This window comes from Humulus lupulus, chromosome 4 (genome assembly GCF_963169125.1).
Source record: "Humulus lupulus chromosome 4, drHumLupu1.1, whole genome shotgun sequence".
Taxonomy (NCBI): Eukaryota; Viridiplantae; Streptophyta; class Magnoliopsida; order Rosales; family Cannabaceae; genus Humulus; species Humulus lupulus.
The window spans coordinates 7,508,805-7,580,893 of record NC_084796.1 but is presented as its reverse complement, the minus strand read 5'-3'; the positions used below and the strand labels follow the sequence as shown (position 1 = coordinate 7,580,893).

At 35.6% G+C, this 72,089-nt stretch overlaps 4 protein-coding genes across 5 annotated transcripts; 2 read left to right on the top strand and 2 right to left on the bottom strand.

The window, feature by feature from the left end:
- Nucleotides 1–23,524: 23,524 nt before the first annotated feature.
- Nucleotides 23,525–24,979, bottom strand: LOC133831833 (receptor-like protein 35). The gene has a single exon (XM_062262244.1). It carries the CDS (start codon nt 24,977–24,979, stop codon nt 23,525–23,527), a length of 1,455 nt encoding a protein of 484 aa, XP_062118228.1.
- Nucleotides 24,980–51,900: 26,921 nt separating this feature from the next.
- On the bottom strand, nt 51,901–58,042 carry LOC133829847 (uncharacterized). Of its 2 annotated transcripts, none has more exons than XM_062259661.1 (4): nt 57,477–58,042; nt 53,361–54,711; nt 52,747–53,254; nt 51,901–52,571 (listed from the first exon to the last, which is right to left on the bottom strand). In XM_062259661.1, the coding sequence occupies exons 3-4, from the start codon at nt 52,954–52,956 to the stop codon at nt 52,260–52,262; spliced, it is 522 nt and encodes a 173-aa protein (XP_062115645.1). In that variant the 5' UTR covers nt 52,957–53,254; nt 53,361–54,711; nt 57,477–58,042; the 3' UTR covers nt 51,901–52,259. The 2 variants fall into 2 exon arrangements, with proteins under 2 accessions (XP_062115645.1, XP_062115646.1); XM_062259662.1 differs by having other exon boundaries at nt 57,851–58,042.
- A 907-nt stretch (nt 58,043–58,949) lies between these two features.
- On the top strand, nt 58,950–59,512 carry LOC133831832 (putative disease resistance protein RGA3). The gene is made up of 2 exons (XM_062262243.1): nt 58,950–59,060; nt 59,138–59,512. Exons 1-2 carry the CDS (start codon nt 58,950–58,952, stop codon nt 59,510–59,512), a joined length of 486 nt encoding a protein of 161 aa, XP_062118227.1.
- Nucleotides 59,513–66,664: 7,152 nt separating this feature from the next.
- Nucleotides 66,665–67,593, top strand: LOC133831831 (putative disease resistance RPP13-like protein 1). The gene is made up of 2 exons (XM_062262242.1): nt 66,665–67,274; nt 67,433–67,593. The coding sequence occupies exons 1-2, from the start codon at nt 66,665–66,667 to the stop codon at nt 67,591–67,593; spliced, it is 771 nt and encodes a 256-aa protein (XP_062118226.1).
- Nucleotides 67,594–72,089: the final 4,496 nt, after the last annotated feature.

The following is a 72,089-nucleotide window of genomic DNA, read 5'->3' as shown; positions in this document are numbered from 1 at the left end:
ATGCTTTCACTTATTTTGTTCATGTGTTTACATACCTTTTGGTATGCTTTGCTATCGATGTACCTTATATGCCCCCCAAGTGATCGAGGAGCTTTAGGTCCTTGGTCACTTGCCTTGACCACGACCTGTGCGAACATTACTGCTCGATAGTAAACATAACACTTATAATATAGCAAAACAACACACGTAATGAACAAATACTTGTAAAAATAAATTTACAAAGGTTGGCAAGAATGACTGGCTGCGCACAGTCCCTTATAATCTCGTATTAAAAATGGACTAAACATGTCTTTATGAGTGATCTTAAAAAGATCTTACACTTATAAGCGATTAGCCATACATGTGGCTAACCCTTTTTCGAAAATTGTAAAAAGTGAAAATTAATACAAGCCAGTTCTTTAAAAAGGACTGTTTATTGGTAGTACTTGCGCAAGTGTTCACCATTTCAATAGCGTGGAACGAGATCTCTGTTCAAGCGAGCAAGTTTGTAGGTGCCCGGATGAAGGACTTCTTCAATCTGGTATGGTCCTTCCCAGTTTGGTCCGAGCACTCCAGCAGTGGGGTCGCGGGTATTCAAGAAAACTCGTCGTAGCACTAGGTCACCGACGTTGAATTTCCTTTCTTTCACCTATGAGTTAAAATACGGGGCGACCTTTTGCTGGTACGCAGCAACTCGGAGTTGGGCTATTTCTCCTATCTCCTCAATTGAGTCTAGGGACTCCATCATCAGTTGGCTATTCTGGCTCTGGTCATATGCAATGCGTCGATGTGAGGGGGGATCTAACTCATCAAGTAACATAGCTTCATATCTGTATGCTAAGGAAAACGGGGTATGACCTGTCGTTGTTTGATGAGAAGTTCTATACGACCAGAGGACTTCGGGCAACTGTTCTGGCCATGCTCCTTTAGCATCTTTGAGCCTTTTCTTCAGGATGTCCTTAAGCGTTTTATTCACTGCTTCAACTTGCCCATTTGCTTGTGGATGTGGAACTGAAGAAAAACTTTTAATGATCCCGTGTCTTTCGCAGAAGTCTGTGAATAAGTCACTGTCAAATTGGGTGCCGTTGTCTGAGACAATTTTTCGAGGCAAACCATATCGGCAAACAATGTTTTTGATGACAAAGTCAAGAACTTTCTTGGTCGTTATGGTAGCGAGTGGCTCAGCTTTGGCCCATTTAGTGAAGTAGTCGACGGCTACAACTGCGTACTTCACTCCTCCTTTTCCCGTTGGCAGGGATCCAATCAAGTCTATACCCCATACTGCGAAAGGCCAAGGACTCTGCATCTGTTTTAACTCGTTGGGAGCTGCGCGCGGGATCTTGGAAAATGTAACTCCCATTTCCTTTTACAAATACATTATAACAATTATGAAAGATAAGAGAATATATTTTTATTCATACTTTTGAGTGCATTACAATGCTAATCGAAGGCTAGAGCTATTAAGTAAAGTGGAAGAATAACTAATGAATACACAACTATAATATTCATGAGCATTTCATTAGTATAATACCCATAGAATGATGCTAAATACAAGCAAACAATCACTAAAGTTATGAAAAATAAAGAGAAATTCATGATTTGATGATGAATTTTATCTAGAAGGTTAAGAGATGAAGAAGTTGTGCAAGTAAATGGTTGAAGGAACAAGTATTTATAGGACAAAAACTAGCCGTTATGACCGTTGGTGAATAGTGATCCGACCGTTGGAAACAATAACTTGACCATTGGGGATATAGTTGTATTCTATTGTGGGATTTTAACAATTCTAAGTTGTTGAAGTAACTAACAGGTGACAATAATTAATTTATGGATGTTAGAGAAACTTTTTCAGAAAAGTTTGTGAGTAAAAAATGCTGGACTAAGTAATAAAAGAATATTGGGAAATTTTAATTTTTTTACTATTCACTGGGTACTATTCATAGTGGGTCCCACAACGGGGTCCGCATGGGTCCCACAGCGGGGTCCACCCCATGGTTCCCACATGATGATGCAGTAGTGATACAATGATGACTTTAGCAAACCACCATGCTTATATTTTGAATATTTTATTATTCCACTATGCTTTATATTTTAAATATTTTATTAGCATAGTAACCCAAAATTTTCCTATAAATAGCCCTTCCAAAACTCATCTTGAATCACAAAACAAAAAAAAACCTCATTTTCTTTCTCTTACTCTACCCAAAAATCTTCTTAACACCCTTCTAAAGTTCTAAACCTCGGCGAAGTTCTGTCCGTAACGCTAGCCTACGAAAACCTTTTAGGTAAGCTCTTTCCCGAGCCTTTCATTTTAGTTATTTAGTTATTATATATACACAGATTATTTTACTATGTCGTTATAATGCCAAAATATATATAGATTATTTTACTATGCCGTTATAATGCCAAAATATATATATATAGATTATTTTACTATGTCGTTATAATGCCAGAATTTATATATAGATTAATTTACTATGCCGTTATAATGCCAAAAGTTATATATAGATTATTTTACTATGCCGTTATAATGCCAAAAAATTATATAGATTAATTTACTATGCCGTTATAATGCCAAAAGTTATATATAGATTATTTTACTATGTCGTTATAATGCCAAAATTTATATATAGATTATTTGACTATAATGCCAAAATTTATATATGGATTATGCCATCATGCCGTTATAATGTCAAAAGTTATATAGATTACTTTACTGTGCCATTAAAATGCTAAAATTTATATATAGATTATTTTACCATGTCGTCATAATTTACAATGCCAAAAAATTGAAATATAAACTATTTTTTTATGTATCGTTATAATACTAAACTTATATAGGCTATGGTCACACTTTGGACTATTTGGACTTTTATTATATGACCTTATTCCCTATTTTTATGGACTGATACTATGACCTGGACATTTCCGTATGACCATGACCATGACCACGACTTTTAGACCGGGATCTTGCCATGGGCAATTATAGTATGACCATACGCCTGGACATAAAATGAACAATAAAATAAGAAAAAATAGAATAACAACAACTATAAACTAAAATTACATCATGTAGGTTTTATCTAAGTTAATAGTTTGTGTTTTTATCACAAAGCTAACAATTTCGGTTGTTTTATCAAGACGCAAGGTAAGTAGAATCCTCATCTACAAGACAAGTCTTTTATGTGCATTTATATGCTTTATATGTTATCCTGCCATGCTGTTATGCATAAGTTATTTTTAAGAATGTTATATTTCTTATGCATAAGCACGCTTAATGTTCACAAACAAGTTATTGAAAGCGTTAAAGTAGATATGCTGCTTGGGAGACCTACGTCCCAAAAATGTAAGGAGGGAGATGTATTTCCCTATATAATGAATGTTTATGAGGGAGAAATTCCCTATTATCATGTTTATGTTCAGGTGGGAATGTGACTCCCTATGTAATGCCGGCAGCAGCATCCTCTAGGGCCCAAAAGAAAGGAAAGTGAAAGAAAGAAAGAAAATACATAGCATGTTGCACGTTTATTTTAAGGCATATGAGGTAGTTATTCTGCTTACTGAGCCTTAGCTCATCAGATAATGTTTTGTATTGTAGGTAAGAGGCCCCAAATATAAATTGTTGATGAGTATACGTGGAGCCAACATGACTGTACATATGGGGCTGACCTGAAGGGAATGGAGTTCTGCTATGCTATTTTATAAATAAACGAGAAACTTGATTTTATATTTATATTTCATAAAAAGTATTTTGTGAACTTTATAATTTACATAAAGCTTTAAAAGTATTTCATGAACTTTGTAATTTACATAAAGCTTTTCAATTTATCTATTAGATACATTTCTAATTCTACATTAAGGTGTAGTAACGCCACAGAAATTATTTATAAAAGTATTGAGATTTGTATGTAAGATAAAGTTTTTATTTAGTTTGTGGATATTGTATGGTTTGAAGTTATGAACATTAGTTTATGTATTGTTTAATAAAGTTTTTGTAAATTCAGAATTTCAGTATTGTTGTATTTAGGTTAAAATTTGTTTTTACAATATATATGTATGTTAAGAAAGGAGGTCGTTACAGAAAATCTCTGACACTTGTCGCATTTTCGCACAAACTCTATTGAGTCTTCGTTCATAGTCGGCCAGAAATAGCCCTGCCTCAGAATATTTTTCGCCAAACTTTGCCCCCCAGCGTGATCCCCGCAGAAGCCTTCATGTACTTCCCTCATCAGCTCCTTAGCTTTCTCTGGTGTCATACATCTAAGCAGTGGCATGGAATATCCCCTTCGGTATAGAACACCATCGACCAGTATATACCTAGCAGCATGCCTTTGAAGAGTTCTGGCTTTGTTCCTATCTGCCGGTAGTACACCATTTGTAAGATACTCCAAGTAAGGCGCCATCCATGTGTCTCCCATCCGGATTTCCATACTGGTTTCATTTGCTCGTATGCTTGGCTCGCTCAATCTTTCTACTGGCACAATATTCAAAGTGTCAGCATCTTTCGCGCTTGCGAGTTTGGCTAAGGCATCTGCGTTCGAATTCTGATCCCGAGGTATTTGCTGGAGGGTATACTTCTTGAACTGGGCAAACAGATCTTTAGTTTTGTTCAAGTAGGCCACCATTTTTAGGCCTCGTGCTTGATATTCCCCTAGAACATGATTCACTACCAGCTGTGAATCACTGTAAATATCCAGCACCTTTATACTCATGTCTTTTGCCATTCTTAATCCAGCGAGGAGTGCTTCGTATTCGGCTTCATTATTTGACGTTGTGAAGTCGAACCTAATGGTGCAGTGAAATCGATGCCCCTCTGGCGTTATCAAGATCACTTCTGCTCCTGCGTGAGATTCGTTGGACGATCCATCTGTGAATAACTTCCACGAAGGAGCTTCATCTTGGGGCTCAGGCGCACTAGGCTTTTCGCACTGCTCGTTGTCTGGGAGTTCGGTGAACTCTACAATAAGATCAGCCAAGACTTGTCCTTTTATTGCTGCTCGCGGTGAATATGTAATATCGAACTGCCCTAGTTCGACTGCCCATTTTAATAAACGCCCAGCCGCCTCAGGTTTTTGGAGGACTTGCCGAAGGGGCTGGTCAGTTAAGACTATAATGGGATAGTCTTGGAAGTAAGGACGTAGCTTCCTTGAGACCAAGATTAAACAATAAGCTAACCTCTCGATGGGAGGATACCTCAGTTCTGCTCCGATTAGCCTCTTGCTTACATAGTAAACCGCCTTTTGTACGCCTTCTTCCTCTCGTACTAGTACCGCACTAGCAGCAACTTCGGTGATCGCTAGGTAAATGAACAAAGTTTCTCCTTCGATAGGCTTTGATAAAATAGGAGGTTGTGCCATATGGGCTTTTAAGGCCTAAAAAGCTTGCTCGCAGTCTCCTGTCCATTCAAATTTCTTGTTGCCTCTAAGTAGATTGAAGAAAGGGACGCATTTATCCGTTGACTTGGAAATGAATCTACTTAGGGCTGCAATTCTCCCAGTTAAACTTTGTACATCCTTGATCTTCTCTAGCGATTTCATGTCGATCAGGGCTTTTATCTTGTCGGGGTTGGCCTCGATTCCTCTTGAATTAACGATGAACCCCAAAAATTTTCCTGATCCAACTCCGAAGGAACATTTGAGAGGATTTACTTTCATCTGGTACTTGTTCAATACATCGAAACATTCTTGTAAATCCTTCACATGTCCTTCTGCTTTTTTCGACTTTACCAGCATGTCGTCCACGTACACCTCCATGTTTACTCCGATCAACTCTTTAAACATGTGGTTAACCAATCGCTAGTAAGTCGCACCTGCGTTTTTCAGTCTGAAGGGCATCACTTTATAACAGTATAATCTCGTATCGGTCCGAAAGCTGGTGTGATCCTCGTCAGGGGGATGCATGTTGATCTGATTATAGCCTGAGTATGCATCCATGAAGGAGAGGATCTCATGTCCTGCAGTAGCATTGACCAACTGGTCGAGTCTTGGGAGTGGGAAGCAATCCTTCGAGCAGGCTTTATTGAGGTTTGTGAAATCCACACAGGTTCGCCATTTGTCGTTAGACTTGGGAACCAGCACTGGATTAGAGACCCACGATGGATAAAACGCCACCCTGATGAACCCATTCTCCTTTAATCTTTCAACTTCTTCTTTTAAAGGTCTCGACCGATCCTTATCGAGCAGCCTTCTTTTCTGTTGCACGGGTGGAAAACTCTTGTCTATGTTCAGGACATGGCTGATAACTGCAGGCTCTATCCCAGCCATGTCTTTGTGCGACCAGGTAAAGACTTCCTGGTTCTTTCGCAAAAACTCCACCAGTGCATGCTTCGTGGTTGGTTCTAAGTTTTCCCAACTTTCACGACTCTGGTCGGGTCTTTTTCGTCAAGTTGGACCTCTTCCAGGTCCTCGACGGGTCCAACATTTTCCTCAAAATCCCCAAAGCAAGGATCTAAATCTCTATCCTCACTTTGGGCAACACCCTATTTGGTGACTTCATCACCGGATTGGGCTTGTGTATCAATTGCCATATGCAACCTATCTGGGGGAGTGCTCTTTGACGTTCCCTTTTTCGCCTTCGTGACTGAGGCGTTGTAGCACTCCCTGGCCTCCCTCTGATTTCCCAACACGCGTCCTACCCCTGCGTCTGTCGGGAATTTCATGGCTAAGTGCCATACTGAGGTGACGGCTCGAAGATCAACCAGTATAGGCCTTCCAATGACGACATTGTATGTCGAAGGACAATCGACTACTATATAGGTAGCGAGCAATGTCCTGGTAGCAGGCGATGTACCTGCTGTCACTGGTAGTCTGATTGACCTTGCTGGGGCGAGTCCCTCACCAGAGAAGCAGTATATTGTTTGGTTGCAGGGCTCCAAGTCCTTAACGGACAACTTCATGCGTTCCAGCGAAGACTTAATAAGATGTTCACTGAACTTCCTGTGTCAACTAGCACTCTCTTCACCATCATATTGGCCATTTGGATATCCACGACCAGTGGATCGGAATGTGGGAACCGGACATGTTAGGCGTCGCTATCAGAGAAGGTTATTTTGCCCTCTTCTGACCGAGCCTTTTTTGGCGCGCGGTCATCTACAGTCATCATCTCGATGTCCTGGTCGTGGCGTAGAGTCCGAGCATATCGTTCCCTGGCCTTTCCGCTGTTTCCCGCGAGGTGCGGGCCTTCGTAGATGGTTAACAATGTGCCAGTTACGGGATCAGGCTGCAAAGGTGGCGAGCGTTGGCATGTGGGCGCTTGCTCGTTGCCACCTGGAGCTTCTTGTTGGGAATTTCCCAAGGCCCGTATATACCTTCTCAAGTGTCCTTGTCTAATAAGGAACTCGATCTCATCCTTCAGCTGGTTGCATTCATTGGTATCATGTCCGTAGTCGTTATGATAACGACAGAACTTGGTAGTATCTCTTCTCGAAATATCCTTTCGAATGGAAGCAGGTTTCTTATAAGGCACCCTGGAACTCGTGGCCTGATAACCTCTCCCCGAGACTCAATAAGGGCAGTATAGTTAGTGAACCGAGGTTCATAACGATTACCCTTGGCTCGTTTATTGTCAGAGGTGGAAGGCTCATTGTGCGGCCGTTTCCCCCCATTCTTGCCATTGCCATTGCCGTTCTCGTTGCCTTTGCCATTGCCGTTGGGTTTCGACCCATTGGCGGATTTGGCGGGCTCAGCTGTCCCCTTGTCCTTGCCTGGGGGCTTCCTTTCATTGGCGATGGCATCTTCGAGCTTGATATATCGATCAGCTCGATCCAAAAATTCCTGGGTAGTTCTGACCCCATGTTTTCTAAGGCTGTCCCAGAGAGGCGTGCGGCGCTTAACCCCCGCGGTTATGGCCATCATTTTCCCTTCGTCTCCCACTGTTTTCGCTCCAGCAGCTGCTCGCATAAAGCGCTGGATGTAGTCCTTCAGTGGTTCTCCGTCTTGCTGGCGTATTTCAACCAGTTGATTTGCCTCAGTCGGGTGCACATGACCCGCATAGAACTGTTCGTAAAACTCCTTTACGAACATTTCCCAGGAAACTATACTTGCAGGAGGGAATTTGAAAAACCACTCCTGTGTGGCATCAGAAAGTGTTGCAAGGAAGATCCTGCACCGAGCGTGTAATGCCCCAAATTTCCTAATAAGGTTTTGGACCTTGATTAGGAGGCCGGGAGGGCCATAATTGATTTATTATAGTACTCGATGATTATATGCATATTTACGTGAATTATATTATTATATGATGGTGAATGCATGCATATGGGAGAATTTATTATTGTGAGGGTATTTTGGTAATTTGGCCACTGTGGGCGTAATTGTATATTTTGGGTGCATGATTGTGATTAATTAATATAGCCACATTATAAGGTGGATTGGTTCGAGCTATCGACATGAGACGATCATGAGATGTAAGTGTTCGGTCTAGTCATAACGGGTTTAAGCTCGGGGCTCGGGGTGAGTCTCGGGGTGAATTTAATGATTAGAGCATTACCGGGAATTAAAGGGTAATGGGATGTGATTTATTGGTATTTGGAAATATTGAGAATAGCAGGAATTGGAGAGCGTTAATTATAATTAACGAGATAGGCGGGAAATAACGATTTTACCCTTGGAAGCCTTTAAGGGGTTTATTTGGCTTAGGGGCATTAAGGTCTTTTGACCCTAAGGATATATATGACATGAAGGCTGTAGAAAATACAGAGTTAAAACAAAGTCTATCCTCTCTTTCTCCCTTCCTTCCCGTACAAGTCCTCCTTCACCCTCTTCTTTAAGTTTTGAGAGCTTATCTTGAGGAAGCAAGCTAGGGAGTCAAGCTTGGGGAGGTGTAGCTTGAGTTCAGCCATTGGGAAAGATTCAAGTCGTGTTTGGGGTAAGTTTCAGCCATTAAACTCTGGTTCATACTCTGTTTTCCCTTTTAGTTTTCAGTCCATGATTTTGATGTGGGAAGTGGGAATCAAAAGGAGTTTTTGTGTTGGTTTGATTGGGATTTAATGAGGGTGAGCTATGGGTGTTATTTGGGGGTTTAATTATATGTTAGGAAGAGGTTTTATGATGGTTTGAAGGACTGGTGTGAGAGGAAATAGCACAGGGGAAATTCTGGTGCGTGTGGCCGACTTGGCTGGTTTGGGCTGGGCGCCGCGGCGCAGCAGGGGAGCGTCGTGACCCTTGGCGTTTGGCAGAGGGGAGCCCTCTCTGTTTGAGGGCGCGCCATGGCGCAGCAGGGGAGGGCCGCGGCCCTTAAGGACAATTTTGCTAAAATATGGTTTTTATCTTGGGGATTCAAACCATAGGCGTCGGGGTTGGACCTAGTACCCAGTTGGGTAGTATTTGATGTCTCGGGGGCTGGGATTTGGTTTGGGGACCCTCAGTTATCACTTTTATTGATAAGTTCTATAATTTGGTTATGACCAGGTGACCGTCAAGGAATTTAAGGGTTGATCGTTCTCAGGGGTCGTTCATATAATAATTCTCACTCGAACCAGAGGTAAGAAAACTGCACCCTGTGTATATGTGACATGCGTGGTTGTTATTGATGCATGTCGGTTGATTATTATGTATGACATGCATGGCTATTATGATGCATGTTGGTTGATTAATGAGTATGACATGTGTGGTTATTATTGATGCATGTTGGTTGATTATTATGTATGACATGCATGGTTATTCTTGATGCATGTTGGATTGCTGGATATATTGCATATGATGCATGAGAAACATGTGGTTAGGACATGCTTTGTATACTGGGTGTGATATTGTTTAGAGCTTGAGCCTCTGAGGTTGTGCATGGTCCTAATTGTACTGGTATCTGTTTAGTAAGCATGTTAAATACCTTGTTTATGGATATTGAACATGTGGTATACGATTGGTGGCATGACTTGCTCGTGTATGGCACTGACTAGTCAGGGACCGACTCTAAAGTCGAGAATCATGCATTGAATGGCTCTATGGCATTAATGCTAGACCGACCCTAGGGTCGAAGAACTTATAAGCACTTGCCTGGTCTATGACCAGATGACTATAGCCAAGGTATATGACCCCGGTGACCGTTTGTCACATGGCTAAGGGACGTTGTCCATAGTTTCGACTCTAGAGTCATGAGGAAGGTTATGTTGGTGACTAATCACCTTGCACCTGTCCTAAACAAACTTAAGAAAGAATCACTTATCAGTTAAGCACTGGTGACCCTATCGTTACATGGCTAAAGGGAGTGATGCTCATTATTGTGACTTATGGCTATTGTCACCTATTTGCTTGGACTGATAGTCCTGAATGGTTACTATGGTTATTGTTGATATTATATCACGTTATTCTGTGTTTTCTTGCTGGGCTTCGGCTCACGGGTGCTACGTGGTGCAGGTAAAGGCAAGAGGAAGCTAGACCATCCTTGAGTTGGAGAGCTTAGGTGATGACGTGTACATATGCAGCTGCTCGTCCGCCACGGCCGAGGTTTAAAGTGGAACTAGGGTTGAACCCTGTTTTGCCACTTAGAACGGCCTGTTGTAAATATTTTTTGTAATAAACTCTGAAATTATATTTTTGGGATCCCAATGTAAATATTAAACGTTCTAGTGAAACGTTACATCTTAACCAAAGTTTTTAATCCCTAAACCGCTAATCATACTTAGTTACACGTTTTTGGCCAAATAACTCGATTAGCGAGTTTAGCACTGTTTACAAGGCACACTGTAACGTTCCCTGGGGTTTGGGGCGTTACAGAGCGTCTTCAGACACTTTCTGAATGTCAATTTGTATCTCAAACTTGTTGACGTGAGATACCGGGTCCCCATACCCGTCAAAGTTCGGAAGCGTAGGCATCTGAAACTTGCTAGGAGTTTCTGCCATAGCTATCCTCTGGACGAAAGGAGTGCCCTTCCTCCTATCATGGTCGATATAAGATGTTCTTCCCCCGACCAGCTGCTGTACTGCCTAGTTGAGCGCATCTATCTGGGCCTGCACGGCGCCAAGAATCGCCGGGGCCTTTGGTGCTGGGGGGACGTTCTCGTCTTGCCGCTCCCGGTGATCGTTGAGTACATCTCTTAACTCCTCGTCTCTCCTCCGCTGCTCGCTTGCTCCGAGCCGGTTGAAGACTTTATTTTGTCTGGGCTGCCCCCCAGCGTCCCGTCTTTCGGGTTGGTCATCCCTAGGCGGCAGGCTTCTGCCTCCACCCCTTTCTTCATTCCTCCGACCGGTGTTTCCTCTGCCTGAGTCAGCCTCGTTATAACCATGGTCATCTCTGAATCTTGATTGGCTATGGTGGGATCGACTGTTCCCTCGGTTGCCTTCCTGGCCTGGAACCTCCCAAGCATTAGAGGGTGGCCTACGTTGGTCGGTGGGTCCCCGTGCATTATCATGCCGTGGGGGGCCCCGGACCGCAGAGCCTGACTCTGTGTTCCTTCTGTTACCAGGAGGATGCTGTCCTCTGCTCAGAGGGTTTGGCTCGTCGCCTCTATGGCGTCTAGGACTGCGAGGCGGCTGCTCGGCCCTATTCTGCCTTTGCTGCGTGGGATTGTCGCGACCAGCTTGGGATAGAGGCCGTGCTTTAGGGTCCCTTAGTGGGACATCGTTCTGAGGCACCGGTGGCAGCTCGGGCCTTTAGGGGCTCGAGGGCTGGATAGGCGGGCTAGGATTAGGACCCCTTTGTGGCGGCCCATTCGTAGGTTGATCAGGCTGCGAGGAAGGTGCAGCCTGGTTCCTAGCCAGTTGTAGGGCTGCTTCGAGGGTTGCCATGGCCTCCCTCTGGCGACGGTCCATCTCCGCCTGTCTTTCACTCAGGTCCAGGCGCTGCCGTTCAATTTCCTGTTGCTGCCGCGCCATAATTTCGGCAGCACTTTCCTGGCTGGCCCTCAGATTGGCCAGTTCATCCTGCAATACCCCTAGGGTATTCTTCATTGTCTCGGAATCCATTTCTTCCTCATCGAATTCCAAATGTGGCTCATCCTCAGTCACATTTGGAGGAGGAGGAGGCGGGTGAGATGGTGCAGTGCCGGCCGCCTGTCCAGTTTTCTTGGTAGTTTTCGCCATTGATCTTTCAACGATAATGTATCAAGCTCTCAATGAAAGAACCAGAATGTTGACCCTGAATTTGGCCAACTGACACGAAGTCAAATATGCTTGATGTGGACAAACACGTTGGAATGAATGTGATGACAAAAAACAATAAAGAACACAAGAGTTTATAGTGGTTCGGCCCCAGAATCTGGTAACAACCTACATCCACTTGAACTGTTATTGATATAGGATTCAAAGGAGTGATCAAAGAACTAGGGTTCAATGAGTTTCACCAATCTCTGAAGAACAAGACAATATATCAAATAGAATCACTCTAGTCCAAATAATTCGAAAGCCAAAAGTCCATTCCTTGAGCTATCTTTCTCTATTTATAGGCTCAAGGGGGATTACATTAATTTGTTACAGATATTCTTTCCTAAATAATCGGATACTCAGGAAATCATGGGAGTCAATCTCGGGATTGACTAAGATCTTTATAAAATTATCATGAGACACGCGGAACCTGCGACCATACTGGTCGCAAGTAAACTTCGACTGCCTTTTGCGTGCAATATCTTTACTGGTTGATACCCTAGCAGAACTCCGCCAGGTGTCAGCCACGTGTCCAGAAATAACTTGCCACGTCATCCATGCCTGTGTTTTGGATAATAAGAACAATTCTTAAGCTTCTACATCCAAAGTTGATTCTCAAGAGGAGAATTCTCAAAAGGATGTAAAGCAACCCTTTGAACCTAGAAGAAGTCAAAGGCTTAAAAATCATAAAAGTCTAGTAGTGGATGAGATAGATTCTCAACGAATTTCGTTCTACATGGTAGAAGGAAATAGAGAAAAAGTTATTAGGAAAATTCCTATTGTACTTCTCGTTGAGGATGATCCTAAGACTTATAGAGAAGCTATGCAATTGAGAGATAGTGCATTTTGGAAAGAAGCCATCAATGATGAGATGGATTCCATTCTTTCCAATAACACTTGGGAATTGGTAGACCTCCCACTAGGGTCTAAGCCAATTGGGTGTAAGTGGGTACTTAGGAGAAAATACCACACTGACGGCACTATCCAAACCTTTTAAGCTAGATTAGTAGCTAAAGGGTTTAGGCAAAAAGAGGGTATCGATTATTTCGATACCTATGCACCTGTTGCAAGAACAACTTCTATAAGAATTTTGTTCGCTTTAGCTTCTATACACAACTTGTATGTTCATCAAATGGATGTCAAAACGGCATTCCTTAATGGTGACCTCAATGAGGAGGTCTATATGGAACAACCCGAAGGGTTTGTCCTACCAAAATATGAACATAAAGTTTGTAGACTTGTAAAATCCTTATATGGAATGAAACAAGCTCCTAAGAAATGGCATGAGAAATTTGATCAAGCCATCATGTCTAATGGGTTTAGACATAACAATGGAGACAAGTTTTTGTATTCCAAAACTTGTAAGGGATATGTGATCATTGTTTGCTTATATGTGGATGACATGCTTATTCTAAGTAATAGCATGAAAGGGATAGAAGAAACAAAGAGGTTTCTATCATTAACCTTCAAGATGAAAGATCTTGGAGAAGTTGATACCATACTCGATATCAAAATAAAGAAACATAGTGGGGGTTTTGTGTTAGGGCAAGCCCACTATGTTGAGAAAGCATTGAACAAATTTAACCATCTCAAGGTTAAAGATGTCAATACTCCATTTGATCATAGTGTAAAACTAAAGAAGAATGAAGGAAGAGCGGTGACTCAATTGGAGTACGCTAGTGCTATAGGGAGTCTAATGTACGCTGCCCAATGTACTAGACCTGATATAGCATTTGTGGTAAGTAAACTTAGTAGGTTTACAAGTAATCCAAGTGTGGATCACTATAAGGCAATTGGAAGAGTCCTAGGATATCTCAAGAAAACCAAAGGACTAAGCCTTCACTGCTCCAAATTTCCTTCAATTTTAGAAGGATATACAGATGCAAGTTGGATATCCAATCTTGGGGACAACTTGTCCACAACTGGTTGGGTATTTACACTTGGTGGAGGTGCAATTTTTTGGGGTTCCAAGAAACAAACCTGTATATCTCATTCTACTATGGAAGCAGAGTTCATAGCTCTAGCTGCTACTGGCAAAGAGGCCGAATGGTTAAGGGATTTGTTGATAGAGATTCCCCTAATCAAAGATAATGTATCTACTATATCAATACATTGTGATAGCCAAGTGCATTGGCTAGAGCATACAGCGGAGTGTATAATGGGAAGTCTAGACATATTAGTCTAAGACATGGATATGTAAGAGAATTGATTCAAAGAGGAGTAGTCTCAATATCCTATGCGAGAACAAGTGAAAATCTGGCGAATCCTTTCACTAAGCCACTAATGAGGGATTTAGTGACTGCATCATCTCGAGGGATGGGACTTAAACTCCCTAAAGAGATTCACGATTGATGGTAACCTATCTTAACACTATTTATTCAACTAGTGTCAGGTTCAATAGGTAACAACAAGTCAATCAAGTGAATATTAGTTGTACTCAAAACATGTCCCATCTGAGATATTGAGTACTTGTGTGTTACCAAGTTGAGGGTTAAAACCGAAAAGTTTTTTAATGGAATTCAGTCTTGCAAAGACAAGTATTTTTGGTAACAAAATACTGTAATAATTCTACCTATATGGACCTAGGGGTGGTGTCGTCTCTCATGAGAATGGGGAGTATTCTTAAGAACGCCCATGAATGGAAAGTGCACATGGCCATTAACGATGCAAAGCGATACATAGAGGTCTCAAGTGAACATCGCAAGGGTGTGTGTGTTATCACCGATTTGTTATCATGAAAAGATGGTTCAATGCCTAGTGCAACCAAATTTTCGACAAATTTTGTGATAATTACACTATGGTAAAGTTCAAGTTGAAAAACACTTTGCTTTATGCACTAATGCAATGACTCTTATAAGAGAGAGTTCTTATTTAATCAAGTGGGGGATATGCTATATTTTAAAATATAATGATTGATTAAATAAGTGTTACAATAGACAACTATTTAATCTAGTGGGGGAATGTTATATTATTTTATAATATAATGTAATATTATATTATATTATCATTTAATGTTCTAGATTAAATAAATGTGACAAAGAGTGTCACATATTGTAACATATAATAGAGAGTTACAATATTTAGATATATGAGATATATCCAAATAATGTAACATATTTGGTGTTACAAATTTGTAACTTCCAAATATTACCCTTTATTGTGTAAATTTGGTGTTACACAATATTGAGATGAATTTCATAAAGCCATATGTGAAATGGCTGTTAGAGATATGATTTTAACCCCAATAATGTGTTTTGGGAGTTACAAAATCATTTGGGAAGGTTTGGAGCCGTTTGGAAAAACAGCACATTTTCAAGTGCTAAAACTGGGCTGTGGCCGTGGCCACTGGATGATGATGGCCGCGGCCTGGGGGACAGAGAGCAGTGGCTGCGACCACTGATGTCCCTGGCCGCGGCCACAGGTGCATTTCAGGCCATTTTTTTCAGTTTTTTCCAAATGTGTTAAACGGTTCCAAAAACCCAAATAACTCTCAAATCTCATTTTTAATTCCATATTAATCCAATTAAGCATTGGTAACAGCCGTGGGAGTTGGTGGAATTTGAAATTGAAAGGGTGTCTCTAAACTCTATAAATAGGAGCCTATAGCTCACTTGAAAGACACAGCATTTCTATCCATTAGAGCACTTGGCTAGAAACACCTTGAGGCTTGATAATTCCATAAAGCATTTCCAATATCTGAGAGAGATCCCTTAGTGCTTGAGTTAGGGGGAAATAAGCTTTTGGACAAAGGTTTCAAACATTGTTCAAGTTGGTGATCCCCAACACTCTTCACTTTTGTTGTGTAGTGAGAGTATCTTATTATTTTGTTCTTGTTCTTATTTTCTTCTTATCATTCTTGTTATATTTACTTGTATCTTTGCTTAAGAGTTGTAATCTCATCTACATCTTTCTTTCTACTACCTCAAGTTTATTTGTATCTTTTTGTCAAAAGTTGTATTTTCTATTTCAATTCTCTTCTTCTTCTTCCTCTATATTTATTTGTACTTTCACTCATTGAGTTTTAACCTTATTTAATCAATCAATATTTATTTGTAATATTATTGCATAGAGTTGTATTATCTTACCTTTTCCATTGAGGCAATCTATTTTTTCCTAACATGAAGAATATCCCATATGCTTCTGCTGTTGGAAGCTTGATGTATGCTCAGGTGTGCACAAGACCCAACATTGCCTTTGCTATCGGAATGCTAGGAAGATTTCAGAGTAACCCGGGGTTAGACCACTGGAAAGCTGCAAAGAAAGTTATGAGGTACCTTCAGGGTACTAAGTATTACAAACTCATGTTCAGACGAACCGACAACCTGGAAGTAGTTGGCTACTCAGATTCAGACTTTGCTGGTTGTACTGATTCACGTAAATCAACCTCTGGTTACGTGTTTATGTTTGTCGGTGGCGCTATATCATGGAGGAGTAACAAACAGACCTTGACTGCTACTTCTACTTCTACTATGGAAGCCGAGTTCGTTTCGTGTTTTGAGGCTACATCGCATGGTGTATAGCTAAAGAGTTTCATTTCAGGCCTTAGAGTTGTAGATTCCATATATAGGCCATTGAGAATGTTCTACGACAATTTAGCTGCTGTATTCATGGCTAAGAACAACAAAAGTGGTAGTCGAAGCAAGCACATCAACATCAAGTACTTAGCCGTGAGAGAACATGTTAAAGAAAATAAAGTGGTCAATCAACACATTAGCACTGAATTGATAATTGCTGATCCTATGACGAAAGGCTTGCCACCTCATAAATTCAAGGATCATGTAGTGAACATGGGACTTGGTTCCCTTATGTAAATTTATTGTACAAACTGAAGTTACTATCAATGAAACTCTTATTTTGATGTTTTCTTATATTTATGCGCATCTTAATTTTATTTGAGAAAATTTTATCTTCATAGGACCTGAATAAACATAAAGTTTATTCGTTTAAGTACATAGCCACATAAATTACATTGTTATGTAATACATGGAAGATAATACTCACCATTAAAAGAGGACCTATCGCCATGATTCATGTGTTTATTATCTAATAGGGATAATCGTCGGGCTTAAATAATACATTAATTTAAATGCTGACCAAGTGGGAGAATGTTAGAATATTTATTTAAATGGTATATAAAATTAATTTGTTACAATTAATTGATCTAATATATAAGTCAATATTTTATTTATTGAAAAAATATTTTTATTAATGGTCAACATTTTTTATTACCCGATTTTGCATATCCCAACAGATTGAGAGAATATCTCAATCTGTGGCAGAGACTCTGATGGTAGGTCTCACTCTATAAATATAGAGTATCGGTCCCCAAGCTCACTGTTCATTCTGACTTTCAGTAACTTCATCTAAAAGAGTTTGTGAGAGCTTGGAAGCCCGAGTGCTCGTTCTAATTATTTTCTTTTTCTTTTGTAGATCTAAAGCTTTTACATCGAGGTTCACCAAATCAATGGCTGGAGGTATACAATTTCGATCCTTTCTTTGTATATGTTCAACCTATATATTAATTTCGCCTACATGTATAGAATTGTTCATATGCCTATATTTTATTTTAATCTAACATTATAAAGATTTACAATCACAAATGGTTGTAGAGATTGATACAATAAAATTAGAAAAGTAGTGATATATGTGGATAATTTAGAAGTTAAGTATTATTCTACCCTACTTTACACGTTTGGTTATGTATAATTTTCCTACTTTTTGTCTCTACTATCAAATCAGACTTTTTTTTTTTTTGATAAATACATCTACCTATCACTAATTAATGAGATTAAAAGACTTTTTTTTTCTCAATAGATATTCTCACAACAAATTCATCACCCCAACATTAATTACTACCATTAATTATACATAGACCACATGTAGGAAGATATATAAAAAAAAAAAAAAATCAATGACTTTATCACCTATATATAATAGAATTTGAACCACAAGTTTTCTTCATTGAAAGTTTGAAACTTGTCAAAATAGTGATACACGTTTTGGCCACTTTTTGTTTGATCTTTCTTCTTGTTTTTGTTCTCGCCAATAGAATGACACTATTGATAAATATGTGAAGGACCTCCATCAATTAATGACACATCTAGTGAGATCACCTTATCTTATGGGAAAGTGATCAATTAATGACTTTTCTTCTCAATATATAGGCACTACTCTCACACCATAATATGCCAATTATTATCATTATTAACTAGGCATGAACCAACAATTTCTTCTTCTTCTTCTTCTTCTTCTTCTTCTTCTTCTTTTTTAAAAAAAAAAGATGAACAATTAATACTAGTATAAATCTTTTAATAAAAAAAACTAGTTGTAATTAAAATTTACCAGCATATTAACCGTTAATAAAATCATCTCTAATTAATGTATGTGGCAAATATAGTGTTAAATTTTACACGATATTTTAATATATGTAGTGCTCCCTTGCACCATTTAAAATATTGGCCATTTGATTTGAAAGTTGAAAAAATTACTAACGTTAAAATTGTCAATATTTGTCATGTTATTTTGTCTTCATTTAAATAAATGAATAAATAAGAAGGTATAAAAGGTTATAGTTTTAAGTCAAATTTTGTAAAAAAAATGGACAAAAAAAGATAAACTATTAACGTCGGATGTACGTGTATGTGTGAAATGCCTGACTTTTGAACAAAAATAGTTTCACTCACTTTGATAATAAATAGTTATACTTTATATATAATGTTGAAAAATCTTATAAATTATATGGCTGAGTTAAAGGATTTACTTTCTCATTCATTATCTAGTCTTCAATCGATTAAACATAGAGGGCCAATTATTCCAACTTAGTTTACACGTTTTGATTTTTCTCTTGAGACTATAATGAATTTCTTCTCAATAGACAAAATAATATCATCAAAGTAGTATTAGTTCCATTAATTTCCACCCTACTTTACACGTTGTACCTTATCTATTATTTTCTCTCGTTTCATCCTTTGACCTCTTTTTGTTCTTAGTTAGTTTCTTCTCACTACTAGGAGTATAGGCTTTTACTTCGGTTCTTTTTCCATATACACTTCGGTTCTCGCACCAAATAAAAACTGCAGTGTATCTGAGTGAAAGTTAAATGTCTAAAAAAAAGCAAAGTAGTAAATTAACTTTTAACTTCGGTTCTTACATAATAACCAAAGTAAAAAATAGACTTTCTACTTTGATTTTTACGTAAAAACCGAAGTTAAAGTATAAATAAATGTTGCGTAATATTTTAAGAAGACTTACTATTTCGGTTCTTTGTAAATAACCGAAGTAATATCTGTATAAACAAAAAAAAATATTTACATTTATATTACTTAATCCAGATATATTTCTTTCATCCACATATAATTATTTAAAAAAAAACATTACAATACGTTCAAGATCTCAAAACATTACAGATTTTTAAACATTGTTATCTTATTGTCTAATAAAATAATAATCTGTCTTTTTTTCTTTCTAGCTCAAGCTTATAATTCATACTTCAAAGTTTTTTCTTGTCAACATGATCAAGAAAATAAAGTTATTATCATTAATGTGGCTGGCCCATAAAAACATTACATAGAAAAGACAAAGAGAACCCATGAAGTTCTCGGAAAGACCGTCACTTTAATTCTACTAGAATACAACCAAATTTCTCCTAATATTCTCAATGAAAATTAACGAATGACTTCACAGCTAAATGACTCTGTTAAGACCAACTTTTATTCTCAAACTCTAACTAAAGACAAAAAAAGAATAATTGAACAGATAAAAAGAAATCCTAAAAACAAAATAGTGGTCAAAGAAAGAAAATAGATCAATTTCTTCAAAAAGATTAGAAAATTGATTCAGCTAGAATCAAATAGCTCGCATGTTTTGGATTTTTCGGAGAAAACACTTTATTGCTTGAGCCCCCATCTTCTATTCTATTTCTTTTTGGTCTGAAATTGTAACAGCGACTCATGATAATGATGTGGATGAGACTCAGACGAGGGAAGCAGTAGGGATGCGACTCTCGTGACGGAGCTTGGCGTCGTGACTCTCCCGACGAAGGAACTTGGCAAGGAGGCGAAGGGGATGCATCTCGCGTGATGGCAGCGGCGACATGTGGTGGAGCTTGGATCTATGACTAGAAGAGCAGAGAGATTTAGATGAGAAATTGAATTTTTTTTTTTTTGATAAAATGGGTTTGCTATAAGAGTGGCGGCTGGGAACACATGGAGGACTATTGTAGGGTTTCTTAATTAATTTGATTATATATACAACTTGGGGAGATAAATAAATGGGTTGGGCCTTTTGTTGAAGAATCGAAGTAAAAGGGTTTCAAAAAAAGAAAGACTCTTGTTTGTTATGTACAGTTTTTCACTACAGTTTTTTCATAAAACCGAAGTGGAAAGCCATTCACGGTGTACAGTTTTTCATTTCAATTTTTTCATAAAAATCGAAGTGGAAAGCCTTTCGTGGTGTACCTAACCAAACGCATCCCTTGTCTTATTGCTCTTTTTACTTCGATTTTTTTATAAAAGCGAAATAGTAACTTATTTTCTTTGAAGCGTCATTCCCACAAGCGAAGTAAAAATCTATTTAGAAGCTTTTACTTCGTTTTTAATTATTGTTTGTGTAAAAAACGAAGTAGAAGCTTATATTTCTTGTAGTACTCTACACAACTACAAAAATAGGCTTTAACTTCAGTTTTTTCGCTTGTTATTCTTCTGATCTCGCGAAGATATTAACTGAAGTTAATCCGAGCGAAATTAATAGTATTTAAAAATCGAAGTTAAATGGTACCATTTAACTTCGGTTATTATGTAAAAACCGAAGTTAAAATGTACATTTTAATTCAATTATGTAAAAACCGATGTTAAAGCCCTTTAACTTCAGATTTTATATAATAGCCAAAGTTAAAGGGTACCCTTTAACTTCAGTTTTTACATAATAACTGAAGTTAAAATGGTACCATTTAACTTCAGTTTTTACATAATAACTGAGGTTAAATATATTTTTTTCTAAAAAAAATATTTTTATTTTTATTATTATTTTGGTTTTTATAAAATATTTTCATAATTATTTTTTAATTCTAATTTGAAATTATTTTAATATTAATAAATATATTTGAACATTCCAATAAACTTAAAATAAAACAAATTCACAAACTATATAAACGCGATGTACATATATATACATATTCATACAGAAATAAAAACTAAGTACCACATAAACATCTAAAGTGTTTATACAACTAAACAAGTGAAGTTCACCTAAGTAATTATTTGAAATATTGAAATTTCTTATGTATTAAATATATTTTAATAAAAATTAGTAGAATTTTCTTTATAAATAGGACTACCCAAATCTGTAGTTCAAAGTAATCTTATCTAATCAAGAGGCATGATAATGTTACTTCAAACTAGGGACTTATGGTTATCAACGCAATACACAAATTCTCGATATCCTATTCAAAACCTATCGCCAAACCTAAAAAGTTTAAATTACAACTCTATGAATAAATACTACATATATAAAACATGTTCAATTAATAAATCCAAAAAAAATTGGGCAGAGGTAGTTGATTTCAAATTTTACCTTTGTCAGATCATTGGATTCAGTAGGTGGTGTCCAACCAGTTAAGATTGATCTCCATGTATTTTCATCCAATGATTTGACGAAATCTTTCATTCTAACTTTCCAATAAGAATAGTTAGAGTTATTCAACAAGGGAGGACATGTTATTGAACCACCTTCTAAAAAGAAAGATATTTCACAAGGCACAAGACAAACAGAAAAAAAAAAATACAAGATCGCACTAAGAGTTTAGTGACCCGCTATGGTACCAATTGAAATTCTGTATTTTAATATTACCAAGTGATTTAAAATAAATAGCTTAATTAAATTTGGAATACCGATTAAGTTGTTTCGACACATTTCAGGTTTGTTAACACTACTTATGAAACTGTTACAACAGAAATAGAAAAACAGGTAAAAATCAACACACGAGAATTTTTACGTGGTTCAAAAATCATTTCAGATAACCTACATCCACGGGGCCACGCTCAGAGAATAAACCAATTAGTAAAGAAATAATGTGTACAGAAGCATTGACTTAAACAATGTAAGACTCCCTCTGAAACCATTGCCTTAATCTTTGCTGTACTCTTCTCTACAAATCTGGTTTTGATGAAACACAGATTCTCTTGAAATCCCTTCAAAGAATAGCGAGTGCTTACTTCCTCCTGAAGTGAGACTTATTAGATAGAATCATCTCCCAAAGATCCTTATGAACACGTTCACAATAGACACTGCCTGTTTACAAAGGACTAGATAGATTCCACAAGTACACTCAACACTCTCACAAAGATTAAGGTGAACAAACTTAATCTCTACAAAGAAAACACTCTTCAAAGTAACATAATGTTTACAAATTTCCAAATGGAAGAGGTGAAATTTCCAAAGGCCTTGGCAAGGTATTTATAGGAAAAGAAATCGTCCAAGGCCAACATTCTCTGAGATCTTTGTAATGAATTTGCAAATTCCTTTGATTTAGGAAATCTCCCAGCCAGATAAATTCTGTGTCAACAGAAAAAAAAACTGATGAGTCAGCAACGACATCAGACTTATCTGGCAAAACGAACATGGTCATTTCTTTTGACCATGTTCATTTTCGAAACATTCTTTATTCCTCAATGAACATAATCCCTGAAAATATTCTCACAAGATAAAATACAATATTTTACCAATAAAAATTGATTGTGATTAATAAGATAAAAATTGTATTCACACTAAAAGAGATTTTCACTTAAAAATCCAGCAGAATTATGGGGTAATATGCTGCGGATTTTTTAAATTTAAAATATTTTGTCTAAAGATAAAGCTAGGCAATCAGGGTTTTACAACAATAATTGCATGTGAGTAGTATATTTTCAATTCAGATTGTACATGAAGCTATGCTCGTTAACTTCAACTAAATTGCATCAGATAGTAGTATTTTCAAAATTCTCCTAATAAGTTCCAGATTGTATAGATAAATACAAATGAAATGCAATGTCTTGAGTTTTGTAAATACATTTATATGATTGACCATCGCCACCAGCCACTTACTAGTTTGAAAGCCATGTTTTTCTTCTCATAAAAGCTACAAGAGAATGAGAGATGAATCATTATATATATGACGAGAGAGGAGAGCCATATCTCTTTGGTCCCCACCAATGATGATATTTTTTTGGTAGAGATATATAATTAAAGAAAGAAAAGCAGATGGCATAATTAATTAATGACTTATTAGAAGGGACATAAAAACTTTGGAAAAAGAAAATGTGGTTCTTGTACAATGATATATGTTACATTCAAAAAGTTGGGTATAGAAAGGACATAATTTAATTTATACAAAAGAAAAACACACCAATATGTTTATTAGTTGTACAGTGGTACTTATATAGCCGAAGAAATAATATAGGAACAACAGCTATTGTGGATCCATACACACTTAATTAGTTTCTGATCATCAGCTCCGCCAATCTTGTTCTAGAGAAGTAAATCAACCACAACAACCGCGTCCTTGGGATCACCATCTCCCCAAGAGAGACTCCAATAACAAGCCCGCTAACAAGTCCAGCCAAAACAAGTTTCCTGTCTAGTTCAATGGCAAAATTAGAATCAGCATATTTGTTTAAAGCAGATGATGATGGGAGCTGCCAGTTCTCACATTTCTTCGACAATGGGTCTCCACACAGTCCTTGATTACCCTCAAATGAGGTATTCTCGAACGTGTGGAACTGGTTCTCATGTGGTATAAGACCTGTGAGATTGTTATGAGAGACATCAAACTTTTGGAGGAATATTAGCTTTGCTAGTTGCTGAGGAATCTTTCCCGACAGTTGGTTTTGAGAAAGGTCTAATGATTCCAGTTCTGTTAATGTCCCCAGCGATGGTGGAATGTGCTCGGTGAGCTCATTGTTTGAAAGGTTGAGTGAGTAGAGAGCCTTGAGGCTTCCAATGGACTCAGGAATCTGACCACTGAAATCGTCGCTCGATAGGTCAATGACTGCTAGATTTGCTGGGATTTTCCCATAGCTTGTTGCCACACTTTTCATCACAAATGTTGTTGAATACTTATACACAGTGGTTTCACCAACAAAATCATGTGTGTTAAAGGTGACATTTTCCCATGCGTTCATGTATTTCAAGTTGCTCACCTTAAAAACTTTCATAGCATCCCATAAGCGCATATATTCAGAAGGAAATGCCCCTATGAAATAATTGTGAGACACATCAATAATTTGTAGCATTGGAAACTCACCCTTAGTGTATTCAGGTTTCCATATGACTCCATGAAATTTGTTCTCCCTCATTAAAACAACTTTTAACATAGGAAACCTCCCAAGCCAAGTGGGGAACACATCACTGATTTGATTGTAAGAAAAGTCAAGAAACTCAAGATTCACACATGTTGCAAATGGTCGTTGAAGTTTTCCCTGAAAATTATTGTGACTGAAATCCACCATCCTCAAATCACTTTCCTGCTGCTGACAATCAAGAGGAATGGTGCCATGGAAAGAGTTGTTTCTCAAATTCAAAGCTATTATAGAGCTACTGATCATACCGCCTGAACAACGAGGAAACTCCCCACTCAAGTTATTGTTTGACAAATCAAGGATCAAAATTGAACTCAAATTGCATATCGACTTGGGAATTTCACCACTTAGAATATTTTCAGAGGCATCATAATGTATGACAGATGATGGAAGAACTGGCAGTTGTCCTTGCAACAAGTTAGATTGGATTTTTAACACACGCAGACTAGACCAAGGTAGAATGGTTTGATGGTTATGAAACCCTGTTATCAAGTTGTTGGATATATCTATCTCTTCCAAGCGTTGAAGACTTGAGTTCATTAAATTTTGGGGAATTTGGCCGTATATATTGTTATTGGAAAGGTCCAACATTTCGAGATTAGTTTGATTACCAATAAATTCAGGAAACTTGCTCAAGTTGCAAGAGGCCAACGATAGATAATTGAAATTTGAAAGTGTGGTGTTAGGATCTCTTTCTCGTTCTTCAATATTGTAGCTTAGACCAAGGACAACGAGATTTCTCAGTTTAAGAAATGAATCTAACGGCAATGTACCACTCAAACTATTTTGCGAGAGTTCGAGACATTCAAGATTATTGAGTTTGAACAAGGTGGCGGAATTGAACCAATCAATTTGATTGAATGAAATAATATCTCTTGTATTGCAGTAAGATTGCCAAACCAAGAAGGGATTTGTTGTAATGACCAATTAATGTACTCAAGTCCTTTAAGTTAGTTTGTAAGTTAGTTTCAGTTATTTCAGTTATTAGCATTTTAGTTTGTTTCGGGTTGGCTATATATAGCACCCTCTTATTTTCCTGTAAGGCTAACGCACTTTTGTAAACATTCATTTTTATTCTTCAATAAAGCTTGATAGAGATTTCTGTCGTGGACTAGTCTAATGAGAACTTTATTGTCTCATTAGGAAACCACGCAAATTATGTGTTCTGTGTTCTATGTTCTATGTTCAGTGTTCTTTGAGTATTGTTGTTCTTAATAGTCAACTGTAGTGATCAGGAGCTGGTGTGGTGGTTCTCTGTTTTGCACAACAACTGGTATCAGAGCCAGGTTGTTAAGAGGAGAGTCTTGATTACCATTATCAAGATTTGGTTGACAATCGGAGGAGAAATGGGGAATGCAAAGTTTGATCTTGAAAAATTTACAGGGAAAAACGATTTCAGTCTATGGCGTGTGAAGATGCGTGCACTGTTGGTTCAACAAGGTTTGCAAGCTGCCTTATTGGGAGAAAAGAGCCTCTCGTCTGAGTTATCTGAAAAGGAGAAGACTAAGTTACTGGACAAAGCTCACAGTGCCATCATTCTCAGTTTGGGTGACAAAGTTCTTCGAGAAGTATCAAAGGAGAAGACAGCAGCTGGTATTTGGATCAAATTGGAGAGCTTATACATGACCAAGTCGCTGGCAAATCGTTTGTTTTTAAAACAGAAGTTGTATTCTTTCAAGATGACACCAGGGAAAAATGTTGAAGATCACTTGGATGAATTTAACAAGATCATTCTTGATCTTGAAAATATAGACATCAAGGTTGATGATGAGGATCAGGCCATCATTGTTCTAAACTCTCTACCCACTGAGAGTTATGAGCATTTTGTCGATACAATGATGTATGGCAAAGAATCATTGTCTCTAGAAGAAGTTCAGAATGCTTTAATGTCAAAAGAATTAAAGCGAAAGTCCGAATTGAAGGAAGAGGCAAATGGAGATGGGCTGTTTGTTCGAGGAAAGACTTCCAAGAAGGAAAACAAAGATCAATCTGGACAGAACAAGGCAAAAGGAAACTCAAAGTTCAAGAAGAGGTGTTTCATCTGTAATAAGACTACGCACTTGAAGAAGGATTGTCCTGTTATGAAGAGTTACAATCAGAAACAATCTAGAAATGTTGATGTTGTTTCAGATTGTGATGACAATAATGAATATGACAGTGCAGAGGTATTGGTTGTGTCCAATGTGGAGTAACAGACAACGACTGGATTATCAATTCCGGATGTTCTTTCCATATCTGTCCCAACAAAAACCAGTTCAAAGAATATCATGCAGTAACAGGAGGAACGGTCAGACTTGGGGACAATCGTGCTTGCACTATTGCTGGAATTGGGACAGTAAGGATTGAACTTGATAAAGGTGGTGTTACAGAGCTGAAACAAGTAAGACATGTACCTAATATAAAGAAAAATCTTATATCAGTAGCCATGTTAGATCAAGATGGCTGTTCAGTCAAGGTTGAAGGTGGAGTACTCAAAGTGATTAAAGGATCCATGGTCATTATGAAGGGCATTAAAGAAAATGGCATCTATGTTTTGAGAAAGAGAGCTGTGAAGAATCAAGTTAACACAGTGGCGAATGAGAAGAAAGTATCTATGATTTGGCACCAACGGTTGGGTCACATTAGTAACAGAGGTCTGAAAGTCTTGAGCCAGAAGGGTGTTTTTGGCAAGGATAAAATTGAAGAGCTTGATTTCTGTGAGCAATGTGTGCTAGGAAAATCAACAAGGGTCAAATTCGGAAAAGGCAAACACAATTCAAAGGGCATTCTAGATTATGTACATTCGGATTTGTGGGGGCCATCCAGAACTATCTCAAGAGGTGGAGCAAGGTACTTTCTTACTATCATAGATGACTATTCTAGATTTGTGTCGGTGTACATACTGAAGCATAAGAATGATGCTCTTTCTAAGTTCAAAGAATGGAAAAGTTTGCTTGAAAACCAAACAGGAAGAAAGGTGAAGAAATAGAGAACTGATAATGGTTTGGAATATTGTTCCAATGAGTTTAATCAGTTTTGCAAGAATACTGGTATAGGAAGGCATCTTACTGTTCCAAGAACTCCTCAGCAAAATGGACTAGCTGAGAGAATGAACCGAACCATTCTAGAAAGGGTCAGGTGCATGCTCATTTATTCAGGATTGCCTAAAAATTTCCGGGCTGAGGCAGTTGTCACTGCCTGTTATCTCATAAACAGATGCCCTTCCTCAGCTTTAGAGTTTAAGACTCCAATTGAAGTCTGGACAGGTACAAATGCTAGGTATGAGCATTTAAGAGCTTTTGGGTGTTTAGCATATGCTCACATTAGGCAGGACAAGTTAGAGCCTAGAGCTAGGAGGTGCATTTTTCTGGGATACCCCGAGGGTATTAAAGGCTACAAGTTGTGGAGTATTGAAGATGGTAATCACCAAAAATATTTCACTAGTAGAGATGTAGTCTTCGAAGAAAGGAAACTGTACAAAGATACACTCAAACAAGATAAATCTGATGCTCATACAAAGCCAGAAATAAAGGAGACGATTCAAGTTGAGGTGGAGATACCTTTAAATCATTTTCAAGAGGAACCTGATACTTCAGAAGAAAATGAAGAAGAAACTGAAGAAAAGGCAGAAAGTGACATGGATATATAGTTGACAACACTTGGGACTATCAACTGGTTAGAGACAGAGAAAGGAGAGACATAAAGGCACCATAAAGGTTTGGTTTTGCAGACATTGTTCACTATGCTTTGAGCGTAGCCGAGCAAAATGAAGATGAACCAATGACTTATGTTGAAGCTATGACATCAATTGATAAGATTGAGTGGAGTAAAGCTATGAGAGAAGAAATTGATTCTCTAAATAAAAATAACACCTGGAAGCTGATAGATAAACCTATTGTGAAGAAAATTGTTGGCTGCAAGTGGATTTATAAGTTTAAGGAAGGAATACCAGGGGTAGAAAAGCCTAGATATAAAGCAAGGCTTGTGGCTCGAGGTTTCACACAAAGAGAAGGTATTGACTACAATGAGATATTCTCACCTGTAGTTAAACACACTTCAATAAGAATGCTACTGAGTCTTGTAGCAACTGAAGACCTTGAGCTTGAACAATTAGATGTAAAGACAACTTTTCTACATGGTGATCTTGAAGAAGAAATCCTAATGAAACAGCCAGAAGGTTTTGAGGTAAAGGGTAAGGAAAATCAGGTTTGCTTATTAATGAAATCTTTGTATGGCTTAAAACAATCACCAAGGCAATGGTATAAGCGGTTTGATGATTTTATTACTTAAATTGGTTTTAAAAGAAGTGCTTATGATAGTTGTGTGTATGTTAGAAATGCAAAGTCTATTGTCTTTCTCTTGTTATATGTGGATGACATGCTAATTGCTAGCAAACATATGACAGAGATTGACAAAGTTAAGAAGATGCTGAATAGAGAATTTGACATGAAGGATTTGGGGTCTGCCAAGAAAATACTTGGAATAGAGATCATTCGAGACAGAAAACTAAGGAGGCTGAAGCTGTCTCAAAAGGGGTACATTCTTAAAACTTTATCTAAGTATGGTTTTGATAAAGTTAGCTCTGTTAGTACTCCTATAGCTCAACAGTTTAAACTATCAAATTCTCATTCACCCTCTACTGATAAGGAAGAAAAATTCATGGAATCTATTCCCTATACTAATGTGGTAGGTAGCATAATGTACATTATGGTCTGTATAAGACCCGATTTATGCTATGGTGTTAGTGTGGTTAGTAGGTTTATGGGGAAACCAGGTATTGAACATTGGAAAGCAGTTATGTGGCTCATGAGGTATCTAAAGGGAACTTCAGACATAGGATTAATATATGGTACTGATTGCAGCAAAACAGGTGTATTGGGGTTTGTTGACACTGATTATGCAGGAGACTTAGACACTAGAAGGTCCCAAACTGGTTTTGTTTTTCAACTTAATGGATGTACTATTAGTTGGAAAGCTAATCTTCAATCTATTGTAGCTCTCTCAACAACAGAGGCAGAGTATATTGCTTGTACAGAGGCTGTTAAAGAAGCCCTATGGCTTAAGGGGATCACTCGAGAATTTGGCATTGAACAGCGATATGTAAGTGTCTACTGTGACAATCAAAGTGCATTACACCTATGTAAAAATCAAGTGTTTCATGAGAGAACCAAACATATTGATGTAAGGTTACACTTCATCCGAGATATTATTGCAGAAGGAAAGGTTCAGTTACACAAGATTGCTACAGAAAATAATCCCTCAGATATGCTCACAAAATCACTGCCAACAGCCAAGTTTAGACATTGTCTAAGCTTGCTTCAGATCACTAACTCATGAGCACTGTGATCTTAGGAATCTCTGTTAAAGTTTTGTAAATTGTAATATATCTGTTATATTTGTTTACTGATCTGTAATGTACTTTAATTGGTCAAGGTGAAGAATTGTTGTAATGACCAATTAATGTACTCAAGTCCTTTAAGTTAGTCTGTAAGTTAGTTTCAGTTATTTCTGTTATTAGCATTTTAGTTTGTTTCGGGTTGGCTATATATTGCACCCTCTTATTTTCCTGTAAGGCTAACTCACTTTTGTAAACATTCATTTTTATTCTTCAATAAAGCTTGATAGAGATTTCTGCCGTGGACTAGTCTAATGAGAACTTTATTGTCTCATTAGGAAACCACGTAAATTCTGTGTTCTGTGTTCTTTGAGTAGTGTTGTTCTTGGTGGTTCTTGATAGTCAACTGTAGTGATCAGGAGCTGGTGTGGTGGTTCTCTGTTTTGCACAACAGGATTGGCCCTGAAATTTGATTGAAATTTAAATTTATGAAGGAAAGGAGGGTGAGGTTTTGAACAAAAGATGGGATGTACCCAGTGAAATCATTTTCTTTGAGATTTAGAAAAGAAAGCTGGGTTAATTCACCAAGTGAAGATGGAATAGGCCCATACAATCCACAACCTCCTAGACCAAGAATTTTCAAAGAAGTCAAATTTGCCAAGGAATCACCTAGTTCATAACCCATATCCACATAGTATAGATACAAAGTATCCAAAGCAGTCAAGTTTTGGACTAGGCTTCCAAGATTGGGATTTTTAGGACTCGCACAGTTTTTTAGGACTCGCATTGCGAGTCCTAAAAAACTTTAATTTTTAAGGCTCTCAAATAGAGGACTCGCGTCCCGCGAGTCCTAAAATTTTTTTTAGGACTCGCAATGCTAGTCCTAAAAAACCCTTTTTGTAGTAGTGCAACTACAGCTGGATTGTTACCACCAGTGTTATATGACAGGTCAAGGAGAGACAACTTAGATAAAAGTGAAAGTTGAGATGGAATCTGACCTTGGAAGAAAGAAGAACGCAAGCTAAGAAATTTCAAAAAAGCCCATGGCAGTGGGAATTGGAGAGAAAGTGAAGTTATTATAACTAAGATCAAGCTCCTGAAGATGAACAAGGTGAAAGATAGTGTTGTTGGAGTGGAAAGAGCCGTAGAAACATGAACTATCGAGGTAAAGACCAATGACATGACCGGTCTCCACATCACAGTCAACACCATCCCACGAGCAGCAGTTGGTACCATTATTCGATCCCCAAGACGATGTCTTTGGATGGACAGCAACTACAGGAAAATAGGGATCATGTCTACTCTGACAATCTAATTTAAAGCTTTTGTTGAATTGTATCAAAGCATTTCTCTCCTCATCATGGCAAGAAGGCTGCATAGAATTAACAAGTTGATGAGATAGTAGCAGAAAATGAAACAGTACATTAATCACAACTAATAATGAAAGAGCCATATATAGTGTTTCTTTCCAACTTAATAATGGTTTTTATGATCTTGGTAGATACCATGCAATTCCCTTATTCCTTTAAAAATAGACAGAAATGTGTGGATATATATATATATAATTATATATGTTATCTCCATTGTACACGAGTGGCGGATCCCAAGTCTATCTTCACATATGCATGCATCGTTATTACAACAGTTTGTCATCATTTTCCACGTTAAAGACAAAAACCAATGCACGTCAAAGTCATCACCGATGCACTAATTAATACCATAATTTGTGATTGCTCGTTAAAACTAATTCGTAATGTTTGAGTGGTAAGAATGGTGTTGAAAGTTGATTATGATGTTTGAATTCTTGTTGGAATAAACATTGGAATCTGTCATTAATTGACTTAATTGTCCATATTTTACATTTTTGTTTATATTTTTTTAAAATATTCAAAATATAAATAAATTTAAAAAATATTTATGATTTAAAGGCACGACAATAAAATATTTTTAAATAAATAAAAATCACCTTTCAAAATTAAATGTATTCAGTAATGTTGATCACAGATTTAGTCAACGACACTAAGTCAAGTAAATGATAATAAATAATAAAATCACAGAACTTAAGTACACAACATATAAATATGAGCATAAATATATAGTCATTCGGCTCCAAGAGTTGATAGTGACTTACATCCACTTGCACTTTTATTTATCACAAATGTCTCAGACTCAATATCATAAGAACAAGATTTAGCTGAGTTATCTCTTAATTAACCTTGAGAGAGAAAATACAGTTTGAAAGAGTTTATGTATGTAATAAGTGCGCATGAAAAATAATGACGGTGGTGGTCTTTATTTATAGTCTCTAGTGGGTCTTGGGCCTTACAGGAATAATATGGGTTTGTTACAACTGAATATGCAATAAAAGAATATAAAAAAAATACATTCAAATCACAGTTAAATAAATATCTTGTAAGATTCGGGTTGCTCTGGTCATTTGAATTGCATCTAGGGATTTCCTACGACCAGAGCTTCTTCGAGCCATCGTAGTTTGCATATTAATGACGCCGTTTTTCGTCAACTTAGATTAGAAGTGCACTAAACACAGAATTAAGAAAATCAATGAAAAACACACGATATTTTACGCAGTTCAACAGTTAAAATCTACCTAGTCCACGAATCAATAATATTGAATGATAGAATCCTCTCAATGCTTTTAGAAAGCAATTTTAGCAGAGTGTTCCCAGTATCAATTTCAGCGTCCCTACAAATGAATTTCTCCAATCTATTTATAGATTGGTTTACAAAATATCTTCCCTCTTCTTTCGGGAAATTATAATTCAAATTTCAAATAAATGCATTAATTACATAATATCACATGATAATCAAGATATTAAAAATTATGATTTAAATGAAACATTTATATACAAGTCTAAAAAATTATAGATTAAATAACAAAACCTATACAAATAATTTACAAATCTAATAAAACTCATTTTGGAATAAATATAACACTACTACTCAACTCAAAAATCATATAGTTTTGTCTATAAACATAATTGTCTTGACCTTAAAAAATATATAACTAAATTTACAAAGGTGCTCTTTGGTAATAATTAAAAAGTAATTTTTTATTTAATTAATTAAAAATTTGACAATTCAACATAAAATAGTGTTCGGTAACTCTATTTTTATTTATTATTTTTTTAAATTTTAAACAAAATTTATTAAATTTTGAAAATAGAAAATTTTCACTTTCAAAATTTTTTTAAACCGTTTTCGACTTTTAGTTTCTTTTTTTTCTTCTCTTCTTTAAATCAACACCTCATTTTATATTGTTAAACAAAACATAAAAATAAAAACTATCAAGCACATTTATTATTTTTTGTTTTTAAAAACAAAAATAGTTATCAAATATATTTTTATTTTTTAAAAATAAATAAACAAAAATAAAAATAATATTTCCATTTTTGTGTTTAAAAAATTCAAAAACAAAATTTTTACCAAACACAACCAAAGTAAATAATTAACTACTCAAAAAAGAATCTTTTACTCTAATAAAAATTACAAATAAAATAAAATACTAAATTCATTGTCAAACAACATATATTTCTTCTCCTTGTTCTTGTATTCACCCTCTTCGTCAATAGTCTTTCCAAAGTAAAAATTGACTATCATGAATTTCTTTCTACAATCATTCCTGAAACATGAAAAATCACATTATAATACACCAAAATTGAAAAATTATAACTAGATTTGTATTGTAGTGTAAATAAATAAGTTTACTCACAATTGTTACACAACTCTCATACTACCAATATCTCATTCCAAGTGTGACAACATATTTATTGCAATATCATTTATAGGAGTATTGTCATTAAAACTTTGAAGAAAAAACATATTGAAGTATAAAAGTAAATCAAACAGAAAATCGGATAACATATACCCTAATTTACTAGCCTAATCATCTATCACAATTAATACAAACAAATCAAACAACACACAGGTTTTCATCCATATATCACAGCAGCACACAAAATTCTCAAAACCTACTTAACTAATACATGCAAGTTTTCAACCTTCTGTTATTACCGCAACACACAATTATAATACCGGATGCTACTTCACTATGAATGGATATTTAAACTCTTCTAACGTACACTTGTATAATATGTAGAGAAAAAATTAATGAACAATATTAATATGATATGAAACCAATAACAGCAGTACTAAAAAAATGTCATACTACTACACATAAATAATGTTAATTTTGCATCCAAAACCAAGCTATTTGAAAACAATGTAAGTAGAGGACCTTAATGGCATCCCACACTCAACAAAACTATATATAGTCAAAATCATCCATTATCTATGTATAAGATTGATCTATATATATATATGATAATTCTTCTATAGGGTTTTTAGCCCTACCGGTAGGGCTCTCAGTGTTTCTTGACTAGTGATCAGTTTTCGGCGCGATTTTTTTTTACGACTGTGTATATTGTAGTTATTTAGAACATCCTGCAAATTTTTAGAAAATCCGAATAGTTTACAGTACCGAAAACTAGGTTCAAACATGTTTTCCACGTGCATAAAAAAAATTAGTCACACGTACAACATGTTTTAAGTTTTCGATACTGTAAACTATTTGGAATTTTCTGAAAATCGCGCTGATGCTCTAAATAGCTACAGTATACACGGTCATAAAAAAAATTGCGCCGAAAATTGTTCAAAGGTCGAGAACACTGAGAGCCCTACCGGTAGGGCTTAAAGTGAAGCCCCTATAGGAGAATTCCCCTATATATATAATGTTTTTCAAATCCTTATAGAAATAGTTATTGTCTGTTAATTAAAGTTATTAATAATCAAAATTCAATTAAGATAACATACTTTAACTATTTGCAAAGTTAGGAAAACATAGTTCAGAGCTGGCATATATGCCATTTTCAATATTGGAAACTTGTATTCAACAACATTATTAAATAAAATATTGAGATGTCTTGATTCAAAATCACAGAGCATACGAAAAACCTTGCATAAATGACATAAACAAACATACGGCAGTCACTAAGACATTTTAACAAACACACAACGTGCAGAAATAAGAACTCATAACACAAAAACATAATAAACTACCCACCACCCACGCAAGCAGGCCACGCTACTTCAAGTTGGTCAATAGCAGCGAGTCTGTTTTTCATCACCAATTAAAATTCAGCATAGACTAATTTTTCAAAAATTTATTTTCATTTGAATCAATGAGCTCAAAGGTAAAAATCTCTTCCATAAAATATATTGGTAAAAAAAAATCCACGACGGGCTTCTTTATGTAGAAAATTTTCAAACCAAAAGCTAAATATAATCCAGAAAACATCATATAATACACTCAATTATTTTTCAGCACTTAAAACCACACACATAGAAAATAACACAAATCACCGTAGCGAAGATGGGACTACAAAAGAAGTAGAAAATAAATGAGAAATCTGATTTCAAACAAGTAATAAAAACATTTGCATTAAGAAACTTCATAAAATATATTGAATCAATTTATCATGTTTGTATCAGTATTCTAAGCATAAAGACATTTCTCAACAAACTAATAAATATAAGTAACACAAATCAACGTAGCAAAAATGAGACCACAAAAGAAGTAGAAAATGAATGAGAAATCTAATTTCAAACAAGTAATATAAGCATTTGCATTAAGAAACTTCAGAAAATATAATGAATCAATTTATCATGTTTGAATCAGTATTCTAAGCATAAAGACATTTCTCAACAAACTAATAAATATAAGTAGGGTACTCTAGTTTATTTAACATGTTTGCTTAACAATTCATACCTTTGTCAAATGAACCAAGAAGCAATAATACATGTTTCAATACAAGAACCCAAATCAAAGTTACTATCTATTCAACACATTACAACTAAGAAGTGTCACACAAGAAGTAAGCTAAGAAGTGTCAACAATCACCATTTAAACAAGAGCTAAGAAGTGTCAACAATCACCATTTAAACAAGAGCATAGATACAAGTAAGTCAATATTCAACAAATACATTAAAAATTTCCATAGTCTCAATTACTATCTCATAAGTTAAAGCTTATTCAATATTCAACAAATACATTAAAAACTAAATATTTTTCCATATAATACTTTATATCAAAACAAAATCAATAAATTAAAATTTTAAGACTAGAACAAGATTTGATTAAAATATTTATTATTATTGATTCCCTTCTTATATTTGGATTTAAGAACACTCAATTAAAAAAATATTTTGTATCAGTAAAGCTTATGGCGTTGCCTGCATCACATCATTCTCATTGCTTCCTCCATCTTCTATTTAAGAGAGATATATGGCTTGGACTAACTAAGAGCAAAGACTAACAGAATGAAAGTCTGCAGCAAAATAAAAACTGCAAACAACATAATAACACTAAATTGCAAATTTCAGATTGATTGGAATCAAGACAAATCAAATAGATGAAGCAAAGAAATAGAATTGAAAGATAGGTCCACAGATTAAACTAACCATACATAACATAAACTGAAACATAACCACAGAAAGGCAACAACAAGCACCCAATACCACCACAAATGCAGAGAAGGGTTAATAGTTTCAACAGAACATATATACTCTGATTCGACATAATTGAATACATTAATTCATCATTAAAATATTCAAGAATTCATGTATATTTAAGTAGTGTTGTTATTATCTTGTCTTTTTGTAGAACCAGAGAAATAACAAAGGCAAGGCATATATTGGGGTGCAAAATCACAACACATTCTATATTTCTATTCCTCTACCATTCACACTTGGGTCATGCCAAACAATGTTTTCAGGCTAATCTTTTAGCTTATTTTAGGAAATCATAAATCTTAATTCATACAAAAATCTATATCAATTATACTTTGTATATTTCAGATGAGTAAAATCGTACATATATATATCATGAATGAGCGTTGTTAGATTTAATGACCCAAAAGATAAAAAATTACGAAAACACAAGAGACCGTATTGTACCATTGGTTTTACATTTATTGGTTGGTTCCTAAAACTATAATCACAACAGAGTTAAACAATAAGTAGAGTCTAATGAGAAAAAAACAACAATATGATACTTCTGCTATCAACGAGCCAATTGTATATATAACAAGATATATTGTTATAAAGAAACATTGCCCACGAGACGAAATTGAATTGGCCATTAAAAGTGGCCTTTTTATTCTTAAACGATAATAAAAAAACACGTCATACACAAACAAGAAATTTTACCATGGAATCACAAAGCAAAACTAATTATTTTCTAAATTAAAAATCATCAACGCTTACAAAAACCATGATGAATAATAGAGTGAAGCAAAACTAAACGATACCCAAAACAAAATTCATCATATATTTCGAACGTATCTATATATATATGTAATAGAATATATACATACCAACTTAAGGGAGTAATGGATAAAGATCTGAGATAAAAACTGTAGAAACATACCCACCCAAAGAAGAAGCCGAGAGGTATATGCCTATGTGCTTGTGAGTGGGAATTTAGTAGGCGACAACTGCTGAACCAATTTTAGGTGAGACTATTATTGAAATTACATTAGGACGAGTAGAGCTTTAGGTTCGACTGTCAGGTATTAAAGAAGAAAAGAAGAAAGCCTAATTTCATGGAGGAGAAGAGCTACAAGTACGGTGTTGAAGCGAGAAAGAGGAATATAAAAAAGGGATCTCTCTTAGTGAAGTGTATGGGTGTTTACTGTTTAGCAAAAGTGTATAGGCGGGAATGTATTATTAATTTAAAAAATATTATACTTTAGTGCTTTATTTTTTACTCAACCGTGTTTTTACTTTCAAAATATATTGAATAAGGGTGCAGCTAAGAGTGATAGTCATTTTGGTACATCTCGTCTATGTTTATATAAAAAGTACGTAGATAATGGAAAAATTTTGGAAAAATTTTGTTTTAACTGTTTTTTATTTTTTTAATGTTAACTTTAATAGAATGTTCTTATATTTAATATAACATTTTTATATTTAATAGTAGTTTGTAAATACTTAAATAAAATAAATAATTAAAAAAATTAAAATTTGATATTTTTTAGATATTTTACAATAAATAAGGATAAAGAAGGATCCACACATTAAGGCTGATAATTCGTGTAAACGTGTTAGATTTGTGTTGACACGACATCCCTCTATGAGTTTCCTCATTCCTGTGGCTGTTCTAATCTTTTAGATCGATCGGGGCTCCTGACTAGATGTTCGAAATCTAATGACCAGATGCTCGGAAGTGATGTGGCACGATTAAGGTAAATACAAACACAATACAATTATTAAACAAGTTAACACGATACGACACGATAACACGATTATGACACGATTAATGTATCATGACACAACATGAAATCGACACAATTAATCATAATTGTATATGAAATAATCATAAAACCTATGATAATTATTCGACTTATCGTGTTGACATGATTATTAAACAGGTCAACACGATTATGACACGACACTATTAAAGCAAACACGAACACGTACAACACGATTATTAAACGTGTCAAAAACTTAAATATGAACACGAACACGATTATTAACAGAATATTTTTATATTTAACAAAATATTCTTACATTTAACGGTAGTTTGTAAACACTTAAATAAAATAAATTATTAAAAAAATTAAAATAGGATATTTTTTTAGATATTTTACAATAATTATTATTTAAAAATAATAAATAATTAAATAAATTATAATAGGATATTTTTGAGATATTTTACAATGATAATTATTTAAAAATAATAAATAATTAAACAAATTAAAATATGATATTTTTGAGATATTTTACAATAATAATTATTTAAAAATAATAAAATCATACGTTTTATAACTTAAATAAAATTTAATTAAACTTAAAATCACTTATTAGAATAACATCATATTAAACATATAATATAATTTAGTGTCAATTAGCAACAAAATGTTTTTTTTTAAAAAAAAACTAGCAAGAAGCTTACATTTAAAATCCACGTATAATATTTTGTTGTCATTCCCAAATTCAAAAACTATAACAAACATAAACTTAAACAAAAATAAATAAATTATTTAATTAAAATAGGATATTTATTTCAAAATTTATATGACATTAATATAAATTTAATAAATTTTATAAATAAAACTAAGTAAACGTGCATAATGTACGTTACTTGTATCTAGTATAATAATAAGTTTATTGTAATATTTTAATTAACACTTATCAATATATATATATATAAACATATATATTTCTTTTATCATTTGTCAGTATAGTTTTTCAAACTTCTGTTCTGCTAATTAATATTTCAAATATAATATAATTAATTTAAAAAATACAAGATAATATAAAATTCAACTAATAATTTTATTTGGATTAAATTTTTTATCTCATTAAGTTTATTTGGATTAAAATTTTATTATTCATTAATTATATTTTAAAAAAAATTATTTGAATTTTGGCGACATTTTATAACTGTCGGCATTGAGTTTTTATTAACTGTTAGGGTTGAGGTCAATAGCGACAATTTTTAACTGTCGGTATTACTCTCGAATTAACTGTCGACGTTGGGATCAATAGCGACAGTCAAAAGCAACGGTGACAGTTATTAACTATCGGCATTGGTTTCTATGCCTATAGTTTTTAACTGTCGACATAGAGTCCCGCTAAGCAATTACGACAATCAATAGAGTTAACTGTCATGGTTGGGTGTCGGGAAAGCCTAGTTTTGTAGTAGTGTCTCCCAATCATATTTCTTAACTTGGTATCAAAGCTTCAGTCGATCCTTCAATGACGACTAAACAGACACCCAATTCTGGTACTAGGTCTTCCATTTCTACTGTTATTGTGTCCACCTTCTCTGTGCTCCCCAGCTAGTTCTACAGCTTCTCAGTTTACCTTCCACTATCTCAATCACTCTCTTTCAGTGAAATTGGATTTCGACAATTACATGATTTGGAAGAATCAGTTCTTGAATGTGGTCATTGTGCAAGGATTTGACAAGTATCTCGACAACACCGCAGTTGCTACAGAGAAGTTTCTTAACCCACCCATGAACCAATCGGTGAATCCCGCCTACACCTTGTGGCAACAGTATAATCGCCTCCTTATGGCCTAGATCTATGATTATGTAACGCCCTGGATAGCCAAGATCGTTACACTGTGTGTTTATAAAGTGCCAGACTTGCTAAACAAGTCATTAAAGTAAAATCGTGTTACTGAGACAGTAGCGGAACTAGGGTTAAAAGTGTTTTGGTCTCAAAAGTTACGTTTTCATTACTAAACATTATTTAATTACATGGGATCCCAAAAATGACAGTTTAAAAGTTGTTTACAAAAGTTACAAAGTTTAAATACATTGACTGCCCATACTAAGGCAAAAACGAGCAGTTAGGTAATTATCTGTCCTGACACACTCCTCGACCATGGTGATCGAACAGCTGGCTATGTACATTACACCTCGGAGCTCTCCACCTCAGGCTTGGTCCAGCTTGCTCTTGCCTTTACCTGCACCACGAAGCACCCGTGAGCCAAGGCCCAGCAAGAAAACACAGCAACAACAGAGCATGAACAACTAGTAGACAGGTCCATTATACATATAGCATCTCATAAATTCAAGTATAAATATAAGTATATCATCAAACAAATATTCCATATACAAAGCATCTCAGCTCATAACACATAATGCACAGACGATAACCAGGGCTAGCGCTCACAGGCTGCTCCCTCTGTTATCCTATCGTTTTAGGCCCCCAGTGGCCAATTCGCGCCCCGTGCGCTAAGATCATATACGGTACTCTTAGACCGTTTGTACGTGTCCCTTGGCATAATACCAACATTGACACAATGCAACTCTCGGGAGCACTTAGTCCCATTACAATCATACATTCGGGTGCAGTTTTCTTACCTTTCAATTCACTGGTTTTCGATGCCACTTAGCCGCAAGCACGGTCCTCTACCCCGAGCCTCTCCAAAGTCCTAATCACAACACAAATATAATATTCTTTGTTATTAACCAATCCAAAACTACCTCCCCGGAACCAATCCCATACTCTCGAAACCCCAAATCCCTCAAACAATGCACCGAAGACATCCCCCGAACCCCCGGAGCAAAGGCTCAAAATTGCAAATTCTAACATCCTGAAATTGGCCAAGCGTCGCGGCGCAGCCCTGTAGGGCCGCGGCGCCCAGCAAGTTTGAGCCGCGGCGCCCAGCAAGTCAGAGAACTTGCTCTGCCCAGAAACAGCCTCGCGCCGCGGCGCGCTAGAACAGCGCCGCGGCCCTCCTTCGCGAGCCCAGAAAATCTGGGTTTTCCCTGCGTTTTCCCCGAACCCAAATCACTCCAAATCATCCCAACTTCATACCCAAGCCCCAAAACTTATTTAAAACCCCACATAGACCAACCAACAACCTATAAACACTATAATCCAGCTCAACCACACAATCACCCACATAATTCACACTTAAATTCAGACTCTAACACTTAAGCTAAAACTTGAGAAAAGTACAAACCAGTCCTCTAAATCCTTAAAACCATAACAGCTACGAAATTGCAAACATACTTAATACCCTTACCTTAATCAGAAATTCGACTTGAGCTTCCTCCAATCCAAGCTTGAGCTAGATTCCACCTTAACAAACCAGCTGAATTCCATGCAAGACAAACCATGGCTATCTCTCAATTCTTTCAAAAACCAAATTCAGAACTTAACAAAACAGGAACCAATTCCTTACCTCAGTATAAACCTTGATATATGCTTGATTCCACACCCTTAAGCCCTTCACTAGCCTCAAAGAACTCAGTTCAGCTCCTCTTCCACTTTGCCTTCTAGGTTCTTAATTCTCCCTTTCCTTCTTGATCTTTCTAGCCTTCCAAGTCTTAACTTTAGTTATACTTAGCATAAAAGAATCGTACATAGCATTTTCCCTCAGCCAAAGACTTCTATACCACTGCCAAAAGACCTTTTTAGCCTCCCTCAAATATCCTTTTCTAACTAAACATCAAGGGTACACTTATCTTTTACCTACTTTACAGTTTTACCACTTATCCAACAAAACCTGTTACTCTCTATGGTTACTAACAGTTACACAAGTTACCAAATCACCAGTTACCATTATCTAGCTTTCTAGGACCGTCTCGGCACGTGCATCACATTGGTATCACAACACCCACGTGGTACAATTCACACATCATAATTATCACATAATATAATTCACATAGTCATATAACATGCTTAAAATCATAATCATGCATCTTAATCATAATAATCACACATAATTCCCATCATACCCTCCCGGCACACTAATCAAGGCCCTTAAGCCTTATTAGTGAATTTGGGTCGTTACAGATTCTTTATTAGATAATATGCTTGCCCAGATTCTGTCTACTACTACAGCTGAAATTCAGTCTGCTCTAGTCGAATACTTTGAGGCTGTCACTATGTCTCGCCTTAGTCAACTTTGAACGACCCTGCAGAGTTTGAAGAAGAACAACCTCACCATCACTGCGTACATTCAGAAATTGAAGACTATTTGCAATCGCCTTGCTGCTATCGCTAAACCCGTTTCTCGTAATGACCACATAATTGCCCTTCTCGGTGAGTTTGGCCGAGACTATAATCCATTTGTTACATCGCTGAAGATACGAACGGATCAACCATCTCTTGCTACTATACACAGTCTGCTCATAAATTTTGAAGCTATGATTTAGTCCCAGAATGTTGTTGACACTTTGGATCTCACCCAAGAAAATTTGGCCCACACCAATTGACCCAAGCATACCTTCTATCTGCACAAATCATCTCCTCCCAACCCTTTTTCTTCACCCAGATCTTATCCCCAAAACTCATTTCCTTCCCCAAGCCCTCTCCTCCTTCTAGTATTCTGGGTAAGCCACCTGGACCCGTGGGTCCTTGGTGCCCCTTCTCCTCCTCTACTCCCTCTCGTTCTCAATGCCAGATTTGTGGTAAAATGGGCCATATTACACTTGTCTGTTATCGTAGAGCCAAATTCTCTTATCACCCTTCCCCTTCTCCCACCAATCTAAACACATATCTTCCATATTTTGAATCTTATTCTCCGCCCACCAACTATGCATCTGCATCCTCTACTCATACTGCTATCGCGTCTTTGGATGCTTCTTGGTATATGGACTCTGGTGCGACTCACCATTTCACACCAGATTTCAACATGATGGATCTTGCTTCTCCTTATCCTGTCTCTGATCAAGTGATTGTTGGTGATGGTAAAAATTGCCTATTTCTCATATTGGTCATACACGCTTACTTTCTGTTGGTTCCTCTGTTGTTCTGTCTAATGTTCTTCGTGATCCTTCTCTTTCTCATAGTCTCATAAGTGTTACTAAACTGTGTCATGACAATTCTGCTTACGTTGAATTTTATCTTGATTGTTTCCTTCTTAAGGATTGGGTCAGTAAGAAAGTTCTCCTTCCGGGTCTACTTGACTGTGGTCTATATCGTGTGTCCATCCATCCCGTCTTTCTAGTCTCTTCTGCTCATGCCTCATCCCCAGAACTCTTTCTTAAACGCACATCCGATTCTTCCATTTGGCATCAACGTTTGGGCCATCCCTCTTTTACTATTGTTAACAAAGTTTTAGATATAAGTAATCTTACAAAACCAAAGTTGAGCTCTGCTCCATTTTGTCCTTCTTGTCAAACGGCCAAGAGTCATCGATTACCATTTTAATTGTCAAACTCATGAGCTACTGCCCTTTTGATTTAATACACATGGATTTATGGGGTTCTTTCTATGTTACCTCTATTGATGGGTTTAATTATTTTTTGCTAATTGTTGATGATCATACTCGTTTTATCTGTTATTATGATTTGCGTTCAAAAGATGATGCTTACAACAGTTTTTACATTTCCATAAGATGGTTGATACACAGTTTTCTCGTAAAATTAAAATGGTCAAATCAGACTGGGGTGGGGAATTTCATTTTTTAAGCAAAGTTTTACAGAGTTTGGGGATTATCCATTGTCTCTCTTGTCCACATACTTCAGCTCAGAATGGGCGTGTCGAGCGTAAACATCGCCATGTTGTTGAGCTTGGGCTTGCCATGATTGCTCAGTCTTCTCTTCCTATTACTTTATGGAACTATGCTTTTCACACTGCTATTTTTTCTAATAAATAGGCTGCCCAATTCTGTGTTGTCTTTTACTTCCCCTTATTTTACATTTTATGGTAAGCATCCTTCATATTCCCAGCTGTGTGTTTTTGGGTGTGCTTCATTTCCCTTCTTACGCCCCTATAATCAAAACAAGCTTCAGTTTCATAACTTGGAATGTGTCTTCATTGGATATAGTTCTCGGCACAAAGGCTATTTGTGCCTCCATCGTGATACTAGTCGTGTGTATGTTTCCCGTCATGTGATTTTCAATGAGTACTCTTTCCCCTTTCGATCTGCTTTCCCTTCTTCTCCTTCCTCTTCCTCTATTCCCTCTTTTTTTGTACCTTCATTTTTGCCTCCTATCCCACTTCCTTCTACTCCTTTTCCTTCTCTTTCTTCGTCCCCTCCTTCTACAACTTCATCTCTTCCTGCCTCTTCTTCCTCATCTCCTTCCGTCCCTCCCTCCCCTTCTTGTGTCCCTGTTTCAACTCCGCCAATTGAGTCCTTGGCTATTCCACCACCTCCATCTCCCTTCCCATCAAATTTGCATCCTATGGTGACAAGAGCTAAAGTTGGCACACAACAAAAAACAACACTTTTGCGCGCGGCAAAAGTCATCTGGGAATTGTCGACGCATTTTTGCGTTGGCAAATGCTGACTGCGAAATTCTGTCGGTAATAAGACTTTTGCCGGCGCAAAACAAAATGCGTCAAAAAAATAACAATCATCTCGAGGAAAAAGGTTTGCACGAAATTGTGAAAAACACTTTTGCCAGCGCAAAATCTTGCAGGCAAAAGTGACATTTTTTAGCAACATAAAATTGTGTCGACAAAGGGTAAGGCTTTTTGGCAGCACAATTTTGCGCTGAGAAAAATCTATTTATTTTTACCAATAAAGTCTTTTGCCGACGCAATTTTTCGCCGAAAAAAGTAATATATATTTATTTTTATAAACTTAAAATAAAATATGAAAATATTTAAATATTTTTATTTAATACTTTTAATTTACATTGAATTAATTATTTATTCATTTTTAATTCATTTAGTAATTATATTAATTTATTTAATAAAAAATCATTTGTAATAATTAAAAATTAAATTATAACTATTAATGTTAATTGTCTCCACTAAACATAAAAATATTAAAGTAGCGTAGTAAATTGAAACATACACTGTGTTCTAATAATATAAACTATAAATAAAGAAAAAAATGTCTACAAATGGGTAGTGTTGTGCTCATAAGCCTTTGTCAGCTGCACCATCGTCATCATCATCTTCATACTAACTGGTGACCAACGATCCTAGCACTCATCCAGCTTTTGTCGCTCCATATCTTCAACCAAAATAATTAAGAAAACATTAATAATTATCTTAAATTGAGGGAAATGATAGTCATAATTTCATGACTCTTTGTCTCCCTAATTATCATTATGTGAGAATAATATTTGCAAAAATAAATATTTATAATTACCAAAGAAAATGTAGTTAATTATGATTTCTTATCTTTCAAATATAAAATCATGATATGTTATGGAAGAATAAATTATTATGTCATATGCAATTTTATTTTTTTCCTTATAAGTAAATTATTAATATTATATTTGTTGACCCTTGATTTGGCCAACGACACGGAGTCAGAAATACGACAAGGAATGAGATGAAAGGAATAAGAGAATCAAATGGAAATGGAAATGTAAATGACAAAATGATTTATAGTGGTTCGGCCCCAATGAATGGTAATGACCTACATCCACTTAGTGTTCTTATTGATATTGTACCCCAAAACCGTGATCAAAGAACTAGGGTTCTTGAGTTTCACAAGCTTCGGAGAATTACCACTTTTCGGTGGATAATCACTCTATGCTTTTCTCTCTGAATCCCAAGATTAAAAGTGTCAAGAGTCTGAAAGTCAAAATTCCCTCCCCTGAGCCTTCTCACGCATATTTATAGGCTAATGGGGTTACATGGGCCAATGTGCCTTAATTATCCTTGATATCAGCGTATCAAGACAATAAAGAGAAAAGATAATAAATGCAGTTATTACAAAATTACATATCTTTAAAGGAAATAAACCGGAGCATGCGACCAGGCTGGTCGCATCATATCGCGGGATATGATAAAGCAACAAGGAGCTGGTCGATAGGCGAACAACACTTCTTCACTTTGACGCTGCCACGTGCCAGCTACATGTAATAAATTCTTGCCACGTCATCAGGAGCTATTTTTGGGTAAACATTTTCCCCCCAAGTTTATTTTACTGTGACCAGCATAAAGTAAACTTAGGTGTCCGACTTTTCGTGTGCCCCACAAAACCTGTCAGAACCGTCCATGCCTTCTAAAAAAAAGGTGATCAATCATGTCCAATCAGGCCTTTTCGGTTTCCCATAAGCGTTTATGACGGCTGACGCACTTCCCTATGCCTTGAAAACCTACTCCCATCATTACCTCTTTTACAGCGCTACGATTAGTATAAATAACCCTTTCCTTTAACTTTTCACTTTTTACCCATCTTTTTCTTTCTAAAAACTCCGAAGAACAGAGCCAAACAAACCCAGAAACTTTCATCACTGATCCAAGGTGCTTCTGCTCAGTCGTTCGAGACACACGTGTTTGTACTCCAATTTTTACTCAAGTAAGTTTTCTGAACCTTTCAGTTATTTGAGATGCCATGCAACACATGTTTCATCTTTGTTTTGTATTCTAAGTTTTTGAGCATTTTCGACTATTCTTGAAAAAAAATTGCTTTGGGGTAGCCGATTACACTGATCTGTGTTTGGTAGGGTAGTGAAATAATGCTTTATAGAGGTTGAGAATCAGTTCGGTAGTTGAGATTATAGATGTAGGGCGTAAAATTGAAGTAAAAATTCCCCCTTGTTTTCTTGTTTGTAATGAATTATTGGTTGTATATATTTTTTTCTTTTTTAGGAGCCAATTAAAGTTGACTCAATTGTATGCTCAAGTCCTCGAACTCCCACATTTCATGTCTCTAATGTAATATGGAGAGTTATTAATTAATCGGTTGATAGGCCACTTAAAGAGAGTAGTTCTTTGGAGGATAAAAGTAAGTGGTCGATTGTGTTGTATGATGATGCAAAAGCAGTTGATAATGGACTGATTTTGGGAAAGAAAAGGCAAGCGAAGCCGAGCGCTGTTGTAAAGTCTCATTTCTTAACAAATTTTGGATCTTCTGAAGTTGGAGTGAAACAAAAAAGAAAGAGGACAATATTGGATAATATATGTCTATTTTCCAATGAACTTGGTGATAATCACACCAAAGAACAACTGTCTAAGTTTGACTCCTGGATTAAACGTGATTTGAAGAAAAGGAACAAGTATGTATAACCATTAATTGTTTTTAAGTATTTTATATGCGTAATATGTCTGATTAATTTGTTAACTTTTTAATTTTGTTTTTTAATGTATTGTTCAGGTTCAAAAAATATGATGATAATTCCATGGACCCACCAATTAACTTCACTTTTGTCCTTATTTCTGAGAAGACTTGGTTTCATAGCCTTTATTTCTCTGGGCAATTTGTTGATTCATCAGTGAGATTCTTCCTTTTATTTTATCTATTTTTTCATGTTGGAGTTATTTTTGTTGTTTTAAAAGGTAATAAGTCTAGTGATCTATTTATGCTATATATTATGATGTTATTGGGTAACCAGTTCCCTTATTGTTTGCTTTGTTGTATTTCCTTGGGTAACTAATTACCCAAACTTTGTAACTGTTTTGTGTTGATGATGGTAACCAGTTACCCTTGTGTAATAAAGTTCTCTTGACTGTCATAGTAGATTGGTTTCTACATATATCATGTTATAATCATGTATTTTTTTATTTTGCAGTATATTGATGTGATGATGTATTACTTGAGGAAAAATGTTAAATTGTCTAAAGATTTGAAGAGGAGAGTAACTACGACTGGCACTTGTTTTGGGCAAAACATAATGTTTATGTATGAAGATTTTAAGAAAAAAGGTAGTGGTGCATTTAAAGTAGATGAGAAGTGCGTTGCTTTGAAGATAATGAAGAGGGAATCCATGTTTTGTGCAACTCATTGGAATTTGCTTGATGATGTTGTCATGCCTGTTAATGTGAAGGCTCTTATGCACTGGATTTTGTTGCACTTTAATATACAGCAGAGATCACTTACGGTGTATGATTCAATGTCTGGTGCAAAGCATGAAAATTAGACTTTACCTGTCGTTGAGGCGTTTGCTGTTTTTATTCCTCTTCTATTGGAGAAGATTGGTTTCTATGATCGTCGAGATATTAATATTGATGTTAGTCCGTATGATGTGGCAGAGAATGAGGCTTTGAAGTTGAGCATTGCTACAAGCATTCCTCAACAAATTGATTGGTTAGTTTGTTTATTTGATTTTAGTTTTTTTTTTCTTTGTGTTCTTTTTTGTTTATATGTTCTTAGTTGTTTTTTTTACATGTTTCCATTGTGCAGCGATTGTGGGGTGTTTTCTACTTATTTTGCTGAGCAAATAATTCTTGGGAATGAGAATGAGATGCCTAAACCTATTGATGTTCGTCTCCTTCGCGAAGACATTGCTGTCAACTTGTACTATCATGGAAAGAACAAACAACTTGAGGGATACTTAACTAGCGATGAGTTCAATGAAAAGCTTTTGGAGAGGAGACAGAAGAGAATGAAAATTACTACATAGGCTTTTAGTGCTATTATGTTTCTTTTGCTTTTTTTATTTTTGCTACAACAGTTATTAAATGATGAATTAATTTCTAGTTTAACAGTTAGTTTTTTTAATTCTGCTTATGTAAAACATTGAGATTCTTAAGGTCATTTTAATTCTGCTTATGTATAGCCTTTTGTTAATTCATTTGTTGTAAGTGGTGGGAAGAATGATTTAGAGGGTAACCAGGTACCTAGGTTGTTTCTTTGCTAACATACCGAGGGTAACTGGTCACTTAATTGTTTTATTTTTATTTTTTCCCCATTGGTTTGTTGTGTTAATTTCAATTATTAATATATATTTTAGATAACACTATAAAGCAGGTAGCTAGTTTTCTATTTGTTTTCGAATTTTTGTACAATATTTTATGGAATAATTTGAGCGAAACTAGTTCTCAGTTGGGTTGTTTAACTAATTTTATTGGTGTTGTTCGAGCAAAAATGATTTTGAGGGTAACCAGGTACTCGAGCTATTTCTTTCCTAATATACCGAGGGTAACTGGTTACCAAGTGTGTTTTTAGATTTTTCCACTAAGCTTTTCTTATTTTAGTTATGCAACCAGTTTATTAAGTTAATATTAAAGTAACTTTAATATTACATATAGAAGAGTTTGTGATAGAAGAAGGTAAAGGTTTTAATTCTTTTTTTTGGCTTTTAGATTGTTATAGTGGGTAATTTATCTTGTATTGTAACTTCAGGGTAACCAGTTACCTATATTGTTGTTTTGTTGTTAATTTTTGGTAACTGGTTACGCTCATGTTTTTTTCCTTATGGTGTATTTATACTGATGGTAGCATTGAAAAATAAGAAGCAAACAAATCCAAGAAATTTGTAACGCCCCAACTCCTGGGACCGTTACGGTGTGCCTTGTAAATAGTGCTAAACTCGCTAATCGAGTCATTTGGCCAAAATCGTGATCTAGGTATGATTAGCGGTTTAGGGATTAAACATTTTGGTTAAGATGTAACGTTTCACTAGAACGTTTAACATATACAATGGGATCCCGAAAATATAAATTTCAGAGTTTATTACAGAAAATATTTACAACAGGCCGTTCTAAGCGGCAAAACATGGTTCAACCCTAGTTCCACTTTAAACCTCGGCCGTGGCGGTCGAGCAGCTGCATATGTACACGTCATCACCTAAGCTCTCCAACTCAAGGGTGATCCAGCTTCCTCTTGCCTTTACCTGCACCACATAGCACCCGTGAGCCGAAGCCCAGCAAGAAAACATAACACTACACATAAGCATTATCAAATGTTTATCATTATAATCACACGGAGCATAAAGCTTCCAAACCAATGAGTGAACATCACATGATTCAAGAGGGAGAGTGGCTGTTAAGTAAGTCACTAGCCTCCAAGCTCTCTTTTCTAGCGGGAGAGTGGCTGTTAAGTAAGCCACTAGCCTCCAAGATCTCTGGTTCCTAGCAAGAGAGTGGCTGATAGGTAAGCCACTAGCCTTCAAGCTCTATTTTCTAGCAAGAGAGTGGCTGATAGGTAAGCCACTAGCCTTCAAGCTCTGTTTATTCATCGACCCTCAGGGTCGGTCAGGCATTAATGCTCCTTGAGTCATTCAATGCTAGTAGTCGATTAGATCTAATCTCTGTTGGCTTGCGTGATTCACGCTAAGGCCGTTCTGACAAGTAAGTCAGCGCTTCCTGACCTGTGTCCAGTATCACTGCCGAACCTGACAAGTAAGTCACAGCTTCACAGCTGATACTAACACTTTTGTCGATCTGACTAGTTAGTCAGTACCATACACAAGTAAGCAATGCTATCAATATGTATCATATGCCAGTTATCCAAGAATAGGGCATTCAGCATGCTTACTATACAGTCATATGCAAATGGGCAAGATTGCCAAGCATTCATTATGTTAACAATGTTTACATTTAAACATTCAGCATGCATCAATCATAGCCATGCATGTCATACTCAATAGCCAATCAACATGCATCATAATAGCCATGCATGTCATGCTCAATAATCAATCAACATGCATCCATGGTAGCCATGCATGTCACATATACACAGGGTGCAGTTTTCTTACCTCGGGTTCGAGCGAGAATTAATAAAAGAAACGACCTTTGAGAACGATCAGCTTTTAATCCTTTAGCGGTCACCTAGTCATAACCAAACATATGGGATACCATTAATAAAATGAATAATAAAATGTTCCCAAACCAAAACCTAACCTCCGGGACCTCAAATACCACTTAACCGGGTAGTAGGTTCAACCCCGAGGCCTAAAGCTTAAATCCCCAAGCTAAAAACCCCATTATGGCAAAAATGACCTTAAGGGCCGCGGCCCTCCTTGGCCATGCCGCGGCCCGCCCCCCAGACAGAGGCGCCCAAAGCCCAGTTCACACCAAGGGCCGCGGCTCTCCCTGGCCATGCCGCGGCGCAACCCCCAGTTCAGCAAAAACCCCTGTTTTTCTTCCCCTACGATTTCTCTTAGAACCAATCCATCAAACCCAGTTAAACACCACTCAAACCTCCAATACAATCCATAAACTTGTTCCATACCACAACCTTAATAAAACCCAAAGCAAACCCCAATAAAAACTTCCTCAAATCCAAACAAGCCACCATAAAACACAAGCTGAAATCTAACACTAAAACAGGGTATAACCAGAAAGTTAGTGGATAAAGCTCACCTTAAACCCAAGCTTGAACCTCCTTTAATGGCTGTGACAAGTTCCTAAGCCCAAACCTCAATTCCTAGCTTGTTCCCTTTGACCTCCATGCATAACTCCTCAAGGTGACTCTCAAAATTCAAAGAGAAGGATGAAGGAAAGACTTGTACGGGAAGGAAGGGAGAAGGATAAAGATTGGCTCTGTTTTGGTTCTGTTTTTCCACAGCCTTCTAATTGATACTTATCCCATGCCAAAAGACCTAAGTGCCCCTAGGTCACTAAAAGCTTCTAAACATCTCCAAGGGTAAGATCGTCATTTCAAACCAATACCGTTAATTATAATTAACGCTTCCCAATTTCCCAGTAATCTCCATATTCTCAAATACCAATAAATCATATCCTATTACCCTTTAATTCCCGGTAATGCTCTAATCATTAATATCACCCCGAGACTCACCCCGAGCCCCGAACTTAAGCCCGTTATGACTAGACCGAACACTTACATCTCATGATCGTCTCATGTCGAAAAGCTCGAACCAACCCACATACAATGTGGTAAAAATTATATTTAATCTCAATCATGCACCCAAAATATACAATTACGCCCACAGTGGCCAAATTACCAAAATGCCCTTGCATTTAAAATATAAGCCCATAAGCATGCATTCACCATCATATAATAATATAATTCACATAGACATGCATATAATCATTAGATATCATAATAAATCAATTATGGCCCTCCCGGCCTCCTAATCAAAGTCCTAAACCTTATTAGGAAATTCGGGGCATTACAAAATTATTTTGAAAGGATTTTATAAGTTTGCATAATCAGTCCATGTGTTTAAATTTGAAACAATCTTATTTGAAATACTGAATGATACTTGATGAATATGAAAGTCACTCTTTCAATGAATAAAGCTATGAAAGGTTTGTTTTGCTGTAAAATATGAATATATGTCTTTGGCTTTTTCTGTTTGTTTGGCTTCTCAATTGGAGGATTCCTGCAAGTCTTCCTGTTATGTACTGGTTGCCCACATTTCCCACAGGTAATTATTACTTTAGGTTCCCCTCTTGATCTTATTCTTTTCTTTCTTGGTCTTCATGCAGGGATTGTTGCATTTGGAGGCATCAGCAATATGTCCAAGTGTTGTGGGAGATTCCATTCATCTTTATGGGGCAAATGACGAACATTTTCTTGATACAATTCTTTCAACGTTTCTGTTCTGTAGAACTTTGCACAATAATCATACACACTCAAGTTTCTCCTTGCAATGACAGCTACTGCATGGCCACAAGGCATTTCATCTTCTTGGAACCTATTGCAAGTACATGTTCTATTATGTATATTTACTGTAAAATTTATCCCCAGTTGATCACGAACTTGATATTCTATTGTGTTGAAAGGCAAGACCTAAAAATAGTTTTGTCATGAAATAGAATCAGATAATAAACATTTTAACTACACTTAAGATTGAAAGTAACTAGTTATGCTTCTGTGTAATTTTTTTATCCTGTTGTTATGGAAGGTAACTGGTTACCATCTATTGACAGAATAAAGAATAGTAAGAATAAATTTAGTTGCATACCTCATACTTCATTTTTGAAACTATGTCATGTTTCAGCTCATTCTCTGTTGCTATAGAGACTTTTGTGAATGTTCCGTTTGCATTATTTGAGTTGTTCCAAATCCATTTTTGAACCAAACTTCTAAGGCATTCAACCAAGATATCAATGGGGAGATTTCTTGCAGCTTTTAGTGCAACGTTGAGTGATTCTGCGATGTTGGATGTCATCATGTTGTATCTTTTTGTTGGCGAGTATGATCTTGCCCAAGTTTCATCTTGGCTTTTTCTAAATAGGGTCTAATGCGTCTGCTAATTCTATCAAGGCCTCTCATGTAGTGTTCACATTCTGTTTTTGTGTATGCTTTTGCTGCTGCAATGAATTTCATTTGTAGCTCTTCTCCATGGCTTCCATACTTTCTTTTCAAATTATTGAGCAAGTGAAACATGCAAGCTCCATGGAAAGCATTTGGGTACACCATATGTACTGCATTGTCTATGCTCTTGTGTCTGTCAGAAACTATAGCCAATCCTGTGGAGTGTAAATACACAAATACATGCTATTTCTTTTAGTATCCGAATAAAGTAACTAGTTGCCTTCACCAAAATTAAAAAAAAAAAAATTGAAGCTATCATACCTTTGGGCTCTCCATAGGTGTCTCTCAGTTTGGAGAAGAACCAAAGCCATGAGTTATCATTTTCAGAGTCTGCTATTCCAAAAGCCAACACAAAAATGTGTTGTTTGAATCTAACGTTGATGTTGAAAATAGGGTACCTCCATGTGCATTTTTCAAGAAAGTTCCATCAACAACAATTATAAGCCTCAAGTATCTCCAACCCTTAATTGAGTTAAAGAAAACTATGTATAGGTATTTGAATCTATCTTCCTTGTCTGTGAGTAGGTGTGTTATTGTTCCTGGATTGGCTTGCTTCAACATGTAAAGATATATTGGCAACTTTTGATATGAATCATTGGGGTTCCCTCTTACTAGACGCAAAGCTTTCTCTCTTTATCTCCATGCTTTTGTGTATCCCATAGTTACTCCGAAGTCATCATTCATATCATTCATGATGTCATTTGGAGTGTATTTTCTTTTGATTGACTTGTACGTATTCTTTATTAATTCCCCAACTACGATGCTTTTTGCTTGCCTATGGTCTTCCAAAACAATTTCAACAGAGCAAGTGTGATTTGGATTGCATTTCCGTACCTTGAATAAATCTTGATTTCTGTATTTAGATGTTCTCACCAACCAGTTGCATGTTTCATCTGCGCAAGTAACTAGGTACTTTCTAGGTTCTGATCTTTTTGTTTTGAACTAGAAATTATGCAACATTACATAGTAGCTAAGAGCTGATTTGATTGTGTTCTTATCCTTGTAAATTTTCCCTTGCTCTATTGTGTTGACTCTCTAATAAGATATTACTATTTGGAATTCCTCCAACTTCTTTTTTCTTTTTGTATTGTCCTCAATTATGAAATCAACTACTACTTCAACAAAATGAGGTATGTATGACACATTTATGCCCTCATTTGTTGTGCTTGCCATTCCTTCTTCAAGTAACATTTGTTCATTGATGGAAGCTTGGTTTGCTTGCATTAATAATGTCCCCACCTCCATTTCTTCTCCTGTAGCTTTCTGATTTGCTAGTAGAAGAAGGTCATTTTCATTGCTTGATTCTTGAACTATAGTGACACACAATGGTAAGTATGTTATTTTTGCAGCAACTTTTTTCTTTATTTCCAGGAAGAACAACACTGAATTGTCTGTTACAACCTTCATTGGTGGTGTTCCTTTATCTACTTGATAAGAAACTTCAATAGTTGTTGTTTTTTCCTTTATCTCCTTTTTTTTTTTATCAAATTCACCAAGTTGTCAAGAGAACAATTTGATGATATTAATATCCCAGTCATTGTGTACCCTTGGTACTCGTTGTTTTCATTCCACTTTCCTCCATATTGAACCAAAGAAGTAATTTTGTCCATATCTGTAAAATTTGGCAATTTTTAAGCGGTTAGTTGGTTCTAAATGGGATAGGTAACTGGTTAACTTAATCTTTAATCACATCTTCTTCTGAAACATTTAGCTGTTGTAGGGTAACTGGTTACACTTACTTTTATATATTGATTGTTTTTCCCCTTAGTTTTATATATTGATTGTTTTTGCAGGGTAACTAGTTACACTTAGTTTTATATATTGATTTTTTTTGCAGGGTAACTGGTTACTTTAATCTTTAATCATATATTGACTCTTTTTAAATTTAGTTTTACATAGTTGTAATTTTTACTTAGTTTTATATATTGGCTGTTTTTCAGGGCAACTGGTTACCCAATTGTTACTGATTGTTTTTGTAGTAAAAATTCACACCTACATCAAATAATTTTTTTTTATTGTAAAGAAAAATTAGAATGTATAATTTTTAGAGTTCTTGTCTCTTGTGTATTTTTTGGTTAATCAATGTACACACACCAGTGGGAAGGTAACTGGTTTCCTTAATCTGTAGTCCCATATCCTATTGAAACATTTAGTTGAATATATTGATTGTTTTTCAAGTAACTGGTTATCCTAAAGTTACTGAATGTTTTGCCAGTTAAAATTCACACTAATATTAAATTATATCCTTGTTATTATAAAGACAAATTAGAATGTAAAATTTTCAGAGTTCTTGTTTCTTGTCTATTTTTTGGTTAATCAATGTACCAAAACCAGTGGGTTTGGATAATTTTTTTTCAATTTTTTAGTTTATAAATTTTTTGTGTTTTTCAGCAAGCACATTATGATCATGATCATGATCATTACAATCAAGATAATAGTTCATGTATAATTTTGATTTTGTATGCCAATATTATAGTTCTATGTAGAAGATTTAAGATAGTTTCCAAATAAAAGAAAATGATAATACAATAGAGTTGACAGAGGAGACAATTTCTTGCAAACCTTGTTTCTTGATCGTGTAGTGGATATGCAGCTCGTATGATTGGAAGAATGTTGGAATTTATTTAATTTTTGTAGAAAATAATCAATACTTTAGTTGTCAAAGTGATCAGATTTTTGTTAAATTTTTTTGCAGAAGCTGAGGTCGAACCTTTACCAGAATTGGTCGAATGTTGAGGAAATCGCCGGAGATAGGAGTTGTCGCCGGAGAAGAATAAGTTATCGCTGGAGAATGGAGTGCTGGAGATAGAAGCAATTGCAGAGAGTTTCGTTGTTTTGGAGAAAGCTTTTGATCGTGTTTCAGGCTTTGAGCAGAGCTGATGTGCCCCTGGTTGTAGTGTTAATTACATTTGTGCCCCTGGTTGAGCTGATGTGTTTTTGTTTAAATTTCAATTGTCCTATGTACTAATTTTTCCCATAAATTAAGTTTTTCTTAATTAAATTCTTCCATACATATTATAAAAAGATTAATTCCCATATTTTTGCACAAAGATGGCTAAAAAAGCCATATTTTTGAAAAATGCCTTTGTATATATTGTATATAGATTTTGTTTTTGAAACCCACACATATATGATATGCATTTTGAGTCTGAGTTCTTTTTGTCGCTCATATTAATATATATATATTTTTTTATATCTGCCTATTTCAAAACTCTTTTTCTTTTAGACTTATTGAGGAATTTTCCCAATATTTTTTGGCCTTTGCCTAATATAGAGACTAATTGAATTCCAATACACTATTGGACATTGGGAAATTTCGTTGCCTTATTTATTTCTAGGAAATGTACAATTACAGCCTCACAGGCCTTTCTAATGTATAATTTATTGTATTGGGGTTTTGTGTTTGGTGTTGCAGATAAAGTTAGGAACAGTAGATCAAAGTGAAGCACAGACTGAATGGGTCATCCGACCTTATATGAAAACATCAAAGAAGAGGAAGTTTCTTGGGGATTAACACAACTGCATCATCCACTTTACTCTTGCTTTTCATGAGTAGATGATTTTTGTTTTGTTCAAATTCCTCCTAATTAATATTCTTCTAGAAAGAAATGTAGTTTTTTACGTACTCGACATGTTATGTCTTTCTATGCCATTCTTTAGTGAATGGTCATTTCCCAATTGGTGGTCAATGTAAAATTTTTGATAGTAAGATCTTAATATCGAGCCTGTTTTGCATACCACAAATATCCCATCTTCTTTGACAATATAAATCCTTGTCAAATATTACTGTATCATACCTTTTTTTTGGGTACATCTTCACACAATTTTCTTGCGGCATTTCACGATAAAATTGTTGGCAGTTAATGATTTATGTGGATTGATTTGAGCCTTATTCTTATTCTTCTCGATCTTGACTCTCTGTTTATTATTAAATTAACGACATAATTGCATCTTCTTTTAGAATATAATGCATGGTGGAGTAAAAGAAAGACACCACTTCCACTATTAATGTTATGAATTATTGCTCTGTTTTTTTTTATGCTATGTTTTTTGGTCAACCGAAACAAAGAAAAATATGTTATCCTTATGTCGTTCAATAAGTAATTTTTTCAAACACCTTGAGTGCAATAGAAATGTAAAATATTGAGAAGAATAGGTGAGATGAAACCAAATGAATCTTCTCACAATTGTTTAGAAGAAAGAAACTAGAAACCAAGGAAGATATAAACTACTAAATTTATTAAACTCTAGGAGATTTTCTAAATCAGAGATTGATAAAATTTATTTGTGTGTGGATTTTTATGTAAGAAATTTAATCTCAATTAAAATAAATCCAATGGAGACTAAGAATAAGATTAATATCCAACAAACACTCACCTTCACCAAGAGAGACACGGTTGGTTACGATGAACTACAGAACAAATGATCTCACAACAATATCAAGCGAAAGAGATGTAGAGACCATTATGCATTTGGAAACAAAAGCAACAAACAGACATAGAGATGTATAAGTTATAGAGCAACATGATTCTCAAAATCTACCGTCTGTATGATTCTCAAACTATATATATATTCTGCTTGTGTATAATCAAAGATTGTTGCCAATACTGGAAAGTTAAAAAAACTAACATTCAATCCTGAATTAAATATACTAAAATATTAATTTTGGAGAAATCTAAAACCTATAACATTCAATCAATAGAAGACATAAACAGAACCAAATCAAAAGTTGGAAAAGATTCAGGACTCACTTCTATAGGAGAGACTTCGTGAGAGAGTTGACTGGAGGAGAAAGAACGTCGGGCTAGGTTGCTTGTGCCAAAGCTTCTCATCAAGAATTTATGAGAGTCATTGAGAAAGAATGATGAGCGATTTAATCAGATCACAGGGGAGATAGAAATTGAAGAAAGAGATCGACGGTTTGGGAGAAACCGAAAGAGTGATTGAAGAGAGAGAAAGAAATGATGTAAAATGAGCCCAATATGTGTAGTATATGTTTTACTCGGGCCCTAATACTCAAGATTCCATTGAAAGCCCAATGTACAATATTAGTTTAATGATGTAAAAACAGTCCAATACGTATGAGATCTTTATCAATAACACTTCTTAAAAAATGTCATTTTTCAATGTAATATAAAGTATAAAATGTTGTAGTGCAGCCTGATTTATGTTCATTTTGGCTAGAAAAATCAACCTTTTCTTTATGATAAAGTCCATTTACATTCACTTTTAAATCATTTTTTTCCTCAGTTTGGCACCTTTTCTTTCTTTAAGAAGAAAAAAAAAAGGTCGAATATTGGATTACTGTCTATAGAAAGCACCACGTGTAGCACTCTGTGGTTCTGATTAATCCTTTAATTTCACGTAATCATTTTAATTATGATAATATAAAATATTATTAATATTGTGAATATTGTAAAATTCAAATTTTCCCAAATGTGCATAAGGTGAGGAAAACAAATAAGAACATATAGAGCTTCATTTCGAAAACCAAGGTTCATAAAATCACACAAAAACTCGAGCTCTCTCATTGATTCTTGTTCTATTATTTTCTCTAAGGGCGAGCAGTAGAGTTGGTATGTGAAGATTTTCTCTCTTCCACATTCCAAGTGATATTTCAAAGAATGGCTTCTCAAGAGTTTGCAGACTTATTTCATGAGAAGAAACCTATTGTTGAGCTACTTGACAAGTTCAAGATCAAGTTAAAGTCAGCAAATGCACTGCTTAGTGATGTTGAGCAGAAGCTTATTCGAGATCGAAATGTGAGGGATTGGCTTGCTGAGCTTAAAGACAGTTTATGAAGCGTATGACTCGATTGACAAGATAGACAGTGAAGCCTTACGATGCAAGATGGAGCAGCCTGATCATCAAGATGAGTGTGGCGGCACCACCGATATGCTGGTCAAGTTCATTCCATCTTCTTCATTCAACGAGTTCGATGAAGCTGTAAAACCTGAGAAAGTGAGGACTCTTGAGAAGTTGTGTTTTCTTGTCGATAAAAAATATGAGCTTGGTTTGATGGAAAATGTTTCAAATAGATCTTTGATGAGACTCCCATCTCCTTGAAGAAGGTTTTGAGAGGGAAGAAGTTTTTCTTCGTTCTTGATGATGTTTGGAATGAGAATTATAATAAATGGGATTTTCTAAAAAGTACTTTTGAATCTGGTGCACGTGGAAGCAAGATCATTGTGACAACTTGTAACAAGGTTGTTGCACAAGTTTTGACCACTGGAAAAGTACACAAGCTACAAGGAATATCCAATGAAGATTGCTGGAAAATATTTGTTGACCATGCCTTTGAGGAAGACATTGGTCATGCTCATTCAAAACTACATGAGATTGGGAAGGAGATTGTGAAAAAGTGTAAAGGCCTACCTTTAGCGGTGAAATCACTTGGTGGTCTCTTATGTTAGAATATTATTTATTTGGTATATAAAATCAACTAATTGATTTAATATATTAAAGTCAATATTTAATTTATTGACAAAATATTCTAATTAATGGTCAACATTGTTTGTTACCTGATTTGTTGTTACCCGATTTTTCATATCCCAACTGATTGAGGAAATATCTCAATCTGTGGCAGAGACTCTGATGGTAGGTCTCACTCTATAAATATAGAGTACCGGTCCCCAAGCTCGCTACTCATTCTGACTTTCAGTAACTCCATCTAAAAGAGTTAGTGAGAGCTTGGAAGCCCGTGTACTCGTTCTAATTTCTGTTCTTTTCTTTTGTAGATCTAAAGCTAGATCGAGGTTATCAATAGCAATGGCTGGAGGTATACAATATTCGATTCTTTTTTGCATATGTTCATTCATATATTAATTCCGCCTACATGTATATAGAATTGTTCATATGTCTACTTTCATATTAATTCTAACATTTGGTATCAGTCGCCAGTCTACATCTCTGCCTTGCTAATTTTATCTGCATGTATATTTATTTGATTTATATATGCCTTCATATTCATATTCATATATATATATATATACATATATCTTCGGTTTTGGTTGGCCTACATTTAACAAAATTTCTTTTGGTAATTTTATTGTGTTTGTATTGTTTTGTGTTTACATATATGTTATATCTAACATATTTTGGCAATATAAACAAATTATACACATATATTTTTTTATGATTTATAGATGTGCCTATGTCTTCATCTATACACATATATTATATATTCGTGTATATAGTTTTATATATTGTTTGAGGGCCATATTCATAATTTTTATTTTTATTTTTATTTTGATAGAGAGTTTTAATGTCTCATATTTTTTGATTTTTTGTTTCAAAACTAATTTTCCACATAAGTACCATTAGAAATCCTTCAGATTATTTTTTCTAATGATCTATGTTTCCAAATCAAGTTTTGAGAATCCAACCTTCATGTACCCGGTTATGGCCAAAAACAATTTTGATATTAAATTTCGATTTTTTGTTGTTGTTTAATCAATCTAACGTCATGAATCTCTTTAGACATGAATTTCGAACCAATTTGGACAATAAATTTTATTTGCCAATTTAATTAAAACATATAATTTTGGTAAATTATATATTTGGAAATTAATTAAAATGTGCACTTACTTGATTTTGGTGTATGGTATATTTCTTTTATTCATGCAATATTAAATAATTGTGCTATTTTAAGAATGTAAGAAATTTTTACAATTAAGTTTGTGCAATTATTTTATTAATTCACGAAATCAGTAAATGATGTTATTGTCTTATTAAGCATGATTTTTTCTACCATTAAGTATATATATGGAATTATTGTATTTTCGTACATATAATTAATTATACTAATTTGTATGATTATTTTGTTCTTATTCATGCAAAATTTATTTTGAGTATAATTATCTTTAATTTTATATGTATGCCTTTATAATTTTAAATACATTATATATATTTCATTATTGTGCTAGATATATTTAGATTATATTCAAAACATTAAGATAAGTTGAATAATATTTAGCACATTAATCTCCATAAATTATTCATAAAATATTCATAAAACATTTAGGGTGAATAAAATTATGAATAATTCATAAACAATTTTGTGGTTGACATAAGAACGCATGAAACTGAGACAAATGCTCAATCTAGAACGGTTTTTAATGATCTTCGGACGACCACACTAGGAGCACTACTCTCTGTGATTGCCTATTATGTTATAACGAAATTGTTCTTAGGTCTTCCTAGAGCCTAAAACATAATGTCTAGTGAACCATATAATTTTACATAATTAGGGAGTAGCCACAGCATCTTTAATTATATAAAATTATATATTAATTTGAAAGGATCACATAATGGACAAAATTGTGATTGATTATATAAATATAACAATTTTACCCCACAGGGATTTTATTATATTTATATAATTAATTAGGATAATATATTAAATTAATTTTCTTAATTTACCCACAGGAGTTATGATAATTAATTTAATAGTTTTATCATAAAGTTTAATAAAGATAGAAGTTTCAAACCTTACTTTATCCCAAATAATTCGTTTGAATAATCTATCATCCTTTACATCCAATTTTATTAAATTAAAAATTTAGCCCACAGGCAACTTTTGTTTAATAAAATTTCAATCTTCAGCATGTTATACATTGGTAAAACATGACTTCATTAAGCCTCAATCTTCTAAATCTAAGTTTGTAATCCTATTCATGCAGCTTCTTCATCATCCTCTAGTTTTGCTGAAATCCTTACCGAAATTCCTGAGCTTAGGGGTGATAATTTCAAAATCTGGAAGGAACGAGTTCTTCTTCATTTAGGCTGCGCCGACATGGACTACGCAATAAGGAAGGACGAACCTGCTGCAATCACTGCGACTAGCACTGCTGCTCAGATCGCACTATATGAGAAATGGGAGCGGTCCAATCGCCTCAGCATCATGTTCATCATGTCCAAGATCCCTCTGGGAATGCGTGGATCGGTGGAGCAACCTGAGAAAGTCAAAGACTTGATCAAACTGATCGATGAGCAGTTCGACACTTCGGACAAACCACTTTACAACAACCTCATCCACCAGTTCTCATCCACAAAACTCACCGGTGTCAAAGGAGTTAGAGAACATATTTCAAAGATGAGGGACATTTCTGCTCAACTGAAGAAACTCGATGTAGTCATTCCTGAAACCTTCCTGGTCCACTACATCCTTAACCATCTTCCACCTCAATATGGGCCTTTCAAAATTTCCTACAACACACATAAGGACAAATGGACTATCAATGAACTGATAACCATGTGTGCTCAAGAAGAAGCAAGGCTCCTGCAGGAACAAGGTGAAAGTGCTCACATGGCCACCCAAGGCAAGAAACGCAAACCATCCAAGAAGGACAAGGGGAAAAATAAAGTGCCTCCCCAAGGCGATATAAAGAAGGATTCCATCAAATGTTTTTTCTGCAAAAAGAAGGGACATGCGAAAAAGGAATGCGCCAAGTTCAAGAAATGGATGGACGACAAAGGTAATCCAATTTCATTCGTATGTTATGAATCTAATATGGCTAATGTTAATATTAACACATGGTGGATTGATTCTGGATCGACAATTCACATTTCAAATTCCTTGCAGGGTTTACAAAACCTAAGGAAGCCAGTGGGAAGTGAGCAAAGCATCTTATCTGGAAACAAGATGGGCTCACATGTGGAGGCTATAGGAACGTGCCATTTAGTTTTAAGTAGCGGTTTTGTTTTAAAGTTAGAAAAGACATTTTATGTACCAAGTTTCTCTAGAAACTTGATTTCCGTTTCAAGACTTGTACCTTTTGGTTTTTCCTTTACATTTTCAGACAAATCTTTTAATTTATATAATAAATCTGAATGTGTTGGAAATGGTATTTTGTCTGATGGTCTTTACTGCCTTAATTTACAAAACAATACCGCTTATAATACTATGCACGTTCACGCTGGCAATAAAAGATGTGTTATGAATGAGAATTCCTCTACATTATGGCACCGGAGATTGGGACATATCTCTATTGATAGAATTAGAAGGTTAGTAAATGATGGGGTACTCAATACCTTAGATTTTACTGATTTTGATACTTGTGTGGATTGCATTAAGGGAAAGCATACCTCCAAGTCTAAGAAAAGTGGTGTCCATAGGAGTTCTGACCTATTAGAAATCATACATACTGATATATGTAGTCCAGACATGGACTCATATGGTCAGAAATACTTCATCTCTTTCATAGATGATTACTCACGCTACATGTATATCTATTTACTTCATAACAAAAGCGAAGCGTTAGATGTCTTTAAGATATTTAAAGCTGAAGTAGAGAAACAATGCAACAAGCAAATTAAGATAGTGAGATCAGATAGAGGTGGAGAATATTATGGTAGATACACTGAAGATGGACAAGCACCTGGTCCTTTTGCAAAGTTTCTTCAAGAAAATGGGATTGTTGCCCAATATACCATGCCCGGTACACCCGAGCAAAATGGTGTTGCAGAAAGGAGAAACCGAACATTGATGGACATGGTGCGAAGTATGCTTAGCAGCAACCCTAAACTTCCTAAATCCTTGTGGACTGAAGCTCTAAAGACATCCGTGTACATATTAAATCGAGTTCCAACCAAGGCAGTCTCCAAAACTCCTTTTGAATTATGGAAAGGTTGGAAACCGAGTTTGCAACATGTACGCATTTGGGGATGCCCATCTGAAGTTAGGGTATACAATCCACAAGAAAAGAAACTGGACCCAAGGACCATAAGTGGATACTTTATTGGTTACGCTGAAAGGTCTAAAGGTTACAAGTTTTATTGTCCATCTCATAGCACTAGGATTGTGGAATCAAGGAATGCAAAATTTCTTGAAAATGCCTTGATTAGTGGGAGTGATCAATCCAAGGACTTAGGTTCTGAGAAAGATCCTTTAGAACCCTCCACCTCAAGAGCAAGATTGATTGTGGTCGATAACACCCCTGCAGTCCAAATGGATGTTGAACCACCACAGCCAATTGTTGAAGATCCACAAGTCAATGATGAAGTTCAAATGGATCAAGTTGTTCAAGAGTTGCCTATAATTGTTGAACAACAAGCTGAACCACCCGCTCCTCAAGAGCCTGCTGGTGTAGCCTTAAGAAGATCCACTAGGACAATAAAATCGGCGATACCTAGTGACTACATTGTGTATTTGCAAGAATCTGACTACAATATTGGAGGCGAAAATGATCCAGAAATGTTTTCACAAGCTATGAATAGCAAAGAATCGAAACTGTGGTACAATGCCATGAATGAAGAAATGAATTCTATGAAAAGCAACGGAGTCTGGGATCTTGTTGAGTTGCCTAATGGGGCGAGGGCTATTGGGTGTAAATGGGTCTTCAAAACAAAGAAAGACTCATTAGGCAACATTGAGAGACACAAAGCGAGACTCGTTGCTAAGGGATTCACTCAAAAAGAAGGAACTGACTACACGGAGACCTTTTCTCCGGTATCTAAGAAAGATTCCCTCAGAGTTATCCTGGCATTAGTTGCTCATTTCGATTTAGAGCTACATCAGATGGATGTGAAAACTGCCTTCCTAAATGGTGACCTAGAGGAGGAGGTATACATGAAACAACCAGAAGGATTCTCCTCTAGTGATGGTGAGCATTTGGTGTGCAAGCTTAAGAAGTCCATCTATGGTTTAAAACAAGCGTCCCGCCAATGGTATTTAAAATTCCATGATGTCATCTCTTCTTTTGGATTTGAAGAGAATGTCATGGATCAATGTATATACCAGAAGATCAGTGGGAGTAAGATTTGTTTTCTTGTTTTATATGTGGATGATATTCTTCTTGCAACCAATGATAAGGGCATGCTACATGAGGTGAAGCAATTTCTCTCAAAGAACTTTGAGATGAAGGATATGGGTGATGCGTCTTATGTCATTGGCATTAAGATCCATCGAGATAGATTCAAATGTATCTTAGGTCTATCTCAAGAAACCTACATTAACAAAGTTTTAGAGAGATTTCGGATGAAAGATTGTTCACCAAGTGTTGCTCCTATCGTTAAGGGTGATAAATTAAATTTGAGCCAGTGTCCAAAGAATGATTTTGAAAAGGAAGAAATGAAGAACATCCCATATGCTTCTGCTGTTGGAAGCTTGATGTATGCTCAGGTGTGCACACGACCCGACATTGCCTTTGCTGTCGGAATGCTAGGAAGATTTCAGAGTAACCCGGGATTAGACCACTGGAAAGCTGCAAAGAAAGTTATGAGGTATCTTCAGGGTACTAAGGATTACAAACTCATGTTCAGACGAACCGACAACCTAGAAGTAGTTGGCTACTCAGATTCAGACTTTGCTGGTTGTACTGATTCACGTAAATCAACTTCTGGTTACGTGTTTATGTTTGCCGGTGGAGCTATATCATGGAGGAGTAACAAACAGACCTTGACTGCTACTTCTACTATGGAAGCCGAGTTCGTTTCGTGTTTTGAGGCTACATCGCATGGTGTATGGCTAAAGAGTTTCATTTCAGGCCTTAGAGTTGTAGATTCTATATCTAGGCCATTGAGAATGTTTTGCGACAATTCAGCTGCTGTATTCATGGCTAAGAACAACAAGAGTGGTAGTCGAAGCAAGCACATCGACATCAAGTACTTAGCCGTGAGAGAACGTGTTAAAGAAAATAAAGTGGTCATTCAACACATTAGCACTGAATTGATGATTGCTGATCCTATGACGAAAGGCTTGCCACCTCATAAATTCAAGGATCATGTAGTGAACATGGGACTTGGTTCCCTTATGTAAATTTATTGTACAAACTGAAGTTATTATCAATGAAACTCTCATTTTTGATATTTTCTCATATTTATGCGCATCTTAATTTTATTTGAGAAAATTTTACTTTCATAGGACCTGAATAAACATAAGGTTTATTCGTTTAAGTACATAGCCACATAAATTACATTGTTATGTAATAAATATATTGTAATACATGGAAGATAATACTCGTCATAAAAAGAGGACCTATCGCCATGATTCATGTGTTTATTATCTAACAGGGATGATCGTCGGGCTTAAGTAATACATTAATTTAAATGCTGACCAAGTGGGAGAATGTTAGAATATTATTTATTTGGTATATAAAATCAACTAATTGATTTAATATATTAAAGTCAATATTTAATTTATTGACAAAATATTCTAATTAATGGTCAACATTGTTTGTTACCTGATTTGTTGTTACCCGATTTTTCATATCCCAACTGATTGAGGAAATATCTCAATCTGTGGCAGAGACTCTGATGGTAGGTCTCACTCTATAAATATAGAGTACCGGTCCCCAAGCTCGCTACTCATTCTGACTTTCAGTAACTCCATCTAAAAGAGTTAGTGAGAGCTTGGAAGCCCGTGTACTCGTTCTAATTTCTGTTCTTTTCTTTTGTAGATCTAAAGCTAGATCGAGGTTATCAATAGCAATGGCTGGAGGTATACAATATTCGATTCTTTTTTGCATATGTTCATTCATATATTAATTCCGCCTACATGTATATAGAATTGTTCATATGTCTACTTTCATATTAATTCTAACATCTTACACTTTGAAAGAGATCAAATGAAATGGAAAAATGTACTCAAATGTGATGTATGGGAGTTGTATGAGACACACAATGATGAGATTCTTCCAGCTCTATGGCTGAGTTACTACTTACCTTCAAACATCAAGCAATGTTTCGCCTATTGCTCAATATTTCCCAAAGATTCTGAATTTGAGAAGAAACAACTCATCTTGTTGTGGATGGCAGAAGGTCTTTTGCAAAACAAGAAAGGGAAATCAATGGAGGAGGTTGGAGAGCAGTACTTTGAAGATCTCATATCAAGATCATTCTTTCAAGAGACAAGTCAACATAAATCAAGTAAGGGTACAACAACTTTTCTTATGCATGACCTTGTACATGATTTAGCTTCATTTGTAGCAGGTGAATTCTGTTTTAGATTGGATGATGATAATTCCTTGGATAATCTTGCAACCAAAACTCGTCATTTGTCTTGTATGACATACAGTGAGAAAGTTGTTGGTTTATCTAAAGCTGAATCATTGCATACCCTTCTAACAATTAATGGAGGAGTGTTATTGGATTTGGAATTGCATGAAGTATTGCCAACTCTAGGATGCTTGAGAGTCCTTTCTGTATTTAGATCTTTCAAGCTGTCTGACTCCATTGGTAAGCTAAAACATCTACTTACTCAGTTGCCAAAGAATATGAAGAGGCTCAATAACTTGCGTCACCTCGACACTAGTTTCTCACCTTTAGAAATGATGCCACAAGAGTTGTGTAGACTGATAAATTTGCAGACATTAACTAATTTTGTTTTGGAAAAGTTAGTGATAATGAGAGAAAACCTGGTTTTGCTAGCATCAAAGAGTTAGGGGAGCTCCATCATTTGCAGGGAAAACTTCTTATTTCTAGGCTTCATAATACAGATAATGTTGAGGATGTTCTGAAGGCTAATTTGAAAGATAAGGAAGGAGCATCTCAGTGAGCTAGCTTAGGAATGGGAAGGCCAAACTACCGACATAAGAAAGGATGAGCGCATGGTTGAGGCGCTGCAGCCTCACAGAAACTTGAAGAAACTAACCATTCGTACATTCAGAGGTTCAAGTTTTCCAAACTGGGTTGGAGATTCTTAATTTTTAAGCATAGTATCTGTTCATCTTAACTACAACGTGCATTGTCCTTCCCTGCCACCGTTGGGACAATTACCTTCTCTTCGCGAGCTTCAGATTATAAGTTTTCATGGTGTGGAGACAATAGGTTTAGAGTTTTATGGTGAAGATTATCTGCATAGTACCTCGTTTCCATAATTAGAAATTTTAAAGTTTTATGAAATTCCAAGATGGAACAAATGGTTATGTATTAGAGTTGGAGATGACAGAGAATGTATGCAAGGATTTTTTTCCTTGTCTCAAGGAGCTTCACTCGAGTGCGTCTCCAAATCTGACTGAGTTCTTACTTGATAGCGGCACATTAGAAACAATCACAAATTCAGGGTGCAAAAATTTGAACTTCCCAGAGAACAAGTTCTACACCTCTCTCAGAAACTTGGACATTTATGGTGCGGTTAGTGATTCTATGGAGTCTCTTTCTTTGGATCACTTTCCAAACCTTAATAAGCTTCGATTACGAGGTTGTGGAAATCTCAAGCAATTAACAAGAGGCTCAAGTACAGACATGATGCTAGAAACTCTTGATGTAAGGAACTGTCAAAATTTGGAATCCTTTACCATTACTTCAGATGAGCTTGTTGAAAATTCTAGCACTGTTCTCCACTCTCTCAGCTCCATCAAAGTTATTCAATGCAACAAAATGAGGTCACTACCTGCACAAATGGGCACTATGCTTCCATCTCTTGGCTTGTTTCTCATTGAGGAGTGCCCTGAAGTTGAGATATGTCCTCAAGGATCAGGATTCCCCTCAAGTTTGATTCACCTCTTGATTTCAAAATGCAGCAGACTTGTGGCGCAACGTGCGAGTTGGGATCTTCAAAGACTTGCTTTTCTTTCATCATTGACCATTGAAGATTGTGATGACATAGTGTTGGAATCCTTCCCCGGGGGACTGCTTCCAACGTCTTTGACTTCTCTGTCACTTCAGAATCTCCCCCACCTCAAATCACTGAATGGTAACGCCTTTCAATGTGGGGCATCACTGGAAGAGTTGTGGACTGCTGACTGCTATGAAATCCAATGCTTGCTTGAAGAAGTGCTACATTTTGCTTCTCTTGTTGATTTGAGCATCTTATACTGTCCATTATTAGAGCAACGGTACCATAGAGATAAAGGAGTGGACTGGCTCAAGGTTTCTCGCATCCCTCGCCTTAAAATCCAAGGCAATACAACATGGTGAGCAGTATGGATTCCCTTTACTTCAGTTCATCATATTCATCCGGGTGCTACTTTCTGAGTACATCATTTCAGCTCAATCTTAATCCTACATATAAGATTTCATTTCCACAACTTATGATTATTATTTTCCTGTTGCCAGAATTGTGGCAGCTGAGCAAGTTTATCCAAGCCATACAAATTATGAGATATAAACAACAAAATTTGACACACTACAGAGGTATATTTCATACATTTTAAGAAAATCATGTGCTATATAAGATATCCATGTTGTAGTCATTGGATCACTTATTTATAACATGCATCATCATCAAGATTAAAACTACAATTCTAAATTTAGTGATTATTACATGCACTCTGCAATGCTACTACATTTTTTTCTTTCAATTAAAATGGCATTCTTAACAACTTGTCTGTTAATTTAGCATTTTTTTTTTGGTTCATTAACTTTTTTTGTTATTCTTTTCAATGTGAAATGAATGATGAAATTAATTTTAGCAGACAACTTATTAAAAATGATATTCACTCTTCATTTTTCTTTTTAAAACAAGCAATCCCTATCCAATCAAATAGTGTTTTTATTTGTTCATATTACATAAGGGTGTTTGTTTTGAGTAGTTGAGTTGCCTTTGGAAAGTGTAGAGGGACTTAGCATGGAGGTCATATTAAACGCTTCTGTACAAAATGGTTCACTATACTCTTAAAATACATGTGGGGCCCACACAAATTATTAACTTTATCTCCTTAAGATTTAAACAAAACATATGAAGGGTTTTAGATTTCTATTCCCACAATTACTTTACCCTATACCAAACACCCCCAAAGCAGTTCAAGGTGGAAAAGGGTCTCAATCACATGGTGACAGGGAACCCATGAGCTCATACACTCTCTCTATATCAGACAAGAATAGGTAGCATATTACTGCTATTGATAAATCAGTATAATTTGATTCCATGAGAGATGCTCTAGTACTACTATATCTTTCTTTGTTTAGTTTGAGTTGTTTTGTATATGGAAGTGGTTATTCTACCATAATCTGGAACTTATTAGGAAAATTTTGTGAATGTTCTTGATGCAATTTAGTTGTTAGTGTATAACTTCATGTGTACAATCTGATATGAAAATATGCTATCGCAATCTTTTTAGAGAAGCTTATTATCATTATTTACTGCAACAAGATGCCTCAAATATCTTGGAGGGCTTATACTGAGAGTGTCTTTTTGCAGAAGTAATAGTGTCCTAGAAAGTAAGTTTTAATCAAAACAGAAGATTCATATACAAAGCACAAACTAATGAGAAATACTGGAGCACAAGCCATCTTTCTACAAACTGAGCTAGAGATGTGAGCTTTAAAAACAGAAATAAAAAAAATCATTAACAACAAAATAAATTTCAACACCCCAACCAAGTCCACAATTCACAGTAACTTGACATAGTTCATGAAGTTGAGTTAGTTTTACAATGCTTTTGCTTTGAATATATTCAAATGGAGTTTGATTAGAGCATGCAAACACATGAATTTATCACATAAGGAACTTCCATAAGGCTCTTAATGGGATTTTTTTAACACATGGGTCTTTTTATTTGGTATAAAAAAAATGACTTAACTACCACGTGGTGGATTTTATAAAGAGAAAACTTACATTTTCATAGTAGGAACACCCCAATGAGCAACCCTTTTCCTAAAGCTATTACTGAAATCAAATGAGAGTTATAGTATTCAATTCAATAACCTTATATTCTTATAAGGATGAAGGATTTAGAAATATGGAACAGAAGAAAACAGATATGTATGGAGAAGCAAATTGAATCCATTCATCAAAGAATATATTAATTTATTTGTCAACAATTTAGCTCACACCTTTTCAGTCGGCTAACATATCTAAAAAGAAAGAACTCTATTTTTTTTCTTCCAATTATTTGATATTGTGAAATAATTTTTTCTTGAAACTATTGAGAGCCTTATTGGTGAGAAAAGAGTGTAGAATTGATAAGCCTATAGTTGGATTGACTTAGTTGTACACTGTTGAAATTAGTTCAAAACAGTTTACTTGTTAATTATTTTTTTCTGTTTTAGCTCTCTTGATTAGTTGTTGCAACAACTTTTAATTTCTTGATTGTAATACTTAACAGTGTATTCCTTTCCTCTATGAATACAACCCAAGTCTCTGAGCTTTGTAACTTTTTGCAAAGCTTTAAGACCCTTTTCCTAAAATTGTTCTAAAATAGTTCTGCAATTGATAAGTTTTGTTTTGTTCGTTTAAGAATCAAACTGGCATGGCCAACCCATGTGTGGTTTTTGAAACGTCTTCCTAGTTATTGCTGTGTAAATTCAATACGCAAGTGCACGTAATCTTAACAAGTAATAAAGAGTAAGTGAGATCGTTCCCACGAGGACTGTATACTAAATACCCAAACTTAATTCCTATTTCTATTTGGCTAACAATAATTGAGTCACAATAATTAACTAAAATTGTAAAACAAAAATCTAAAATTAACTTCAATAATTGAAAATAAATAACGTGAAGGAAATTCAATGGATTAAAAACTAGGGCAATTAATTTCATCAACCATCCTCTTTAATTTTCCTTAACACAAATCTTACTATTCAATTCTTCTCTTGTGATAGCAGGTCAACAATAATAACTTATATTCGTACTAGGATACATAAGTCTCAGTCTTATGCAAATTTTCTACATCTCTGTGATAAATAAACATAAGATAGGCATTAAGATTAACAACCCTAAAACTACACAGATCACACAGGTACTCTCGTCCTAATATGAAATTTATGTTTATTCAATTACAGCATATTCAATTCTCACTTTTCAGATTTCGAATCAAAATCATATATTTCATGTTAATGGTGATCAATCATTCACAAACATTAGAATCAAATTGAATAAATCACAAGATAAAATTGAAATCATGAAACTTGCATTAATTTAAAATAAAGGTTCAGGAGAATCCATTAAAACCCTAGACTAATAGTTTAGTTCATGATTAAATCCATAATAATCATAGAAGAAATTAAAAGCATCCAAAATACAGAAATTCAAAGTAGAAAAGAAGAAAACTGTGATGAATTCTTCAAATCCGCTCGCAATCCTCTATCATGTGCCTTCAGCTGTCTCCT

Excerpts from the sequence above, each read along its gene's own strand:
- LOC133831833 (XM_062262244.1), bottom strand. The coding sequence starts at position 24,979 with ATGTTGGACCTTTCCAATAACAATATATACGGCCAAATTCCCCAAAAT.
- LOC133829847 (XM_062259661.1), bottom strand. The coding sequence starts at position 52,956 with ATGATGACATCCAACATCGCAGAATCACTCAACGTTGCACTAAAAGCT. Across the intron at positions 52,572-52,746 it reads TTTCAAAAATGAAGTATGAG|GTCTTGCCTTTCAACACAAT; the intron begins GTATGCAACTAA and ends AACTATTTTTAG.
- LOC133831832 (XM_062262243.1), top strand. The coding sequence starts at position 58,950 with ATGGAGCAGCCTGATCATCAAGATGAGTGTGGCGGCACCACCGATATG. Across the intron at positions 59,061-59,137 it reads AAGCTGTAAAACCTGAGAAA|ATCTTTGATGAGACTCCCAT; the intron begins GTGAGGACTCTT and ends TGTTTCAAATAG.
- LOC133831831 (XM_062262242.1), top strand. The coding sequence starts at position 66,665 with ATGAAATGGAAAAATGTACTCAAATGTGATGTATGGGAGTTGTATGAG. Across the intron at positions 67,275-67,432 it reads CAAGCTGTCTGACTCCATTG|TTAGTGATAATGAGAGAAAA; the intron begins GTAAGCTAAAAC and ends GTTTTGGAAAAG.